The sequence below is a fragment of the Oncorhynchus masou genome, chromosome 24 (genome assembly GCF_036934945.1).
Source record: "Oncorhynchus masou masou isolate Uvic2021 chromosome 24, UVic_Omas_1.1, whole genome shotgun sequence".
Lineage (NCBI taxonomy): Eukaryota > Metazoa > Chordata > Actinopteri > Salmoniformes > Salmonidae > Oncorhynchus > Oncorhynchus masou.
In genome coordinates this window covers 36,314,883-36,386,971 of record NC_088235.1, presented here as the reverse complement: position 1 = coordinate 36,386,971, position 72,089 = coordinate 36,314,883, and the positions used below count along the sequence as shown (strand labels likewise).

The window sequence follows — 72,089 nt, the reverse complement described above, 5'->3', positions numbered from 1 at the left end:
CGCAAATGCTGCCATCAATCCACGGTTTGTGGTTTGGGAATGTTTTAATCGTTGCTATGGGAACGACATCTTCAACGCACGTTCTAATGAACTCGCACACCGAATCAGCGTATACACACACACACACACACTGGCTATATACAGCACTTACAATCATACATGTACCAGTGCTGTTTAAGACGAGGGAGGACGAAAAAAAATCCCATGAGCATGGCCTTATTTCTATTACAGCATGTTGGATGACTCTCATTCATATTGCATGTACCCAGTTCAATGTAACAGCAATAGGTTTAGGCTACTACATGATACTCAAATTTCCCTATACCCATCACGAGGTTGCTACAACCTAGCCTATGAATGAAAGTTTACAATGTAGGTGCACACAGGTCGAGAGACAAATTTGAGGTGACAGACAGTGATGGTCGTTAAGACACTAACAGCTTACAGACTGTAGGCAATTATGTTATGAAAACTTAGGACACTAAAGAGGCCTTTCTACTAACTGAAAAACACAAAAAGAAAGATGCCCAGGGTCCCTGCTCATCTGCGTGAACATGCCTTAGGCATGCTGCAAGGAGGCATGAGGACCGCAGATGTGGCCAGGGCAATAAATTGCAATGTCCGTACTGTGAAACGCCTAAGACAGAGCTTCAGGGAGACAGGACGGACAGCTGATCATTCTCACAGTGGCAGACCACATGTAACAACACCTGCACAGGATCGGTACATTCGAACATCACACCTGCGGGACAGGTAAAGGTGAGCAATAACAACTGCCCGAGTTACACCAGGAATGCACAATCCCTCCATCAGTGCTCAGACTGTCCACAATAGGCTGAGAGAGGCTGGACTGAGGGCTTGTAGGCCTGTTGTAAGGCAGATCCTCACCAGACATCACCGGCAACAACGTCACCTATGGGCACAAACCCACCATCGCTGGACCAGACAGGACAGGCAAAAAGTGCTCTTCACTGATGAGTCACGGTTTTGTCTCACCAGGGGTGATGTTTGGATTTGTGTTTATCAAAGAAGGAATTAACATTAACACAGAGGCCTGTACTCTGGAGCAGGATTGATTTGAAGGTGGAAGGTCCGTCATGGTCTGGTGCTGTGCGTTACAGGGAAGCCATCCTCCTCCATCATGTGGTACCCTTCCTGCAGGCTCATCCTGACATGACCCTCCAGCATGACAATGCCACCTGCCATACTGCTCGTTCTGTGCGTGATTTCCTGCAAGACAGGAATGTCAGTGTTCTGACATGGCCAGCGAAGAGCCCGGATCTCAATCCCATCGAGCACGTCTGGGACCTGTTGGATCGGAGGGTGAGGGCTAGGGCCATTCCCCCCAGAAATGTCCAGGAACTTGCAGGTGCCTTGGTGGAAGAGTAAGAACTGGCATATCTGGTGCAGTCCATGAGGAGGAGATGCACTGCAGTACTTAATGCAGCTGGTGGCCACACCAGATACTGACTGTTACTTTTGATTTTGACCCCCGCTTTGTTCAGGGACACATTATTCCATTTCTGTTAGTCACGTGTCTGTGGAACTCGATCAGTTTATGTCTCAGTTGTTGAATCTTGTTATGTTCCTACAAATATTTACACATGTTAAGTTGGGGAAAATAAACACAGTTGAAAGTGAGAGGACGTTTCTTCTTTTGCTCTGTTTAGTAATACCAAAAGCTTACCTTGACTTGAGAGAGTTCCAGTGTTGTGTTGGAAAGTCATAGCCAGCTAGCTAACTTAGCATCCCTCTGTTTGAGCAGGGTGTTTCAGTAGGCTAAAGTAGGATATGAGGCCAGAACACACACACACTCACAATTCTCTCCTTCTCTCTGTCTGTGTGCCCAACACCCTTCTTTCCTTCCTTTCTTTCCTTTTATCGCTCTCTTGCTATCTCCTAGTAGCATTCCCACCAACAACACCCTTTATAATGGGTTCACATTTTATTGGTGTACTGTCTTCTGCCTCCCCTCCTCATTTTTGTATCATTCACTCTTTCTTTTCCCTTTGCTCAATCTTCTTTCACATATTCTCTTCTCTCCTCCTCTTCTCTCTCTCCTCTCTGTTCTTCTTCTCTCCTTTCCCATTCAAATTATTTCTGAAATATCCAGTGTAGTTCCTCTGTGGCCGCCTTCAACCTGTCTCAACCACCTCCCTCCTCTACCCCAACCTTGACTGCCCCTGACCTCAAACAACTAGCACTCTCCTTGGCCCCTACAGGGCCTAAGGCTCTAGGTTTCATCTCTAGAGTTCCAACTTCTGAAAATGAGTAGTTTGAGATAGAGGGAGAAAAGAAAGAGAAAGACACACACATGCACACTTATGTATGGAGGACCTACTTGGAAAGGCCTCGATCTAATTTTCAAAGTAAATGTATTTTCTATCGCCAATCAAAAACCTGAATTATTTTACTTTCAAGGACAAAGTGACGCTTCAACTAAGAACCAGTCATAAAGAAGAATAGAGTCTGTGACTTTGTCTCCTTCCCAAGCCACACATACTGTATATACCACGCGCACACACGCAACAACAAACAACCATAGAGTCAGGCCGGTATTCAATCCGATCATACTTTGTTGGCTATGCACCTTTAAAAGGCAATGCTCCCAAATTCACGGAGAACACTTTCACGGTGCTGCATATGTTGTCTCAATCAGAAATGTCCCTTTAAAGAAGTCCTCCAGCAAATTTTCTTACTTTTACTGTTGAAAAGTGGAATCCCAAGTATAAATACAGGTAAGTACACAGCAGAGGAGCCTGGTGGGAGGAGCTATAGGAGGACAGGCTCATTGTAATGACTGGAATAGAATCAATGGAAAGGAATCCCACACACTTTTTCCATCTGTTAGGTGTGATTGGTACCATTCCTTTAATTCTATTCCAGCCATTACAATGAGCCGGTCCTCCTACAGCTCGGCCCACCAGCCTCCTCTAGTACACACACTAAAAGCGTTAAAAAATACATTTTGAGAAAAAAGCTATTCCTCATTATGATTTTGAGCAAAATGCTCTTCCTCGCTGTGTGGTCACGTAGTTCGCATAAGCCAGGCTAGCTCTAAAGAGCCCTGGTGGGAAATTGAACAGAACATTTTTAACTGTGTCAAAAGAACAAAGCACAGTTACCACTGGCCTGGTCCTGGTCACCTGTTTCAATTAGGTATCTCATTATCAAAAATGAGATAGAGATGTTTCTACTATAAAATGCAATATGTGTTCCAGGGAGTGAACACAACCTCTCTCTCTTCCTCCCTCTCTCTAGCTCACCATCCATCCACCCCAAACACTTCTCACAAATTAATCAAATATGGTTGTCATGCCAACCAACACAGACAAAAGGGAGAGGTGAGAGGAAGAAGAAGAAAAAATATAGAAAAGGCCAGACACAATGTGTTGCGTTTTTCTGTTCATTGTCTAAAACGAGAGAAGGTCAAATGTTTTCTCCTGCTAAAAGCAGTTGCACGCAGATGGTTGGGATTTGTGTGCGGGTGTCAGAGCCGGCATTATGGGCGGGGCATAGGGAGTCTGGCCCACCCTACCCGTACCTCCATGCCCCTCTAAATAAAATATTTAAATATTGAGCGTCTCGGGACGCGCACAACAGAAAGATGAATCAATCTCAGATAAAGCACTTAGAGCAAGCGCAACAGCGCCCCTGTGTCTACTTACGAGTAGACCATGTATCTGATGCTGTCTGTACAAAAGGAGTATGGCACGTCATACTTTTTCTGGCCGAACAGCATCAGATGCATGGGCTAGATATAGTCAGACAGAGAGGCGCTGTTTCGCTCGCTAGTTCCAGCAGAGAGGAGGCGAAACGAGATGAGTCACTCTCGCCTAAATGTGTCCTGAATAAGCCCAATGTGTTTCTATGGGCATGATATGCCTGCATTCCCACCTGTGGGACAATGACACACATTGTTAGGGCGGAGACATGAGCATCTCGTCATTATATACACTGTTCAGATGCTGTCTTCCCCTAAAGTAAATTTATGTTTTGCCAAAATTATATTTACTACTGTAAAATACTATACCAGAGAGCATGACTTAGCCACAGAGGATCATTAGCTTTTAAATATTTTTTTAAATAGCAGTGGATTGTTTCAAATCACAAGTGCATAGTCCTACGGTTCACGAGTGGCGCAGCAGTCTAAGGCACTGCTAGAGGCGGCACTACCAGCCGTGATTGGGAGTCCCATAGGGCGGCGCAAATTGGCCCAGGTTCGTCCTGGTTAGGGTTTGGCCGGGGTAGGCCATCATTGTAAATAAGAATTTTTTCTTAACTGACTTGCCTAATTAAATGAAGGTACAATAAAAATGCCTATTTGGGCAGCGTGCGTGGCAATAGGCCTAGATGGTTACTGAGTTGCAGCTGTCAGTGAAAAGCATCTATGTGTGAAGATAATGTGTCTTGAGTATATATTAAAATGTTGAGACAAGAAGAAGGGGAGGGGTGTGTGGCAAATCTCCAGAATGTGCTCCGCTGTCTCCTGCCAACCCTTGTACACTCATTGTTTCATTGTGTGAATTGTTTGCCCTTTGACAGTTTTTTTAATTTTTATAAATTCCCCATATCAAAAATAACCAGTAGGCCTACTAAATATACCGTTAATCCCCATCATTTGTTTACATTAATTTCTGTTAATTCTTGTCTTACAGTCCTTAACCATTGTCATTCTCGGAGTGGAAACGTTTTTTGCAGAGTTCACAACCTGCTACACGTGTGAGAAACAACTTTGGTTTATTTCATAACCATCATTTGGGAGTTTTGTCAATGTTTTAATTGTCTTTTGTTTGGAATGCTCCATGTGAGCAGTGATCATGTGTGTGGTTTTTCTGTCCTGATAACTTTGATGGAGCATGCCGCCCAAACACACCAACCTGCTGAATTGATACAATGTTGTACTGTTTTTATTTGTCGGCTTTAGGTCTATGTGTTTTACTTAGTTAGTTGCATACGCTGCATTGGCCTTACAAAAGTATTAATCCGCCTTGGCATTTTTCCTATTTTGTTGCGTTACAAACTGTAATTTAAATTCATTTTTATTCGGATTTCATGTAATGGACATACAAAAAATAGTCCAAATTGGTGTAGTGAAATGTAAAAAATAACTTGATTAAAAAAATTATTCAAACGTAAAAGTTGGTGTGCATATGTATTCACCCCCTTTGCTATGAAGCCCCTAAATAAGATCTGGTGCAACCAATTACTTTCAGAAGTCACATAATTAGTTAAATAAAGTCCACCTGTGTGCAATCTAAGTGTCACAAGATTTGTCACATGATCTCAGTACATATACACCTGTTCTGAAAGGCCCCAGAGTCTGCAACACAAAATAAGCAAACACATTTTGTGTTTGCCAAAGGGCATGTGGGAGACTCCCAAAATATATGGAGGAAAGTACTCTGGTCAGATGAGACAAAAATGTAGCTTTTTGGCCATCAAGGAAAACACTATGTTTGGCGCAAACCCAACACATCTCATCACCCTGAGATTACCGAGATTACCATCATGATGCTGCCACCACCATGCTGTGGGGATCAGCAGGGACTGGGAAACTGATCAGAATTTAAGGAATGATGGACGGCCCTAAATACGGGGAAATTCTTGAGGGAAACCTGTTTCAGTCTTCAAGAGATTTGAGACTGGGACGGAGGTTCACCTTCAGGACATTGACCCTAAGCATACTGCTAAAGCAACACTCAAGTGGTTTAAGGGGGCATACGTAAATGTCTTGGAATGGCCTAGTCAAAGCCCAGACCTCAATCCCAGTTGAGAATCTTTGGTATGACTTAAAGATTGCTGTACACCAGCGGAACCCATCCAACTTGAAGGAGCTGGAGCAGTTCGGCCTTGAAGAATGGGCAAAAATCCCAGTGGCTAGATGTGCCAAGCTTATAGAGACATATCCCAAGAGACTTGCAGCTGTAATTGCTGCAAATGGTGGCTCTACAAAGTATTGGCTTTGGGGGGTGAATAGTTAATCATAACAAACACGCAGATAGGTGGAAATTGTAGGATAAATTGTAAGCTTCCCCAAATTTGAAACTCACAGGTCTTTATTATAATACCCATTAACAAAATGTGTGCATGTGCAAGCGTGTTCACACAGGAGGCCCCGTGAAAAAAACGGGTCCTCCTATAGAAATCAAATTCCCCACCAACTGAGAGGTGCCATCCTTTGTGTGTGTGCGTGTGTGTGTGTGTCTGTGATTACCTGTGCATGTTTAATTAACCTGTGTGCATTGCAGATGTTGTGTTGCTGTTCAAATCATACTATGGCTATACAGTTGGAAGTTGGAAGTTTATATACACTTAGGTTGGAATCATTAAAACAAGTTTCTTTTTTTCTCTTTTTTTTGTTGTTGAATTTGACCCCTTTTTCTCCCCAATTTTGTGGTATCCAATTGTTTAGTAGCTACTATCTTGTCTCATCGCTACAACTCCCGTATGGGCTCGGGAGAGACGAAGGTTGAAAGTCATGCGTCCTCCGATACACAACCCAACCAAGCCGCACTGCTTATTAACACAGCGCCATCCAACCCGGAAGCCAGCCGCACCAATGTGTCGGAGGAAACACTGTGCACCTGGCAACCTTGGTTAGCACACACTGCGCCCGGCCCGCCACAGGAGTCGCTGGTGCGCGATGAGACAAGGATTTCCCTACCGGCCAAACCCTCTCTAACCCGGACGACGCTAGGCCAATTGTGCGTCCCCCCCACGGACCTCCCGGGCGCGGCCAGAATCGACAGAGCCTGGGCGCGAACCCAGAGTCTCTGGTGGCACAGCTGGCGCTGCAGCACAGCACCCTTAACCACTACACCACCCGGGAGGCTAAAACTTGTTTTTCAACCACTCTGCAAATTTCTTGTTAACAAACCATAGTTTTGGCAAGTCGGTTAAGACATCAACTTTGTGCATGACACAAGTAATTTTTTAAATAATTTTTGCAGACAGATTTTTTCACTTATAATTCACTGTATCACATTTCCAGTGGGTCAGAAGTTTACATACACTAAGTTGGCTGTGCCTTTAAACAGCTTGGAGAATTCCAGAAAATGTCATGGCTTTAGAAGCTTCTGATAGGCTAATTGACATAATTTGAGTTAATTGGAGGTGTACCTGTGGATGTATTTCAAGACCTACTCTTTGCTTGACATCATGGAAAAATCGGAAAAAAATCAGCCAAGAATTGTAGACCTCCACAAGTCTGGTTCATCCTTGGGAGCAATTTCCAAACGCCTGAAGGTACCACGTCCATCTGTACAAACAATAGTATGCAAGTATAAACACCATGGGACCACGCAGCCATCATACCGCTCAGGAAGGAGATGATGTTCTGTCTCCTAGAGATGAACGTACTTTGGTGCGAAAAGTGCAAATCAATTCCAGAACAACAGCAAAGGACCTTGTGAAGTTGCTGGAGGAAACGTACAAAATCGACAGTACAACGAGTCCTATATCGACATAACCTGAAAGGCCGCTCAGTAAGGAAGAAGCCACTGCTCCAAAACTGCAATAAAAAAGCCAGACTACGGTTTGCAATTGAACATGGGGAAAAATATCGTACTTTTTGGAGAAATGTCCTCTGGTCTGATTAAACAAAAATTAAACTGTTTGACCATAATGACCATTGTTATGTTCAGAGGAAAAGGGGGAGGCTTGCAAGCCGAAGAACACCATCCCAACCGTGAAGCACGGGGGTGGCAGCATCATGTTGTGGGGGTGCTTTGCTGCGGGAGAGACTGGTGCACTTCACAAAAGAGATGGCATCATGAAAATGATGTGGATATATTGAAGCAACATCTCAAGACTTCAGTCAGGAAGTTAAATCTTGGTCGCAAATGGGTCTTCCAAATGGACAATGACCCCAAGCATACTTCCAAAGTTGTGGCAAAATGGTTTAAGGAGAACAAAGTCAAGGTTTTGGAGTGGCCATCACAAAGCCTTGACCTCAATCATATAGAAAATTTGTGGGCAAAACTGAAAAAGTGTGTGCGAGCAAAGAGGCCAAAAACCTGACTCAGTTACACCAGCTCTGTCAGGAGGAATGGGCCAAAATTCACCCAACTTATTGTGGGAAGCTTGTGGTAGGCCACCCAAATTGTTTGACCCAAGTTAAACAATGTAAAGACAATGCTACCAAATACTAATTGAGTGCATGTAAACTTCTGACCCACTGGGAAAGTGATGAAAGAAATGAAAGCTGAAATAAATAATTCTCTCTACTATTATTCTGACATTTTGCATAATTAAAATAAAGTGGTGATCCTAACTGATCTCATACAGGGAAATTTTACTAGGTTTAAATGTCAGGAATACTGTTAAATGTTGTGAAAAACTGAGTTTAAATGTATTTGGCTAAGGTGTATGTAAACTTCCAACTTCAACTGTAATAACCTTATTTCTCGAAGTCTTCATCTCTCTGGTGGATAACACGACTCTAAACCCAGAGGGTTTTATACACTGGCCTGAGGGGTATATTACAAAGTAGGATCAAGTTCTTAACCAGCTAACAATCTAAATATTCAAACATAACTACTTTTTCGTGATATCCAATTACTATCTTGTCTTGTCGCTGCAACTCCCCAATGGGCTCGGGAGAGGCGAAGGTCGAGTCATGTGTCCTCCAAAACATGACCCACCTAAACGCACTTCTTAACAGCTTAACCAGAAGCCAGAAGCCAGCTGCAACATTGTATTGGAGGAAACAACATTCAACTGACTACTGAGATCAGCCTGCAGGTGCCCAGCATGACACAAGGAGTTGCTAGAGCCCAATAAGCCAATTAAAGCCTCCCCCGGCCAAACCCTCTCCTAACCCAGATGATGCTGGGGCAATTGTGCGCCACCCTATGGGACTCCCGGTCACCTGGGTCTGCAGTGACGACTCAGTGCCTTATGCAGTGCCTTAGACTGCTATGCCACTCGAAAGGCTACAAATCAATAGTTATTTCTGGTTACTTTTTAAAGTCAGCTGTGTAACTCATTGAAATGGCTTTCCAGCCCTCTGGTTGCCAGGTATTTTTTAGCCAAATGTTTTGCTCTCCGTCTTGTCTGCCACACGGTGGTGCTATTGCTTCAAGTGACAAAAGCTTTGTCCTCAACATTCATAAAACAACCTTATTTACATTTACGATTCATACATTTCGGTAACTAAAGTGGTTGTAAAATCTCACCATGGACTGAGCAAAACAGCAATGGGGGTTGCGTCTGTGTGTGATTACCTGTGCGTGTTTGAGAAGCTGTGTACGTGAGCAAATGCATGTGTATGTGTGTACCAACTAAGCTGTAACTTTCACAATTGTCGTGCCCTGGTATTGCTACACATCTCTTCTGGGCACAGCTTCTGTATATTATCTGCATTTCCTCACCCCCTAACATCCTATCATCAGAAAGCAGAAGTGTTAGAAGTAGTGTTGCAGCCTCACGTGATGAGCCTTGCTTGAGACATGGAACATCCACTTTTGCTGTCAGACCGGAATCTAGCTTTGATTCACTCACTCGCATGCACACACACACACACACACACACACACACACACACACACACACATTATTATCATGACGGTTAATTGCCTGTGCTGATAGAGTTGGTGCTTACAAATGAACTATGATCACTGACTACTGAGCAGACATCTTGTTTTGGGGTCATTTCATAGTGAGATGAGAGCAGAAAGATGACTAAACCACCAGTTCTGGGCACACACTGCACATTCTCTGCATAGTTTCCCAGTTGAGTCGATCACCACAGCCATTAAAGTACATTTATCCTCCCTGCTCTCTCTCTCTTTCTGACAAACACACACGCACAAACAAAGACATACATACACACACCCTGCACATCAGCGACACCAACAGAGGCATCCAGATAGTCAAGCCACTATACTGCATTGTTATACAGCAGCACTTGTGTGTGTGTAAAAAATGTGTGTGTATGTACTTGTGTGCGTTTTTAAAAGGGGGAAAGATAAGTTCTGCAGGGTTAGAAGGTTATTTGTCTGGATTGGGTTGACTCAGCCCTGTTGAGGTTTCCATGGTGACAGTGACACATATTTGTACTTCTAAACTGTCTGTCATACTATGTCTTGTGTGTCACTTCCAGAGGTGTCCCCATACATTCAACTGTTGTCATAGATGTACGTCAACATATTCTGTTTTAACGGTCAACTGTCGGTCGTTAAATCCTAACTCTGGTGACCAACAGCCGCAGTGTCGAAAGCCTGATGTAAATCCTGACCTCTTGACCTCTATCAGGTCTGGCAAAGCGCACAGTGGGGTCAAAAGAAAAACCCTTACTGTTCTGACCTTTCAGAGGGTCTCTCTCTCTCGTTCAATTCAAATTTGCCTTATTGGCATGGGAAACATACAGTATGTATACATTGCCAAAGCAAATAAACAATAAACAAAAACAACATCAACAAAAAGCTATTAGAAATTAACAGTAAACAAGGTTTCAAAAAGATAAAAACATTTCAAGTGTTTTATACTGAAAAATAGAAACGCAACACGTAAAGTGTTGGTCCCATGTTTCATGAGCTGAAATAAAAGAACACAGAAATGTTCCATGCACGCAAAAGGCTTATTTCTCTCAAATTTAGTGCACAAATTGGTTTACATCCCAGTTAGTGAGCATTTCTCCTTGGTGGGGTTATGGTATGGGCAGGCAAAAGCTATGGACAATGAAACAATTTTATCGATGGAAATTTGAATGCAGATACCCTGACGAGATCCTGAAGCCCATTGTCGTGCCATTCATCCACCACCATCACCTTATGTTTCAGCATGATAATGTATGGCCCCATTTCGCAATGATCTGTACATAATTCCTGTAAGCTGAAGATGTCCCAGTTCTTCCATGGCCTGCATACTTCACCAGACATGTCACCCATTGACCATGTTTGGGATGCTCTTAATCAATGTGTACGACAGCGTGTTCCAGTTTCCGCCAATATCCAGGAACTTCGCAAAGTGGTGGTCACACTAGATACTGACTGTTTTTTTGATCAACAACCCTACCTTTTTCTTAAGGTATCTGTGACCAACAGATGCATATCTGTATTCCATAGATTAGAGCCTAATGAATTTATTTCAATTGACAGATGTCCTTATATGAACTGTAACTCATATAAAATCTTTGAAATTGTTGCATGTTGTGTTTATATTTTTGTTCAGTGTATTATCAGCTATGTACAGTGTTTTACCAATGTGCAAATAGTTATAGTACGAATAGTGGGGGAAGATACATTGCCTTAAGAAAGTATTCACACCCCTTGTTACAGTCGGAAAAATAATAATAATTAAAAACATCAAGCACTACGGATGAAACTGGATCTCATGAGGACCACCACAGGAAAGGAAGACCCAGAGTTACCTCTGCTGCAGAGGATAAGTTCATTATAGTTACCAGCCTCAGAAATTGCAGCCCAAATAAATGCTTCACATAGTTTAAGTAACAGACACATCTCAACATCAACTGTTCAGAGGAGACTGTGTGAATCAGGCCTTCATGATTAACTTGAGATGGTGTGTCACTGGTCTACACACAATACACCATAATGTCAGAGTGGAATTTGTTTTTTAGAAATGTTTACAAATTAATAAAAAATGAAAAGCTTAAATGTTTTGAGTCAATAAGTATTCTCCCCTTTGTTATGGCAAGCCTAAATAAGTTAAGGAGTAAAACTTTGATTAACAAGTCAAATAATAAGATGCATGGACTCACTCTGTGTGCAACATACAATTATCTGTAAGGTCCCTCAGTCGAGCAGTGAATTTCAAACACAGAATCAAAAACAAAGACCAGGGAGGTTTTCCAATGCCTCACAATGACAGGCACCTATTTATAGATGGATAAAAATTAAAAACAGACATTGAATATCCCTTTGAGCATGGTGAAGTTATTAATTACACTTTGGATGGTGTATCAATACATCCAGTCACTACAAAGATACAGGCCTCTTTCCGAACTGAGTTGCTGGAGAGGAAGGGAACCGCCCGGGATTTTACCATGAGGCTAATGGTAACTTTTAAACAGTTACAGAGTTTAATGGCTGTGATAGGAGAAAAGTGAGGATGGATAAACAACATTGCAGTTGATCCACAATACTAACGTAAATTACGGATTGAAAAGAAGGAAGCCTGTACAGAATACAAATATTCCAAAACATGCATCCCGGTTTGCAATAAGGCACTAAAACACTGCAAAATATGTGGCAAGGAAATTAACTTTATGTCCTGAAAACAAAGTGTTATGTTTGGGGCAAAATCAACAACACATCACTGAGTACTGCTCTTCATATTTTCAAGCATGGTGGTGGCTGCATCATGTTATGGGTATGCTTGTCATCGGCAAGGACTAGGGAGTTTTTTAGGTTAAAAAGAAATGGAATAGAGCTAAGCACACTCCCAGAGGAAATCCTGATTCAGTCTGCTTTCCAACAGTAACTGGGAGACAAATTCACCTTTCAGCAGGACACTAACCTAAAGCACAAGGCCAAATATACACTGGAGTTGCTTACCAAGATGACATTGAATGTTCCTGAGTGGCCTAGTTACAGTTTGGACTAAAATTGTCTTGAAAATATATGGAAATACTTGAAAATGGCTGCCTAGCAATGAGCAACAACCAACTCAAAATAATAATGTGCAAATATTGTACAATCCAGGTGTCTAAAGCTCTTAGATGTACCCAGAAAGACTCAGCTGTAATCATTAGCAAATATGATTCTGACTTGTATTGACTCAGGGGTGAGAATAGTTCTGTAAATTAGATATTTATGTATTTCATTTTCAATAAATTTGCTAAAATGTAAAAAAATAATAATAATACTTTGTCATTATCGGGTGTTGTGGGTTGATGGGTGAGATAACAAAAAATGTATCAAAATGTGGAATAAGTCAAGGGGTATGAATATTTTCACTGTAAATAAACAGATAAATATAGGTGGTATTTATAATGTTCTCACTCTCTCTGAATATGCTGATAACGTCAGCAGCAACTACAGACGGAGAAGAGGGATGTGATTCAGAAGAGAGGAGAATATGAGAAGAGGAAAACTTTGAACGTAGGGCTTCAGCGCCAACCGCAGGACGAATCGTTACCGAGGAGGGAGGAGTCCAACATGCAGCATCCTTTAAAACTCATCCGATCCCGAAAGGAAGAGCAACAGACTCCAGTGAACGGTCGCACTGTTCGACAGTGCATCAGCGGTTCCTTCACGACGTTCTGAAGGTGGATTTTCGTTTCCTCCTGCTCAGAACTGCTAAACTACGTGTGGGGACCCAGGACCTGCGGTCTTCTTCCGTTAATCTTGTCATTGGTCTCGGAGCAACACACTCATTGTAGTTGTACTGACACACAGATCGCCTACGCACACAGACAGCGCTCAACGGATTTCACTCTCAATAGGGACACTTCCCCCCCCCCCCCCCGCCCCCGCATTTCAAAGGAAGGTAAACAACGCGGGAGAAAATGGCGTTGTCAATTAACGGCGTCCTCTGTACGCTGACCGTACTGATTTTGTGGCGGGCAGAGGAGCTCGTGGAAGCTTGCAGCTGTGCACCCGTGCATCCGCAACAGGCTTTCTGTAACGCGGACGTTGGTAAGTGATTGACAGGCTACGCCCTCACGTGTACCTTCTGTTGTTGCGTCATTACTATAGCCTCCGTCAAGAAGTCTGGTCCTTTATGGTGTGCTTGCCAGTTCTGTCTGTTTTCCTAAAGTCACTACACTGGTGGCAGAGTTGGTCAGTTCTTCAGGGTCTTACTCATTATTAGAAAAAGTTTGTTCCAAATCGGATGTTAGGTACTATATTTATTGATTATGTTAAATAATTTAAATTTCCAATTTGTGTCCAATCAATCTGCTTGATGTCTCAGCAAATGATATTAAAACAAGCATAAGGAAACATTTTTATGTGTTTAAATTAAAAAAAAAAAAAATCATAACAATCTGAGATGGTTGGTGTCATGGTTTGCTGAAATGACATGGAACCACCCTTCTTTTTCACACTGGCTGTTGACTGATGAGAATTGATTGACCAATTTCCAACCTCAAATGTAAGCAGGAGATGATTATCAACTTTGCTTGAGAGATTTGAAGGCTTGCATTGTCTCTACCTGAGAATTCTGCAGACATATTGGACAGGGTCTGATAGTAATGCAGAGGTGACACATGCATGCCATTGTTTCCCCTAGATTTTTTTGCTTGTGGTGGCAAAGAGTGTGACATGCCCCTGGAATTTTTTTTTTTTTTGTAGAACTGTGAGAAGCTAATTTCTGTTTTGTTTTTTTTTGTTTTTTTTTACTCCAGTGAATGAAAATGAATGATGCCAACACCAACTATCTATAATCCTGGCCCAATATTGGCAAAAAAAATGATTAAGGCTCTTAGCCTGTACATGGCACAATATTATCAGGTAGGTGTGTTATTAGAAATAAGCAAGGTTTTTTTTTCTGGATCAAAGGGGCTACTTTTCTGCAATTCTACACATTTTGCCATGGCTAATTCTGTGTTCTTATGCTCAAACAAAATCAATTGGTTTCATTGCTTGAGCTTTTTCTGGTGTGATTTCAAGTTATCGAAGATTGAATGATTGACCTTTTGTTTTTTATAATTTCTACAAACTTTGTCTGGTTATACTCATAAAGTGAGTATAAAGTGTTTTTCCATCCCAAAAAGTTATATTAAACAAATTATTTATGTTTTTACTTATATATTAGTATATCAGTCAAGTTTGGCCTCACCTACTCCATTCAATGATTTTTCTTTATTTTTTTACTATCATTATACAATGTGGAAAATAGTGAGTACATCAAAACTAGTAAATAACACATATGGAATCATGTAGTAACCAAAAAAGTGTTAAACAAATCTAAATATATTTGAGACTCTTAAAAGTAGCCACATTTTGGCTTGATGACAGCTTTGCACCCTTTGCATTCTCTCAACCCACTTCATGAGGTAGTCACCTGGAATGCATTTCAATTAACAGGTGTGCCTTGTTTAATTTGTGTAATTTCTTTCCTTAATGCATTTCAGCCAATCAGTTTTTTTGTTGTGACAAGGTAGGGGTGGTATACAGAAGATGGCCCTATTTGGTAGAAGACCGTCCATTATTATGGAACAGTTCAAATAAGCAAAGAGAAATTACAGTCCATCATTGCTTTAAGACATGAAGGTCAGTCTGGGAGAAACTTTGAACATTTCTTCAAGGGTAGTTGCTCAAACCATCAAGCCCTATGATGAAACCGGCTCTCATGAGGACCGCAATAGGCAAGGATAACCCAGAGTTACTTCTGCTGCAGAGAAGTTCATTAGTTACCAGCCTCAAGTTGCAGCCCAAATAAATGCTTCACAGAGTTCAAGTAACAGACACATGTCAACATTAACATTTCAGAAGAGACTGCGTGAATCAGGCCTTCATGGTCAATGTGCTGCAATGAAACCCCTACTAAAGGACATAAATAAGAATACTTGCTTGTGCCAAGAAATATCAGCAATGGACATTAGACCGGTGGAACTCTGCCCTTTGGTCTGATGAGGCCAAATTGATTTTTTTTTTTTTTTTTGGTTCCAACTGCCCTGTCTTTGAGACGCTGAGTAGGTGAACGGATGATCTCCCCAGGTGTGGTTCCCACCATGACGCATGAAGGAGGTGTGATGGTTTGCGCTTAGTGGGACTATCATTTGTTTTTCAACAGGCAATGACCCAACACACCTCCAGGTTGTGTAAGGGCTATTTCACCAAGGAGAGTGATGGAGTGCTGCATCAGATGACCTGGCCTCCACAATTACCTGACCTCAACCCAATTTGAGATGGTTTGGGATGAGTTGGACTGCAGAGTGAAGGAAAAGCAGCCAACAAGTGCTCCGCATATGTGGGAACTCCTTCAAGACTGTTGGAAAAGCATTCCAGGAGAAGCTGGTTGAGAGAATGCCAAGAGTGCAAAGCTGTCAAGGCAAAAGTTGGCTACTTTGAAGAAAAGCAAAATAAAATATATTTTGTTTGAATCTTTTTTATTTTTTTTGGTTACTACATGATTCCATATGTGTTTCTTAGTTTTGATGTAGAAAATAGTCAAATTTAAAAACTCTGAAAGATTAGGTGTGTCAACTTTGACTCTGTGCGCACACATACATTCACGCATCTCAAGCTCTGCTAGAGCTGCCACGGTCAACTAAGTGCTGTTATTGTGAAGTGGAAACGTCTTAGAGCAACAACGGCTCAGCCGCGATGTGGTAGGCCACAAGCTCACAGAACGGGACTGCCGAGTGCTGAAGCACATAAAAGTGTCTGTCTGTCCTCGGTTGTCACACTCACTACCAAGTTCCAAACTGTCTCTGGAAGTAATGTCAGCACAAGAACTGTTCATCGGGATCTTCATGAAATTTCCATCCGTTTCCATGGCCTAGCAGCTGCACACAAGCCTAAAATCAATGCCAAGCGTTGGCTGGAGTGGCGTAAAGCTCGCTGCCATTGGACTGGAGCATTGACAGAACACTTAATGATAAAGCATACAATGACATTCTAGACTATTCTGTGCTTCCAACTTTGTGGCAACAGTTTGGGGAAGGCCTTTTCCGGTTTCAGCATTACAATGCACCCGTGCTCAAACCGAGGTCCATACAAATGGTTTGTCGAGATCGGTGTGGAAGAACTTGACTTGCCTGCACAGAAGCCATGACCTCAACCCCATTGAACTCCTTTGGGATGAATTGGAACACCAGATCGCCCAACATCAGTGCCTGACTTCACTAATGCTCTTGTGGCCGAATGGAAGCCAGTCCCTGCAGCAATGTTCCAACATCTAGTGGAAAACCTTCCCAGAAGAGTGGAGGTTGTAATGGCAGCAAAAGGGGGGACAAACCTCATATTAATGCCCATGATTTTTGGAATAAGATGTTTTTGCAGGTGTCCACATACTTTTGTGGGGTTTTTTGTGTGTGGCAGCAACAATTTAGCAGTGGTGGTGAGCTGCTGCTAAAATAATACAGGGGAAACACTGCACACAGTCCCCTGTGAGTTTACAGTGCTTCAGCGTCTGCTGTGGGGCTAGGAGTATTGCCTGGTTTGTGGACGTGGCACAGCAGGATGAGAGGAAGACATAAAGAGCGAGCAAGGGAGGATAAGATGGACTAAGTAGGGTAGTATACATTCTGCTTTGGAGTCCCTCGAAGAACTACAGTCTCACACAAGTCCTCTCTTGCTCTTTCTCTCTTTCTATCCTCCTTTCTTCTTTCCCTCCTTCCTGTGAGGGGTGTAGCTGCGAGGAATGACAGGAATGTTCCTGGGGTTTTCCCGCTCCGCACCAGACTAATGCAGTGGGACAGCAACAGACACACAGACCACTTCAAAGAGTTTCTGCTGGGGAAAACTGGTTGTCAAAGTTGTTTCCACGTCACTTCAGCAACAAAAATAAATACAACGTTGAATCAACGTGATAAAGATTGGAGTTTCAAGAAGTCATCAACATAAGGGAATTGCATATTTTTTTTTTTGTTGACATGGTGATATTTGTTGAATTCAAGTTAGTTGACAACTTAACCAAATGTACACTGATCAAAAATATGAAGTCAACATGTAACAATGCCAGAGATTTTTACAGAGTTACAGTTCATATAAATCAGTCAATTTGAGTTCATTAGGCCCTAATCTATGGATGTCACATGACTGGGAATACAGATACCTTAAGGTAGGGGTGTGGATCAGAAAGCAAGTCTGTATCTGGTGTGACCACCATTTGCCTCATGCAGCATGACACATCTCCTTCTTGATCAAGCTGTTGATTTTGGGCTGTGGAATGTTGTAGAACTCTTCAATGGCTGTGCGAAGTTGATGGATATTGGCGGGAACTGGAACACACTTGTACACGTTGATCCAAAGCATCCCAAACCTGCTCAATGGGTGATGTGTCTGGTAATTATGCAGGCCATGGAAGAACTGGGACATTTTTAGCTTCCAGGAATTGTCTATAGATCCTTGCGAAATGGGGCTGTGCATTATGCTGAAACTTGAGGTGACGGCAGAGGATGAATGGCAAACCAATGGGCCTCAGGATCTCGTCATGATATCTCTGTGCGTTCAAATTGCCATCGACTAAAATGCTATTGTGTTCATTGTCCGTAGCTTATACCTGCCCCTTACATAACCCCACTGCCACCATGGTGCATTCTGTCCACCAATATTGACATTGGCTAACCGCTAGCCCATATGATGCCATACATGTTGTCTTCCATATACCTGATGCAGGTAGTCTAGCGGTTAAGAGCGTTGGGCCAGTAACCAAAAGGTTGCTGTTTTGAGTTCCTGAGCCAACTAGGTCAAATCTGCACTTAATCTCATCCAGAGCAATTATGATTGTCTGCTAAATGACTAAAATGTACATTTGAACTGTGATTCATCCATGAGGAGCACGGGTCTCCAGTGTGCCAATGGCCATCGAAGGTGAGCATTTGCCAAATGAAGCGACAGTCATTTACGACATCAAATTGCATTCAGGTCAAGACCCTGGTTAGGACAAGCAAGCAGATGAGCTTCCCTGAGACAATTTCTGACAGTGCAGAAATTCTTCGGTTGTGCAAACCCACGGTTTCATCAGCTGTCTGGGTGACTGGGCTCTGACGATCCCGCAGGTGAAGAAGCTGGATGTGGCGGTCCTGGGCTGGCGTGGTTACAAGTGGTCTGCGGTTGTGAGGCCATTTGGATGTACTGCTAAATTCTCTAAAACGACGTTGGAGGGGGTTTATGGAAGATTCAATTCACTAACAAAGTCTCTGGCAGTCAGCATGTCAATTGCACAATCTCAACTTGTGACATTGTGTTGTGGCAACTGCACATTTTTAGTGACCTTTTCTTGTCCCCAGCACAAGGTGCACCTGTGTAATGATCATGCTGTTTAATCAGCTTCTTGATATGCCACACCTGTGTCAGGTGGATGACTTATCTTGGTAAAGGAGAAATTCTCACTAACACAGACGTGACCAATAAAATTACGTGTTAAGCAGATATTGCGGCGAAATGCTTGTTTTCTAGCTCCAACAGTGCAGTAATATCTAACAATTCCTTTACTTTGTGTGTATTAAGAATGTATAAATATTTGGCCAAGTAATGACAGAGTGGCATAGACTAAGATACAGTATATACATATGAGATGAGTAATGCAAAATATGTAAACATTAAAGTGGCCAGTAATTTCAAGTATAGGCAGCAGCCTCTAATATGCTTGTGATGGTTATTTAACAGTCTGATGGCCTTGAGCTAGAAGCTGTTTTTCAGTCTCTCGGTCCCAGCTTTGATGCACCTGTACTGACCTTGCCTTCTGGATGATAGCGGGGGGAACAGGCAGTGGCTCAGGTTGTTGTCCTTGAACATTTTGGTCTTCTTGTGACATTGGTTGCTGTAGGGCAGGTAGTTTGTCCCCAGTGATGCATTGGGCAGACTGCACCATCCTCTGGAGAGCCCTGTGGTTGGGGGCGGTGCAGTTGCCTTACCAGGCGGTGATACAGCCCAAGAGGATGCTCTCAATTGTGTATCTGTAAACGTTTTGGGTGCCAAGCCAAATTTCTTCAGCCTCCTGATTGTAATCAAATTTGTGGATAAAATCTGAGCGAAATAATATTTTTATGCGTATGTAACCAACACTTTACGTTGCGTTTTAAAAATATTTTTCAGTGTAAATCAAAACTAGTCATTGAAATTACTTCTCTGCCCAGTTGGCTGGGTGCTGTGCACACACTACTGTACAGACATACAGTACACACACACACACACACTTTGTAGTGTATGCATCTCTTTCTCTCTCTAATGCATTGATCTGGCAGCTTATAACATCTGGCTGTCAGTTTTGGGTACACAAAAGGAAAAAAAGTTAAGGACTTCTCACATATGCATGGTATCCATGGAAATAGCACAAACTTCCTCCCATCCTTCTGACCATTCCCTCTATGATCATCTTTCTCAAACATCTCCAGAGTGGTGCAGGGGTCTAAGGCACTGCATCTCAGTGCTAGATGTGTCACTACAGACCCTGGTTTGATTCCAGGCTGTATCACAACCGGCTGTGATTGGAACTACCATATGGCGGCGCACAATTGGCCCAGCGTCGTCTGGTTTAGGGTCTGGCCGGGGTAGGCCGACATTGTAAATAAGAATTTGTTCTTAACTGACTTGCCTAGTTAAATAAAAACACACACTATTGACTTACAGGGTGTGATCATCTGACTTTCAAGTGTTGAGTCCTCTTCAGAATCCCTCTGTGTCCTGGTCATTTTGAGCATACGTACATACCTCTTAGTGTAGCAGTCCCACCAAGCTCATCAAAATGAGTTAGACTGCAGTGGGAGGCCAAGAATATGCTTAAGCTATGCTCCCGTCCATATTCAGAGGAAATGGTATGATAGGATGTGTACTACGCCAGTTGACAGAACATTGAGTCTGTATCCTCTGCAGCCCACACACATTCAGAGTAGTGGCACTAACAGCTAAGTGATTAACATGTGTCCCTGGTGTCACACACACCTCCCTGCTCCCATGTCTAACTTGTAGGCAGATTTTATTTATTACGCTTATTTGGACCGGGACAATGTACAACAAAAGCATCACTCCGAAGTGAGAACTCACTGGACACATGACTATTCTACCTTGGTTCAATGTAATTTAATTGAAATGACACGGAAACAATGTTGAATCAACCATTGGGAAGTGACTCATTGCACCAGATTTATTTTACAGCTAATTTTACATCTTTATTCCCTGGGAAAGACAGGGGACTTCCCAGCCTGCTCCAGCAGGGGCTGGGAAGGGGGAGGCCATGTCACCCCCTAGAACCTGATGGGGAGAGAGGGTTGGGTGAACTCAGGATGGTTTTCATGGAAAGACATTGCTTAGTGCTGGGATGTATAAGTAACTCTGCATAGCTATGATGTGTTTTAACCTCTTAGCTTTCTCTGCTACCCTAGAGTTTCTGCTGCACTCAACACGGGGTGCTCCTATGACCTAGTTAAGAAATCGCAAGCGGGGGAAATGGTGCCTATTTATGAAAACAACATATTTCCTGCAAAAGTCGTTAAACAAGCAGCAGTCCTGAATCACTTTTACATTTTAGCAGACGCTCTTATCCAGCGTGACTTACAGGAGGTTTGAGTGCCTTGCTCAAGGGCACATCGACAGATTCTTCACCTAGTCAGCTCTGAGATTTGAACCCGCGTACTTTCGGTTACTAGCCCAATGCTCTTAACTGCTATGCTACCTGCCGCCCCTACACTTTTACCCTGAGCTGAGCGTTCTCTCTAGGGCAGGGAATTGATAGGGACCTCATGATACGATATCACGATACTTAGGTGCCGATACAATATGTATTGCTATTCTCACGATTCTATATGTATTGTGACTCAATACTGTGACTGTATTGCGATTCCATAGTCCAAACAAATTGCTCACTGTATGTCTGCTGCAGAAGGACAAGAGAGCCACAAACGAGTTTGGATCAGTGATGGAAATGCATAAATACTGCAGCCAACTAGCGCAAAAATAATATTGCCACATTGTCAAAACGATATCTTGTCAAAAATAATATCCCGATGTGATGGTTTCTCCCCAAAATGTATCACTAGTTCTCTCTACACTGTTGTATACCCAGGGTCCTTAGTGCTCATTAGCCTCTGGACCTGAATGAGGTCAGGAAACAAGAGGGGAAAAACTCCCTGGAATGCAGGAGAGGGAGCCAGCCAGGTACACCGCTGGCGTGTGTTTTGCATCAGCCTCAGTCAGCGCCATGTGTATGAACTTGAAGTGGTTACATGTGCAGAAAAGCATGCGAAAGAGAGCGGGGGGAGCAGTGAACCCCTCTGCATTTGTCTGTTCCATGCCATAAAGAGAACCCAAGGGTGTAGAGCAATGGCAGTCACCCCTGTGGAGTGTCTCTCTCTCTCTCTCTCTCTCCCTCTGGTGATTTTACGTTATTGCTCATTTTCCATTCCCTTCCCATAGCTGAAGCATGATGTAGTCTGAGAGGTCGTTAAAACACAAACAGGAACTACAGCTCGTTCACACTTTCTGTCCTCTATCCTTCAGTGTCCCTATATTGTGTCCTCTGATTTCTTTCTCTCGCTATTGCTGTCCCTGTCTCTCTTGCATGCTCTCTCTCCTTGATAATGTGCCTCAATCACTTCCTTGTTTCAGTGAAGCACACATCCCTCCCTGCCAATATGTGCTAACAAATCGTGATGTGGAATGGTACTGGCAGCTAGTTCACAACCTGAAACAGTCAAAACAAAGTTGTTTTGACTCACTGTGTTGGGGTTTATTGATGTAGGAACTACAAGCTGCTGCTTAGGCTGCCTGGGCTCCATCTGCAGGTGGTTAATGAGCTGTACTGTTGAGGGAAGTATTCAAACAGAAGCTTTGTTTTGTGTGTGTGTGTGTGTGTGTGTGTGTGTGTGTGTGTGTGTGTGTGTGTGTGTGTATTCTTGATGTCCTCTGACCCCATATCTCTGTCTCCCTGCAGTGATCCGAGCGAAGGTGGTGGGGGAGAAGGAGGTGGATACTGGGAATGATATCTATGGGAACCCCATCAAGAGGATCCAGTATGAGGTCAAGCAGATCAAGGTGAGAATACATCCATGAACTCTAACCCCCCCCCTTGACCTGGGGTTGTTAGATCTAAGACCTGTGTTCATCTAACACTTACCTGTTATTGTGTTGTAGATGTTTAAGGGTCCTGACCAGGACATTGAGACGATCTTCACTTCACCGGTCTCTGCTGTGTGTGGTGTTACCTTGGATACTAGCGGCAAGAAGGAGTACCTAATATCCGGTAAGGCTAGTCATCTGACCTGACCACACACTGATGACATGGCGTAATAATCTCCCTCCGCTGTGTGCTAGAAGTAGTCTGATCCCAGAGCTGTTTGTGTTCTCGTGCCTACTCTTAAGGTTATTGGTATTACAATGGCCATAGGAATTGGCAAGACGGCACAAACAGATCTGGGATGAGGCTATGCTAGATGGTGCTGAGTGAGCACAACTGGAGTAGACATACAGAGGGGCATTAGATCATGCACGCTCTGGTTTCCCTACACACACACTCAGCTTAATTACAGGGAACACCAGAACAGGAACTGCTGAGGATAGTGTTTTCCTCCTTCTGGATTCTTTAGGACTCCGGACGGACCTCAGTATGGTGAAAACCATTTTCTGTCCGACAAGCATTCTAACAACTCACCCCTCGTCCCTCCTCACCACCTCTTCTCCATTTTCTTATCGCTGTCTAACCCGATCTATAGGGGGGGGCTAGTAAAAGAAGCTGCTGTCTGATTTCAGTGACTCACTTATCACGTTTCAGAACCACATCAGTTGTTGCTGTTTTAGAGAACCTTCTCCTTACCCCACCCTCTTTTTTTCCCCCACCTCGCTCTCACCCTCCTTCTCTTTCTCCCTCTGTTGCTCCCTGTAGGCAAGGTGGAAGCAGGTGGGAAAATGCATGTGACGCTGTGTGACTACATAACGCCCTGGGAGTCCATGAGCCCCACTCAGAAGAAGAGTCTGACTCAGCGCTATCAGATGGGCTGTGACTGCAAGGTAGGGAGGGAGGTGGTGGGAAGCAAGCAGTAATGTGGAAGGGGTAGATGGCTAGGAAAACCAATCTTAAAGGCCTAGTGCAGTCCATTCTGTTTCCCTGTGTTTTCTATCCTAGTTTCATCAGCTGTTGTACAACTTTTTTTTTTCATTTTTAGCAGTTATTTCCTGATTTTTGTATTTTCAACCAGCAATTATCTAGAGGGCCTTCTAATCAGCAGGTTTACTTGGGTGGGAGTTTTGGCTTTACAGTGCAAATTGGTTAATAGACCAGTAACAAACCTCTCTGCCAATAATAACAGCTAGTTTTTAGTTTTCCCCTCCCTACTCTGACTTAGCAAAATTCTTGCTTAAGAACAAGTTTTTTTAGTTTTTTTTTGCTAAAAAAGCTACAGTGGCACAAATAACTATATGAACCCTTTGGCACTACCTGGATTTCTGCATAAATTGGTCATAAAATTTGATCTGATCTTCATCTCGGTCACAACAATAGACAGTCTGCTTAAGCTAATAGTGGACAGATGGCCTAAAGTTCTCCTGCAAAATGTCTTGATAAATTTGGGAATAAATGTTGTTAGCATGATGTTAGCATCATGTTAGCATGTTCCAGAGATTTCTGTAAATCTTTAGCTGACACTCTAGGATTCTTCTCAATCTCATTGAGCATTCTGCGCTGTGCTCTTGCAGTTATCTTTGCAGGATGGCCACTCCTAGGGAGAGTAGCAACAATGCTGAACTTACTCCATTTATAGACAATTTGTCTTTCCATGGACTGATGAACAGCAAGGCTTTTAGAGATAATTTTGTAACCCTTTCCAGCTTTATGCAAGTCAACAGTTCTTAATCTTAGGTCTTCTGAGATCTCTTTTGTGCAAGACATGGTTCACATCAGACAATGCTTCTTGTGAATAGTTAACTTAAAAAAGGTGTTTTTTATTTATTTATGGCAAGGAAGCTCTAACCAACATCTTCAATCTTGTCTCATTGATTTGAACTCCAGGTTAGCTGACTCACTTAGCTTTTGGAGAAGTCATTAGCCTAGAGGTTCACATACTTTTTCCAACCTACACTGTGAATGTATTTTTCTTGTCTATATTGAATACATAATTTATACAATTTGTTTTTATTAGTTTAAGCACACTGTTTGTCTATTGTTGTGACTAAGATGAAGATCAGATCAAATTGACAAATGTATGCATAAATCCAGGTAATTCCAAAGGGTTTACATACTTTTTCTTTCCACTGTATTTTTGCCCATTTAAAATGGAGATAAATTACAGTAAGGTACTTGGTCCTTTTAACCTGTATCTGTCTCGCTCTCTGTGTAGATTGTGCGCTGCCCCTCCCTGCCCTGTGCCATTTCTGCTCCAGAGGAGTGTCTGTGGACAGACCTGATGATAGAGAAGCAGGTGCACGGTCGCCAAGCTAACCACTACACCTGCGTCAAGAGGGCCGATGGCTCCTGTTCCTGGTATCGCGGTGTGACTCCGCCCAAGAAGGAGTTCCTGGACATCGAGGACCCCTAGTCACTTTCTGCACCTACCCCCTTCCAGCTGCCCACTGCACAACCTGATTTAAAGAAAAATGTTTCTAAACATTTCATGAAATATTAGGGGAGAAAATAAGTTCTGTATGAAAGGACAACATTAATTTGATACACATATAAAATATAACGAGGCAAAGCTGAATGATTTAAGAGAGCTTGGTTAATAATGTACTGGTCCAAAAACAACTCCCAGCTACTACCCCTTGTGTTTGCAGATCTAAAGGGACTGGATATGTTGATAGTATGGTGATGGCTCCACCTAGCCCCCTAAATGGTATTTGTCAAATTGCTTACACCCATCCAGTTCCTTCAGGACTGCAAAACACAGAAGGTTTAGAGGCTAGGGGAAGGAGCTAGAACGGGGCTCAGAATGTTTGTGGAGCTATTTAGTGCCACAAGACCTGTCTACTGGTCGTGTGGTGGTGATGATGTCACATCCCCCTGAGGCTGGCGTCAGGAGGACAGATAATTTCTTGGTTATGGCAACAGAGCCCAGGTCAAAAGTAGTGCGCTCTCTACCCCTGTCAAACTACCCAGGTTACAACGACTCCATATCTATTCAATGATGGCTCAACATTACTTATGTTTCCTCATTCTGTTTGATTTCAAAGCCATATTCAAAGATGCCTTTATTCTTTTTAACTAGTCAAACGCTATTTGTTGCTTCTCATAACCATGCTGTTAGGACCAATCAGATTGATGGTGAGGCGGGACTTCCCAGCTTGTTCTAATAGACATTTGGTAAGAAAGGTGTTTAGTTTTTATAAAAAGTTGCATTTCATTTTGTCTGAATAACCAAAGCAGACCAGTCAGACATATGGGAATAACAACATTTTAAAAGAACCTTCTAGAATGCATGTCTCACCGGACCAGTCTATGGCATGTGATAGAGCTGGATGCCTATGGTATCACATATTACCCCTGCACCCCCCCCCCTCGATGCCCCTTCTAGACTCAACAACCCCCTCACCCCTCCTCACTGTCTCCACCCACTCCCTCTAGATTGCTGTACAGAACCTATGCATATACTTTTTTTTGTTTTGTTATTTGCATCATTAGATCTAGAACGAGATTTGCACTTTGAAGAGGAATTCCAGTAAAGACCAAACCATGTGATTCTCTAGTGTTTTTAATATCGTACTGCAGTCAGGCAGACTGTATCCCAAATGGCACCCTATTCCTATATAGTGCACTATATGGGCCCTGGTCAAAAGTAGCACTCCCGGGTGGCACCGTGGTCTAAGGCACTGCATCGCTGTGCCACCAGAGATCCTGGGTTCCAGCCCAGGCTCTGACGTGACCGGGAGGTCTATGGGGTGGTGCACAATTGGCCCAGCGTTGTCCAGGTGAGGGAGGGTTTGGCCGGCAGGGATATCCCTGTCTCACGCACCAGCGACCCCTGTGGCGGGCCGGGCGCAGTGCACACTGACCAGGTGTACGGTTTCCTTCGACACATTGGTGCTTCTGGATTGGATGTGCATTGTGTCAAGAAGCAGTGCAGCTTGGTTTGGTTGTGTTTCTGAGGACTCGTGGCTCTCAACCTTCGCCTCTCCCGAGTCCATACGAGAGTTGCAGAGATGAGACAAGACTGTAATTACTAATTGGAGAGAAGGGGGGTGGGATTAAGTAGCACTATAAAGGAAATGGGGTGTCTTATGGGACTCAACCAGACAGCCAGGTCATCTTAACTGCAGTCAGTTGCATTGCGCAGGTGATCAGATCTCACAATGCCTGGGGAAGTGTAACTTCTCAGGAAACCACATCGAAATGAAATGGCATCTTCTGAGGTCTGAGATGCATATACATCTTCTGAGGTCTGAGGCACATACTCCTCAGATTTCAGTAGATTGCTATATTATATTAATTTGGATTTAAAGTATGATGGAATAACAGAAGTGCAAATTAAAAGTGGAGTTTCCATTTTCAGTACATTTTTGTTTTCCAGTGTTAAATCTATAACTTTTTTTTTTATGTGTGCGTTCCCCCATCAAGTCTGTCGTTCTCTTTAAAGTGGTGAAAGTCTTCTTGCGCTGGGAGCATGTGAGAGAAAGAATCTCACCAGTGGAGGCTACTGAGGACAGCTCATAACAATGGCTGGAACTGAGTCAATGGAATGACATCAAACACATGGAAACTATTTGATGTCATTCCGCCCCAGCCATTACCAAGAGCCCATCCTCTCCAGTTAAGGTGCCACCAACCTCCTGTGAATCTCACCCTTGTATAGATATAAAGTGGATTGGATGTAATAAACATGGTGCTCATTCTCTTTCAGAAGGCAATTCCTTGGTAATACCATATTTATTCTACCTTATCCAATGCTTTGATGTACACGTGCTAAGTTGGTAGGGAAGGGTTGATGGGGTTTTGTAGGTGGAGTGTGAAGACAACCAGACTATGCATGTGTTTAGTGCTTTGTGTAAGTCCCTTGTGGACGTTCAGCCAATGTACAAAAATATACAACAGTATTATCAAATAAAACCAAACCTTTGAAATAACTTTCTCTGTGTGTCTCTGTGCTGTTGGTAGTTATCAGCCCTTGATTTAGTGTTTCCCAAGTTGCACCACTAAAGGGTGCTGACTAAATGGAGATTATCGCTGTTTTGAGTCTGAAAATAGAGCCTGCATCCCAAATTGCACGGAGTACTAGAATCACTTTTTCTGGTGAAAGAACTTGGGTGCTGTTTGTTATTCTTGCAGTGGTCAATAATGTGGCCTTATGTTGGAAATGCCATTCAAAATGTATCAGAAGGCTTAAATGCTAACATTAATAATGTCAGGAAATGCTTTTTTTCTGCTCAGGGAATTAACATTTTGGTGTGAATATAAGTTATGTAAATGGTGATGAATCTTGTTGACAGTGTATGGTGGCTAACATGGAGCTGTTGTCTCACTGGCCAGATTCTAGCCTGGTTCAAATACTACCTCACATTTATTTTTGTGCATAAAACTCTCCGTTGTACCACAACCGCCAAATGCATCGAGGACTCGCTAGGCATTGCTATTCTCCCTTCTGGGTTTGCTACAAGGCCCTCCGCTGCCCTCCCTTTGACAAATCAGATCATGCCTCCATTCTGCTCCTCCCCACTTATAGGCAGAAACTTGGTCTGACAAATCAGAATCTATCCTTCAAGATTGTTTTGATCACATGGACTGGGAAATGTTCAGGGTCACCTCCTGAGAATAGTATCGACATATACACTGACTTAGTGACTGGTTTAATCAGGAAGTGCATAGAGAATGTTGTTCCCATTGTGGCAATTAGAACTTATCCAAACCAAAATTCATGGATAGATCAAGGGGCCAGGGTTCCGGTGTTCCGGTCTAGAACGGTTTTGACTGCTCCTACAGTTTTGCTTCGGTACTACAGTTTGAACTGAAAGACAATTTCCATAGACGGTCATATAGAGATTTTTTTTCTAGCACTTATAGCCTAAGATATTAGCATTTTATATTCATCCACATGTCTGCCATGTTTTTGGATAACGTGATGTCGTTGCTGATCCCTGTGCACATCAAGTGTACATTTGATGTTAGTCCGTATAAACCGGATGCAACCCGGATATAGACGGTCCATGGATTGGTGTATGTGAACATGAGTAGGTTACCTTGAAAACAACAGGCAGACATCTTGGGCAGACAGTCTCCAGTATTTATTACACCTCAGTGGGATAGATGGCAGCATGGAGCTGCTAATCATTCTCACTGTCCAGGTTATAGCCTGGTTCAAATATTACCTCAAGTTATTTTTGGCAAAAAACTCATCACAACTGCCAAATGCGTTCTACATCAGTTGAAAAACTTAAGTGTGAACAGAGTTTGGCACTCTATATAGGGCTATCATCAAAATAAGTGCACTATATAGGGTATGGGCTCCGGAGAGCAGGCTGTTTTAGGGCTCCACTCAATCAGATCCACTTTAGCCGACATCCGCATTGCGGTTGTTCTGGCAGTGTCAGAGGTGGAACTGCATTAGAGCTGTCAAAGCCACAAACGCCTCCTGGCATTATACCTGAAGCGGACAAAGCCTTTGGCAATGAGTCACATTAAGAGAAATCGCATGCAGCCTTGTTTTCAAGTTCGAACACTGGAATGTAAGATAATCTACAGCTCGATTAGGCTTAATTTATTTATTATAAAAAATGTACTTTACCCCCTTTTTCTCCCTAATTTCAATCTTCTATCATCGCTGCAACTCCCCAACGGGCTTGGGAGGACGAAGGTCGAGTCATGCTTCCCCCGAAATATGACCCGCCAAACCACGCTTCTTAACACCCACCTGCTTAACCAGGACCAATGTGTTGGAGTTTATCACCTCCCAAATCAGATCATGCCTCCATTCTGCTCCTACCCACCTTTAGGCAGAAACTTGGTGTGACCAATTGGAATTTATGCTTTAAGATTGTTTTGATCACGCAGACTGGGAAATGTTCCAGGTAACCCTGTGAGAATAGTATCAATACACTGACTCTGTATCTGGGTTAATCAGGAAGTGCATAGTGGATGTTGTTTCCACTGTGATGATTAGAACTCCACTGTGACGATTAGATCCAAACAAAAACCTGTGGATAGATGACAGCATTCGAGCAAAACTGAAAGCCGTATTTAACCATGGCAAGGTGACTGGGAACATAGACGTGTACAAACAGAACCAGCTATGACCTCCTTAATTAAGGCAATTGAAGATGAAAACCAACAGTACAGGGACAAAGTGGAGTCCCAGAAAATCACAGATTATAAAGAGAAAGCCAGCCACATCACGTACATCGACACCTCACTCCAGGACAAGCTAAACACCTTCATCCTGCTTAGAGGAAAATAACATTGAGCCACCGACGCAGACCCCCATCACTCATGAGAACTGTGTGCTCGGGTTCTCCATGGCTGACGTGAGTAAGCCACTCTTTCTTTCATCATCCCATCCTATTCATGCTGCCAGCCCAGATGGCACCCCAAGCTGTGTCATCAGAGCATGTGCAGAACAGCTGGCTGGAGTTTTTAATGGACATATTCTGTCTCTCCATATCCCAGTTTGTTGTCCCCATTTGCTTCAAGGTGTCCAGCATTGTTCCTGTACCCAAGAAAGTGAAGGTAAATGAATGAAATGACTATTGCCACGTAGCACTCACTTCTGTCATAATGAAGTGCTTTGCAAGGTTAGTTAAGGACCATATCCCTTCACCTTACCTGACACTCTAGACCCACTACAATTCGTATACCGCCCCCACAGATCCATGGACGACACAATCGCCATTGAACTGCACACTGCCCTATCCCACCTGGACAAGAGAAATACTGTACCTATGTAAGAATGCTGTTCATCCACTACAGCTCAGCCTTCAACACCATAGTGCCCTCCAAGCTCATCACTAAGCACAGAACCCTGGGTCTGAACCCCACCCTGTGAATCTTGTCCTGGACTTCCTGGCGGGCCGACCCAAAGTGGTGAAGGTAGGCAACAACACCTCCCCCTCGTTGATCCTCAACATGGGGGACCCAACAGGGGTGTCATGCTCAGCCCCCTCCTGTACTCCCTGTTCACCCATGACTGTGTGGCCATGCACATCTCCAACTCAACCATCAAGCTTGCTGATGACACAACAGTAGTAGGCCTGATTATCAACAACGACGGATCAGCCTACCGGGAGGAGATGAGAGCCATGAGGAGAATCCTACGAAGTAAGTTTGAGGAGTTAGCAAGGATACTTTGGTTCAACCTGGGATAAGCGGTCATACCAAAGTGTCTCACCTTTTAGCCAGGTAAATTTCTACGGCAACAAATCTTTCAGAACTAACCTGCTCCGGGGCAGGCTAACTCACTTACCCTGAATGGGTAAGGACCAATGAAATCAGATTCCGTCCTTCTTGCGAAGATTGCATCATCATCCCCTTCATTTAAGGAAGACAACAAATGCAATATTTTATAAATTACAACTTGTTTTTTATAAATAGCAATGTTAAAATATATCAGTAATGACAGAATGCATTTTAAACATAATGCAATGTAACACTTTATTACTTTATAAATAAATACATCGACAGGAGTGGGTAAAAAGCCCCTGTCCACACAGGAAGAATTTTGTCTTTTGGAAGGCTGTTATTGTAAATAAGAATTTGTTCTTAACTGACTAAAGGTTAAATAAATAAAACATCTATTAAAAAAGGTGGTTGTGCATTGCTAAGCACGCCAAAGACAGCATTAACGATAAGTAATAAAATAATGGCGGCACTTCTAAAAGCCTATTTCACACCATAACCTAATGAATTTGCAAGTTAAACTTTTCTTTCATTTTGATTTCGGAACAAATTCAATGTCATGACTGAACAGGAACCGGGATTCGTCAGTCCAGGCAATGCTTTTCCACTCCTCAGTTGTCTAGTGTTTGTGATCACGTACCCACTGGAGCCACTTCTTCTTGTTTTTAGCTGATAGGCTATTGCAGCAGGGTTCCACTCCTATCTGTGATACGGATCGACGAGTTGTGCTTTCCGAGATGCCGTTCTACACATCACTGTTGTACCGTCATTTGTCTGTTTATGGCCAGCCAGTTGGTTTGCACAATTCTTGCCATTCTCCTTCAACCTCTCTCATCAACGAGCTGTTTCGTCCACAGGACTGCCGCTGACTATATGTTTTTTGTTTGTCGCACCATTCTCGGGAATCCCTACACCCTGTTGTGTGTTTAAAAAGCCCAGGTAGGCAACTGTTTATAAGATACTGGATCATACCATGCTCAAAGTCGCTAAGGTCACTCTTTTTGCCCATTCTAACATTAAATTGAATAGTAACTGAATCCTTCGATGCCTGTCTGCCTGTTTTATATAGCAAGCCATGTGACTGTCTGTCATGTGACTGTCTGTAGGAGCGCTCTATTTTCATAAACTGGGTGATGTACCTAATAAACTGACCAGTGAATGTATGTGTGTGTACATTGTACTATCAGTTGGTGAGAGCCTCAAATACCAGATTAATTTATACATATCCACTGTAATCACAATAAATTTAGTTCCTGTTTTTGTCATGTCTTTGGTCACGTTCACATGGGTCAAACAAAAACACCATAATGTGCTGCAGCGATGACGTCGTCCCCACAGTGACTGTATGCACATATTCCAACCAGAAGTCATGGATAACAAGCAACATCCGCACTGAGCTAAAGGGTAGAGCTGCTGCTTTCAAGGAGCGGGACTCTAACCCGGAAGCTTATAAGAAATCCCGCTATGCCCTCCGACGAACCATCAAACAGGCAAAGTGTCAAAACAGGACTAAGATCGAATCGTACTTAACCAGCTACGATGCTCGTCGGATGTGGCAGGGCTTGCAAACTATTACAGACTACATAGGGAAGCACAGCCGAACGCTGCCCAGTGACACGAGCTGTATTACTTCTATGCTCACTTCAAGGCAAGTAACACTGAAACATGCATGAGAGCATCAGCTGTTCTGGACAACTGTGTGATCACGCTCTCCACAGCCAATGTGAGTAAGACCTTTAAACAGGTCAACATTCACAAGGCCACAGGGCCAGACAGATTACCAGGATGTGTACTCCGAGCATGCGCTAACCAACTGGCAAGTGTCTTTAACTGACATTTTTAACCTCTCCCTTTCTGAGTCTGTAATACCAACATATTTCAAGCAGACCACCATAGTTCCTATGCCCAAGAACACTAAGCTAATCTGCCTAAATGACTACAGACCCATAATACTCACGTCTGGAGCCATAGAGTGCTTTGAAAGGTTGGTCATGGCTCACATCAACATCATTATCCCAAAAAGCGTAGACCCACTCCAATTTGCATACAGCCCCAACATATCCACAGATGATGCAATCTCTATTGCACTCCACACTGCCCTTTCACACCTGGACAAAAAGGAACATCTATGTGAGAATGCTATTAATTGACTACAGCTCAGCGTTCAACACCATCGTGCCCTCAAAGCTCATCACTAAGCTAAGGACCCTGGAACTAAACACCTCCATCTGCAACTGGATCTTGGACTTCCTGACGGGCAGCCCCCAGCTGGTAAGGGTAGGTAACAACACATCCGCCACAATGATCCTCAATACAGGGGCCCCTCAGGGATAAGTGCTCAGTCCCCTCCTGTACTCCTGTACTCCCTGTTCACTCATGACTGCATGGCCAGGCACGACTCCAACACCATCAACACACAACAGTGGTAGGCCTGATCACCAACAACAACGAGACAGCATATAGGGAGGTCAGAGACCTGGTTGTGTGGTGCCAGGACAACAACCTCTCCCTCAACGTGATCAAGACTAAGGAGATGATTGTGACTATAGGAAAAGGAGGACCGAGCACGCCCCCATTCTCATCGACGGGGCTGTAGTGGAGCAGGTTGAGAGCTTCAAGTTCATTGGTGTCCACATCACCAACAAACTAACATGGTCCAAACACACTAAGATAGTCGTGAAGAGGGCACGACAAAACCTATTCCCTCTCAGGAGACAGAACAGATTTGGCATGGGGCCTCAGATCCTCATAAGGCTCTACAGCGGCACCATCGAGAGCATCCTGACTGGTTGCATCACTGCCTTTTATGACAACTGCTTGGCCTCCTACCACAAGGCACTACAGAGGGTAGTGCGTACGGCCCAGTACATCACTGGGGCCAAGCTTCTTGCCATCAAGGACCTCTATACCTGACGGTGTCGGAGGAAGGCCCTATAAATGGTCAAAGACTACAGTCAACCTCATCATAGACCTTTCTCTCTGCTACCACACGGCAAACGGTACCAGAGTGCCAAGTCTAGGTTCAAGAGGCTTCTAAACAGCTTCTACCCCCAAGCCATAAGACCACAGCTTCTACCCCCCCCCCCCTTTTTTACACTGCTGCTACTCTGTTATTATCTATGCATAAGTCAATTTAATAACTGTACCTACATGTATACATTACCTCAACTAACTGGTGCCCCCGCACATTCACTCTGTACCGGTACCCCCTTTATATAACCTCACTATTGTTCTTGTACTGCTGCTCTTTAATTATTTGTTCCTTTTATTTATTATTTTTCTTTAGGTATTTTTCTTAAAACTGCATTGTTGGTTAAGGGCTTGTAATTAAGCATTTCACTGTAAAGTCTACACCTGCTGTAGATTTCACCTGCTGGATAAATCTGAAGCATCCGGTTGGAATTTCCCCTCCCCACCAAATATGATGAGGATAGTAAACCCAGTAGCCGACCGTGGGAGTATGGAGCTGAGCCGACATTATTTTATTCTAATTGAAGAAAAACCCGATCTCAACACAGTTCTGTTCCAAAAACTAAAATCTGTTACGAAGAGAGTGCGCTAGGTTTTGTAAATGTGACCCTTTGCCAAGGTTTCTCAAAATTACATCGTTTACAATGAGTGCAAGGGCAAATGGAGTTAATGCCCACGAGCATTTCAGACGGAAGGCGAAAATATGCAAATAAATGTTAGAACGCGCCAATAGGTTATCGCTAGCTTATGCTTGTTCTACCCACCATGTTTAATATGCTCCCATTGAAAACTGGGTTAGTTATACAAATATTTGCTGCTGTGTAGCTGATCTGTCCATAAGGAAACATTGCCCCCTGATGGATCTTTTGTATCACCACAACATACCTCAGTATGTCGTGACTGTAGTACAGAGAGGGAGGAACTAGACTCCTGTCACCTCCTGGGGAGGCAGCTTAGTCAATGAGAATCAATTCTACTTGTCAATAACAACCGGTTGTCATTATTGACTTCTTCACAACTCAATTGCTTCACTTCTGAGCATGTGAACACAAACCTTCTAAAACACTAAAAACTGTGGAACCATAGACTCAGAACACTGCTGACTAGAGCCGAGGGCAAAACCTAAGAACATTTTATAGAACACCTGCATGAAGGCTTAAGTAATGATCTATTCCTGATATGGCATTACATTGTTTGAGTAATACACTACTCTTTATTTGCACCCAACACTGAGATGTGTACACACAGACACAATTGGGCATATTTGAAACCAAGGTCAAGAGTCAGTAACACAGGCTGATTCTCAAATGGCACCCTATTTCGCTATATAGTGCTCTAATTCTGGTCAATAATAGTGGACTATATAGGAAATAGGGTGCCATTTGGAATGCATGAAAAATGTCTAAAAAGTCATTGTCCTTCCAGTCAGTTATGGAATGTGTGATCGAAGATACTCAGACAGTACAAACAGTGCATGATGAATAGCATCACTTGAATTATACACTGTGGCACATTAACATTGAGATATTAGCTAGGTTTCCATTCAGATTTTCAAGCGAATATTCTAAAAACGGCTTAAAAAAGCTTATTTCCCACTAGAGATATGTTTTCATCAAATTGACTTGTTGCGGATAAAAGTCTGTGCGTGATGACATAGTGCACATAAAGTAACTTTTGCAGTTAAATTCCAATGGACTGAATACAAAATACAAGTTAAATGCAATGGAAACCCATTTTCAACTCAACTGCTGTTTTTGCCACACCCAATTTATTTATTTTTTGTATTTGTCTGTAATAAAGCACTTTTGTGGGGAAAAACTCATTCTGATTGTCTGTGCTTGGATCTCCAGTGGATGGGCCTGGCTCCCAAGTGGGTGGTCCTATACCCTCCCAGGCCTACCCGTGGCTGCGCCCCTGCCCAGTCATGTGAAACCCATAGATTAGACCCTAATTTATTTAAATTGACTGATTTCCTTATATGAACTGTAACTCAGTAAAATCATTGAAATTGTTGCATTTATATTTTGGTTCAGTATATTTATCAAAACGGCAGCCAAGCATCGCTCATGTCACCAGAATAAGACCCTCGATATTTAGTGGAAAGGTGCATCAAGCGCCTCACCATGCACTGTCATCAGTTACTCACAACTTATTTCCTCTGTAACCTAATAAACTGTATGCTTTTCTGAGTCATAGTTGGAGGACCGCACAACATATCTAGTTTACTTCAATATGATGGTTATTATAAATGTGTTTCCACCACCATTTCCCGCAGAATTAATTTTACAGACACAAAAAGATCCCAGTTTGTCAAGTGTATTTTCTTTTGTCAACATTTCGAAAGTTTACAGACGAATCTGCTGTTTCCATCAGGCCTCGTGACATTTTTTTTATCCAACATGTACTTTACTCGCATAAAAAGGTGGTTTGTGGTACAAAAAGAGAATTCAAACACATTTGAACATCTCCCTTAGAATTACAAAGATTCTTTGAAAATAAAGACAAACAAGGAGAAAGCTATTTATCCTATGAACCGAAGATGCTGATTGGCTCATCTATAAAAACTTTCAGATGCTCTCCCTGATTGGACAATGATTAAGAAGGCAGGTGTGAGTGTGTTCATAGGCCCTTGTTGAAGTAGACGTATTGTACACTGTCCCCGTAATGACACAAGATGGACTCCCTAAGCTCTGGCTCCAGCTTAGACACAGCCATGGAGCTGAAAGAAAGGGAGAAGAGTGAAAGAGACCTAAACCAAGGGAGAGCCTAATACTAAAACAGCTACTAACATCATGAAGGCGCAAAACTGAATGCTGCCCAGTCGACAGACTATTTACCATTGCTGAGGGAACAGGGAGCAGGCTGCAGGCACCATGAAGACCAGGCTGCAAAACAGACATAGTTAGGTGACTGTGCCTACTGAGACATGTACATTACATCCCAAATGGTACCCTATTCCCTACATAGTACACTACTTTTGACCCCCCCCCCCAAAAAAAACACAACAACCAAACAAATCTTCCTGGTGCAACCTACTAAAACAGTCCTACTTACAACGCTCCCACCATCATGACTTGTAAAGGTCCGTGGAAGAAGGTGATCCTCTGTTAACCGAAAGATAGAGCTTATTAGCAATAAACTGCAATGCAACGCAAGACAGAATCTGCACTGTCAGCATGTTTAGTCAAGAACAACGTAACTGTGGATATTTTGTCAATAGCACTGTAGGAATGCTTATTCAATAACTTTGTAGCTAGCTAGCATATGCATGTCCAGTAGCAGTATTTGGTGTATTTGAATAAAAGACCCACCTGCATAAACTTGAATTTCTCAAGTCTCTGCATGATGACGGGGAGAATGACTAGGAGAAGAGAGGGGGAAAGGGAGAAAAAAAATGTGATAAAGGAGAGGGTGGCAGGTGGAAACAAGAGGAGAGGAATGAGTCATTGAAGGGAGCAACAGGGTCACACCAACACAGCTCCACTTTCCATTGTCTATGGAGCGAGTACTGAGCTCAAACTCTACAGCTCCCCTCCTCCTTAAACCTCTGAAACGTACTCATGCCCGGTGCTGCCATGGTAATTCGGGAAATGACCACCTGGGTGATGCCCTTCACAGCTGCTTTCTGGAAAGAAAGAAATTGTGGGAACAGAGGTGTAGGTACAATGTAATTGCTCTGCTCTTGTGTAACAGTCAGAAACAGGATATTTAGTAGAATATTTAATTATTCAGACATTCCCAGTGCTGCTACCTTGGAATGGCCAAGTTTGTTTCCATTCTCATCTGTTACAGCTATGCCATTCAGGAGCTCCCTGAGAAAAGAGAAGGTCAACAACTTACAGTTGTCTTCCTGGGGGATGCTAATACACTATCAGAATAGATGCTAATACTCAAGTGACTTCAATTGAGCATGTACTCACTGTTGCCTCATCATTGGAATATTGACACAGTTAGCGGACGCCACGGCTGCAAACGGAACCCAGCGCGCCACCAGCGGAGGGGCCCTCTACAGAGGAGGGCGGAGACAAGACGGTAAGGGGAAGTTGAACATGTAATCAAATCAAACCAGTTTGTGTTGTGTTCTTTGAACTGTACCTTTGTGTAGAAGTTAAGTCCCACAGCAGTGGCTAGAGCAGTGCTAGTTGCTGTTAAATAGGCTACTCCGATTTGACTGAAGGGGTAGAGAAAAGAGATTGAGTATAAGACATTTAAATAGCTCTTAATATTCTCCATGTACATTGCAATACATTCACCACAACAGTGTGGGTGTGTGTGGTCTGCAGGGTCTTACTTGGGTGTAATGGGGGAAGCAGCATTTCTGTTGGTGTAGTTGACCAGAGCATTAAACGACTGATTCACCCACTGCCAGAACACTACAGCCGGGACTGTCCTAGAGAGAAAGAGAAAATGATAGAAAGAGGAAGAGTGGGGAAAGAGGAATATAAATGTAGGATTAGAAGTCACCGCTCCAAACTCACCTATGGTCGGCTAACGTAAAGATCGGTTGTCAAATCTGTGTGTGTGTGTGTGTGTGTGTGTGTACCTGTAGAACTGTAGCATACCACCCGTTATGGCCATCCCTCCGGGCACCTGGAAGGACATTCGACCAATCAGGTTCATGCGATCGCCAGTGTCAGGGTGAAAGGCAGAGTCATAGAGCTTCTTGGCGTAGTGCAGCTGTTCCTCTGTGGTGCCGGGGGGAACGGACCCCGCTCTAGAACAGGAGAACCACACAGAACCCAAATTCTCATCACAGGGATCAAAAACTGTAGACATAATGGAATTAAAACTCCAGTGGTATAATAATATAATTTGGTGGTGCTTAATTATATTTGTCCTATTAGACACATGTACAAGTGTGTATTGGAAATGTGTTTCCATATTATCCTAACTCCCCCTGAGACACCAGCAGAGAGTATTGGTCAGAGCCAGGGTCCAGCATTTTACCAGTGTCCCTGGAGCAAATAGGGTTACGTGCCTTGCTCAAGGGCACAACAGATGTTTCTACTTGTCGGCTCTGGGATTTGAACCAGAAACCTTCGGGTTACTGGCCAAATGCTCTAACCTCATGGTGTCTGTGTGTGCGTTACCTGCAGCTCTCCACCAGTACTTTAGCCTCATCTAGTCGTGAGTCCGGCAGTAGTGCTGTCCTCCAGTCTGTGATGTTGGCAAAGTGCTTCAATCTTCCCATAAACGTGGACTGATCCCACCGTGGCACGTCAATGTCAAACCCGCTCACTGCCATCGTGACCCTCCGCCTCACAACCTAGGTCTAAAGTCACAAATATGGTCTCCAATCCACCTCACCTGTCCAAAACAGAGTCGAGCCTGCAGTCAATGTTTGGCTTCTTGGTCCTGTACCAACCTGGTCCAATCAGCGCTTCCAGTCTGACTCTGTAAAGACAGAAACACCTGAGTCTTCCTGTTTTCAGTTGTTAGAATAGCCTTGACTTTAGTATAAGCTTTAAAAAAAAGTGTAGAACTAATCTTGGGACCACATACAGTATGTTATTACAGTATCATATAATTTGCATCCTCAGTATCCTTTGTAAAAAATTAAATAATAAAATCTCTCATCCCAAGGTTCTCTGGGTAACCTACTTTCTAACCAATCAGACCTGCTCAGAGCAGAGAGCTATAACTTTTGAACCCAGCCTTGAGGTAGCCCTCCCTGTGGTTCCTGCAGTGTCTGTCTCTCACTCAGCAAACAACTAATCAGAGTTGATTCTCTCACAGGAGACTGAGTAACAGAATCAGTTTAATTAATAAACCACCCTTCCAGAGTTCCCTCAAAGTTCATCTGGGGTCACAGTGTGGCATTGTCTGCATCAGAGCATTTCCTTCCTACCCATTTCAAACAGCCAGAGAGAATGCGTAGCATCTGAAGCAGCAAAAAAACAGTATGTTGACCAGGGTTAAATCTCAATAGACTGAAAGTGGCTTCCTTCACTTGTCTCCTTTCTTTCATCTGTATTGATGTTTTTTTTAAATGGATAAGTTCAAACAGATCTCCAGATTAAAGTATTATCTCTAAGGTTTTTAGATCAGAGCAGTACATGCAAAGACTAGGGGAGGAGGGAAAGGAGGCCATTCTAGAGAGTATTGAAATGCACCCAGGACAGCCAGGCTAGAAGCAGGCTGGATCCAGAGCTGGTCAGAGCTGTTTGTTTGAACAGCAGGGTCATGCACTCTCTGCTGTAGCTGCACAATGAGCAGGAATGAACCCAGACCAAGCCCAGCATCTCAGTACAGCGACATATCACTATATCACTGACCAAGTCAATGGATTAATAAACATTAATTCATGAACAAACGTTTTGTATGAATGTTGTGAAGAGAGATAGAGTAAGGGCCAAGGGAGAGAGAGGACTGGGAGGAAGATGTGAATTAATAACAAGGGGGTCAGAGTTGAAGACAAGCCTGAAAGTGTGTGATGAGGTTGAGAATAAAGTAAGGATATTATCAACCACAGGTATTTATTTCCCCCAGGGTGGGCTAGTTAGACTGGACTTCAATCAACAGCTGCATCTCAATACTCTAGAGTGGCCCCTCTCCTCTCCTTCATCTGCACTGATCTGAAAACACAGGGTGTGAAACCTTTGCTTGACGACTCAAACTGAATTCTTCCGCTACTATATGATCGCAGAAAATACATGTCCGTGGGTGTGGCTGGGCAGTTGGTCCCCAAGTGTCCGGTCTGGAGGGTGAAGTCACAAGCTCTACTGGTCGGCTACTGCATAGTAACGTAGAGGTCCAAAAGCCCTGATCTGCCCTATGTAATTTACAATTGTCAGAACTGTTTGGGGCTCTAAAATCTGTTTATTGTGATCATGTTCGATCCCCACTGTGAATTTTTGGAAAGTCATCTACAAATTGAGATATTTCATTAACTGGTGATCAATTCTGACTACTACATTTGTTGTCACAGGACCACGTGCTGACAGACCAACCATGGGCTGCAGTCTAGAGGCTCTGGTTGACTCTCAGGCAGGATGAAAACTACTATGTCGACCATAATCCTTTGCTGGTGCCATTCAGCCAGAGTTAATTTTGAGGAGATGGGAAACTCCATTAGAATCTTATTAATCCCCATTTTGTACGCTGCCCAGGCGTCGTTAATGTGCCCCGCTGTGCATTCTGGGACAAGGAGAGTGCTCCTTCAGGGAGTGCATGGGAGTGAATTGAGCTCTCGATCAAAAAAGAAACATTAGCATGAATTTCGTGAAACAAGAAGTACAACATTACACATCTTTTCCGAGATAGTTAAATTGTTCTAGTAATATCGTATAGCTTTGGAATCGTGACATGACTTAGGCTGGTTTCTCTACTCAAATGCCGCATTCAAAACAACTGGAAACTCGAAAATCTCAGTCGGAGCTCGTTTTTTTCCCGAGTTCCCAGTTGTCTTGAACGCCCGGAAGTCGGAGATTTTTGAAGGCGACAAGCTTCAATTTCAAATACTTCCGGCTTCATGCACCATCGGGAGATGTTTTTAAGATTGTGTATGACGTCAGCGCTAACACTAGCTACTGGTTTTAAGGTCTATGGGAGCAATGTGGTTGGGTTGACATGCAAGTGAAACCTGTTCTTCAGAACCGGTGCAAATAAAGGAAAGGAAAGGAGAAGCAAAGATATTAGATTTTCCGAGTCTGTGTAGTTAAAACATGAGAACTAGTAACCTAAAAAGGCTTTAGTAAAGACATGTCGATGTGCAATTATCTGCAGCAGTAAACAAGTAGCTAGCTAGATTCAAAGCAATTGTGCAAGACTGTCGAGAAGCTAGATTAATTGTTGACATCCATCCTGTGCCTCCAAGTCTAGAACAGCTGCACTCATCCTTATGCATTGGACCATCATACTGACTAGCCTAGTTAAATAAAATAAAAGAAGCTATCATTCAGACTGATGGAACGTACCTGTCACGTTACCCGCATTTTGCGAAGCATGCAAGCAGCTTTGTCCAGAAATGAGGGAAGAGATAGCTGGCAACAATAACACTAACTGTATCAATATCTGCAACAAAGTAGCAGAAGAAACATACGTTACCTTTCAGCGCTGGACTGCAAGATGACACAATGTCACTTGCTAAATGTTTCAAGTCAAGATCTCAGCAGTTGGTGTACTAGGGGAGGGTGCACGTGGCACCGCTTCCGCCAATCACAGCCTTGGGCAGCTCCCTTTCCGAACTTCGGCCTCCATAAATAAATACTTTTTAATCAAATAAAAAAATACTCATATGTACTTTCAGTCATCTCATCTTTTAAACTGCATGCATTAGATCTTTACCTTTGTATTTCTAAAGCAAAGGCAAAATACATAATTATGGCTAAAGTGACCTCACAATGATAAATAGACAATATAGATAAATACACAGTGTTGCTATTTATGCCTCAGCTTGTATTTCTGAAGTGAGGAATGTTTTGTTCACAGAGATTTTAATATTAGCGAAAGTGGCTAATTGTAACGATAAATTCATTTGCTTTACGTGTGAGTTTGTGTAAAACGTCATCAAGCCCTAGTAACCTCGACAGGGTCTTGGGAAGATATATCGCTAGCTAAAGCAACAATATGGTGAGGTAAATTGACTGTGATACGTTGCTATTATAACGTATTATAATGTTTCCTATTCAAATTACTGCCATTGTACCCTTCATAAATTGGTGAAAAATTAAGATGTTGGAAAAGCTGACTGCAGGGCCAGCGGTCTTGTTGCTCTATTGGTTTAGCTAGCATCATTATGAGATGTGCAGCCTGGTAGTATAGCTAACTAGCGAGGTAAACTCAATTGAAACTGTTGCTAGCTACATAATTAGTTAGCTAGTTCAGTCGCTTCAGAACACTTTCCCTCTTTGAAACCACCATGTCATCCTGAAGAGAGCGTCATTATTTCGAGAATAGTTCTCTATTTTCTGTATCCTCTTAGGGCTGGGCGACATGGCCAAAATATCATATCATATGGTATTTTTCAAATTTTACGGTATTTTATGTTTTTGATCAATAAAAAGTTATACATTTTCTGTATGAGAAGTGTGTGACCCTAGGGTGGCAACACATATATTCTAAATTATTTCAATGGGTCTTTCTCCATTCGGATTGTTTTATACTGTTAAATTCAACTTCAGACTAAAATAATTTCCTGCATTTCCATCAATTCTTGCATTTCCTGCACTCATTTAAGAATATTTCCACACTGCCACGATATGGGCCTTATTTTTAACCAAACGTTGCAATTGCGATTTAGATCAAAACACTTGGGTGAACTTTTGGAATCACGGAAATAGAACGTTTATTGTAATTCTATATTTAGAATATAAATAATAGTGAGCACTTTGAATACAGTGTTGTTTTACATAACAACGAATGAAAATGCCATGGACGAGTAATTGAACAGGGTAGGATCCAAAGGGATGTAACGTGTTTCCTAGGCGACCCTATAATCTTTGGTAGTGATGGGCATTCCGGCTCTTTTCAGTGAACCGGCTCGTTCGGCTCAGCTCACCAAAATGAACCGGTTCTTTTGGCTCACAAACGGCTCTTTAAAAAAAATGTTTTTTTTTCTTTTTCAAGTCATACAGTTTGCGATAATTTGACTATGATTGGTGTTAAAACAATTCTATAATTAAATTATTAAATGAAATCATACTATACCTTAACCACAATGTATTTAAAAATGCATTGGTTTGTTATGAAAAAGAATGCTATTAAACATTTGCTAAGTATAACTTTTTAATATATATGAACAAAGTGCATATAAATCTAACCATTCAAAATGAATACAATCGGGACAGCATAATAGAATATTGCACCATATCAAAGAAAAATAAATAACAATTTGCAAAACGTCAACATCCCACAAATTGAAATAAATCTAAAAAAAGGATGCTATTACACGTGCATTTAAAAGTAGAGGTCGACAGATAATGATTTTTCAACGCCGATACCGATTATTGGAGAACCAAAAAAAAGCTGATTACCGATTAATTGGCCGATTTTTGTGTGTATGTGTATATATTTATTTTTTAAAACTTTTTTTATTTAATTTAAATAATGACAATTACAACAATACTGAATGAACACCCTTATTTTAACTTAATATAATACATAAATAAGAAATCTATTTGGTCTCAAATAAATAATGAAACCTGTTCAATTTGGTTTAAATAATGCAAAAACATTGCACTTTTACTTTCTACTCCAGTACTATATGTGCCATGTAAAAAAAGCTAACATTTAAGTTCCTTGCTCAGAACATGAGAACATATGAAAGCTGGTGGTTCCTTTTAACATGAGTCTTCAATATTCCCAGTTAAGAAGTTTTAGGTTGTAGTTATTATAGGACTATTTCTCTCTATACTGTTTGTATTTCATATACCTTTGACTATTGGATGTTCTTATAGGCACTATAGTATTGCCAGCCTAATCTCGGGAGTTGATAGGCTTGAAGTAATAAACACCGCTGTGCTTCAAGCATTGAGAAGAGCTGCTGGCAAACGCGGGAAAGTGCTGTTTGAATGAATGCTTACGAGCCTGCTGCTGCCTACCACCACTCAGACTGCTCTATCAAATCATAAACTTAATTATAAAATAATAGACACACACGAATATGAGCCATAGGTCATTAATATGGTCAAATCCTTAAACTATAATTTCGAAATCAAAATGTTTATTCTTTCAGTGAAATACCGAAACATTACGTATTTTATCAAACGTGTGGCATCCCTAAGTCTAAATATTGCTGTTACATTGCGCAACCTTCAATGATATGTCATAATTATGTAAAATTCTGGCTAAGTAATTACGGCCTTTGTTAGGAAGAAATGGTCTTCACACAGTTCTCAACGAGCCAGGAGGCCCAAACTGCTGCATATACCCTGACTCTGCTTGCACAGAATGCAAGAGAATTTCTCTATTTAATATTGCCTGCTAACATGAATTTCTTTTAACTAAATTATCACCCGTTTGGCAAAGTAGGCTGTGATTCGATGATAAATTAACAGGCACCGCATTGATTATTTGCAATGCAAGACATGCTAGTTAACTACACATGGTTGATGATATTACTAGTTTAACTAGTGATTATGTTAAGATTGATTGTTTTTTATAATATAAGTTTAATGCTAGATAGCAACTTACCTTGGCTCCTTGCTGCACTCGCGTAACAGTTGGTCAGCTTGCCACGCAGTCTCCTCTTGGAGTGCAATGTAATCGGCGGCCAAAAATGCTGATTACTGATTGTTATGAAAACTTTGAAATCGTCCCTAATTAATCGGCCATGCCCATTAATTGGTCGACCTCTAAAGTATAACTTTTTAAAATGTATATGAACAAAGTGCATATAAATGTAACAATTCAAAACTAATACAATCTGAACAAAATAATAGAATATTGTTCCATATCAAAGAAAAATAAATAGCAATGTGCAAAACTGCAGCTTCCCACATAAAACCTTAAACTGTTCCCTCTTTTCTCTCCTTTATTGACATGTTTTTTTATTCTACCTTTATTTAACTAGGCAAGTCAGTTATGAACAAATTCTTATTTTCAATGACAGCCTAGGGGCAGAATGACAGATTATTAACTTGTCAGCTCAGGGATTTGATCTTGCAACCTTTTGGTTACTAGTCCATTGCTCTAACCACTAGGCTACATGCTGCCTGTTACAACCAGCAGCACACAGCAATGCTGACCATAATTTGCTTTTATGCGAGATTTGCATTCATAAATGCAAGCTGCCTCACTTTCGAGGTGCTGATGCGGTCTCAGTAATTATTTGTCCCGTTTTTAGAGAAGATCCTCTCAGAGGGAACAGATGTGGCCACTATGCTGAGTCTCCCTGTCATGACTTTGGTAAGCCGTGGGTAGACAGAGGCCTTGTTCTTCCACCAGCTCAGAGGATCTACAGATCTTTGGAGGAGGGGCTCCTCCAAATAGGATCGGACCTCCATTATGGCATCTGCTGAGGGATTCCTTTGTGCTGCCTCCCCAGTTGCTCTCTCGTCAAACAGCAGACGTTTATGGCACTACTGCTGGTGCTTCTGCTCCATCTGATCCCTCTTCTTCCTGTTGCCCTGGTGCCTGAGCCAGCTGATTGCTGGGGCTATCCCTCCCTGCTGCGGAGGTTATTCTTTGAAGAGCCTAATCAATCGCTCCGGCATCACTGAAGGCTAACTTCTTAAACCCTGGTCAAGTGCAGCGGTTTCTGATAGCACGTGATTATATTCCATTCTGTGGAACTTTCTGTCCATTAATGAACAAAGGGTGTCCATCAACTCTGTCACATGTCCTGTGGTTACATTTGCTTCTCTCTCGCGGCTGGCTGTGATTCGCTGCAGACCCTTACACAGGAGTATCATTTTTGAGGCTGTCACATAGCTGAAAAGAGAGAACAGTAACTTATTAGTTCAGGTTCATGTTTTATCTACTAAAACTACATTCTCACCTACTGCTCATAAAAAATCCTACAATGTGATTTTCTGGATTTTTTTTCTCCCATTTTTTCTGTCATAGTTGAAGTGTACCTATGATAAATTACAGGCCTCTCATCTTTTTAAGTGGGAGAACTTGCAACAATTGGTGGCTGACTAAATACTTTTTTACCCCACTGTAATACTGGATTAAATAATGATGTAGTAATAACTTCTTACTGTATCAAATCAAATTTATTTATATAGCCCTTCGTACATCAGCTGATATCTCAAAGTGCTGTACAGAAACCCAGCCTAAACCCCCAAACAGCAAGCAATGCAGGTGTAGTAGCACGGTGGTGAAAAACTCCCTCGAAAGGCCAAAACCTAGGAAGAAACCTAGAGAGGAACCAGGTTATGTGGGGTGGCCAGTCCTCTTCCGGCTGTGCCGGGTGGAGATTATAACAGAACATGGCCAAGATGTTCAAATGTTCATAAATGACCAGCATGGTCGAATAATAATAAGGCAGGACAGTTGAAACTGGAGCAGCAGCACGGCCAGGTGGACTGGGGACAGCAAGGAGTCATCATGTCAGGTAGTCCTGGGGCATGGTCCTAGGGCTCAGGTCCTCCGAGAGAGAGAAGGAGAGAATTAGAGAACGCACACTTAGATTCACACGGGACACCGAATTGGACAGGAGAAGTACTCCAGATATAACAAACTGACCCCAGCCCCCTGACACAAACTACTGCAGCATAAATACTGGAGGCTGAGACAGGAGGGGTCAGGAGACACTGTGGCCCCATCCGAGGACACCCCCGGACAGGGCCAAACAGGAAGGATATAACCCCACCCACTTTACTGTACCTCTCTCCACTGATCTCCACACTGACCAGCTCAAAGGGTTCCAGGACTCTGCACATCTCCTCCACCACCTCCCATTCCTCTTGGGTCAGAGCATCAACAGCTGCATTGACAATGGCCAGGGTAGAGATTATGGCATCCTTTGACTCAAGAAACCGCTTCAACATATAAAATGTTGAATTCCACCTAGTAGTGCAGCCTAGGCCTCAGCTCAGGCATCCCCATCTGGCGTTGTGTAGACTTTAGTTTTTCAGCACCTACTGTGCTCCTGTGGAAGTATTCCACAGCTGCTTTCACTTTGTCCACAGTGTGCTTCATCACCTTCAGAGCATCTCTTACAATCAGGTTGATTGTGTGGGCAAGACATGGATGATGGGTCCATTTTAACATTTTCATGGCTTTGGTTTAGAGGTCGGCCGATTATGATTTTTCAAGCCGATACTGATTATTGGAGGACCAAAAAAGCCAATACCGATTTTTATTTTATTTCTTTCTAATAATGACAATTATAACAATACTCAATGAACACTTATTTTAACTTAATATAATATATCAATAAAATCAATTTAGCCTCAAGTACAATGAAACCTGTTCAATTTGGTTTAAATAATGCAAAAACAAAGTGTTGGAGAAGAACGTAAAACTGCAATATGTGCTATGTAAGAAAGCTAATGTTTCAGTTCCTTGCTCAGAACATGAGAACATATGAAAGCTGGTGGTTCCTTTTAAGTTTTGAGTCTTCAATATTCCCAGGTAAGAAGTTTTAGGTTGTAGTTAATATAGGAATTATAGGACTTTTTCCCTCTATACCATTTGTATTTCATTAACCTTTGACTATTGGATGTTCTTATAGGCACTTTAGTATTGCCAGTGTAACAGTATAGCTTCCGTCCCTCTCCCCGCTCCTCCCTGGGCCTGAACCAGCAACACAACGACAACAGCCACCATCAAAGCAGCGTTACCCATGCAGAGCAAGGGGAACAACTACAAGAAGGCTCAGAGCGAGTGACGTTTGAAACGCTATTAGCGCGCGCTAACTAGCTAGCCATTTCACTTCGGTTACACCAGCCTCATCTCGGGAGTTGATAGCGCAATGCTTGACACACAACGAAATCGGCACCCAAAAATACTGATTTCCGATTGTTATGAGTACTTGAAATCGGCCCTAATTAATCGGTCGACCCCTACTTTGGTTATGTTAGCTGCATTGTCGCTAACACAACAGACCACTTTTCCATCTACCTGCCATTCTCTGGCCACTCTCAACAGTTCCTCTGCCAAGTTCTCTGAGGTGTATCTGTAACTGAACTCAAAGCAGTCCAGAAGACAGCTAGACATAAAAAAAATCGTCAATGAAGTGACATATAACCGAAATGTAAGAAGTGGTTACCCTTGATGTCCAGCAGTAAGTTGTAAGGCAAACTGCAGTAGCTTTTTTGGACTCTTTCCCGCACTGAAGCTTGTGTGCTCTCGTACAGTTGTGGAATAAGTGATTTTGAAAGGGTGGAATTGTGTACATTGGATTTAGACTATTGCTATATTTTCTAAAACTGTCCTCCACGATCGAAAATGTCTGGAAAGCTGTGACGATCATTTTAGCCAATGCAATATCAATTTGGCCTTGTTTTGCTACAGACAGACTTTGTCATAAACTGGTCCATAGAAGACTGCGTTGCTGTGGGTCACGGAGTAGGCCTACTCGACTGAGTGGATACATCTCCACGTGTGGAGGTGCTGGCTCCACCACTATCACTAGCAGGGCCGCTATTTTCTCGAAGCGCCGCTACAGCTAGCTTCACAGTTGGGTGCACAGTTCGCATATGCCGGTGTAGGTTGTGCATAGAACCGGCTTTATATGAGATTTTGTTTTGTCAAATTCTCCACTGTGCTCTAACATTGTCTACATTATTAAAATGCATCCAAATGCTACTGTGCTTCCGACTAATTTTCCAGCTGTTGTTTTCACAGCTGTCCTTCCTCTCTCTCCTCAGCTGCTAAGTGTGTGACTGTGAGTTAGTTGGCTCGGCCCTCCCTCACGCATCTTTGGTTTATTGGTTGACACTGCGTGTCTGATTGACAGGAGCAACAGATGGGGCTGTTCGTCTGAGTAGACAGTCAGAACGAATGTGTGTGCGCTTGAGCATTTAGGCCTATATTATTTTTATTTTTTTTAAGTTCTTTGAATTAGTTCATTCTATTAATTTAAATCTTTTGACTATTCAGATCTTATTTAAAAAAAAATATATATAAATAGTTTCGGCTCTTCTGATATGCGAACCGGCTCCCAATATTCACCTACAAAAGCCGTCTCTTAGAGCCGACTCATTCGCGAACGACCCATCACTAATCTTTGGCTACATTAAATCTTTATTCATATAGCCAACATATTCATGCTTCGCCTGTTCCTCTTTGATTTAGAAGATACTGTTGCACAAACAACATGCTGATTTAAGGGCTCCACCAGCACTGGTAACAAGCTGTATTAGCTAGCTACGTTTGCTCAGACTTTTACTGAGCCAGCTAACTAGCATTAGTGGCTAACACGATTTAGCTTAACTTGCTAAGAATATACAGACTAGCTGTTTGTAGATGTAAGAAACACAAACTAATATTGTAATTATAGAATGCTTGTGGATTTATATTAAGATCAAATTGGAAACAGCATTGTTGTATGTGCTGCATTGACCATGCAGACTGAACGAAAGTGTCTCGTGGTCAAGCAAAAAACTCAAACCGGTCCATGCATCAATACCGGTATGTAGTAAAATACGGTATACCGCCCAACCCTATCCTCTGCGCATCCTCTTGAGTCGAAGGCATCTGTTCAGCCTGTTGTGGAGGGATGCAAGTAGCTAGCTAGGTACAATATCTGGCTAATTTTAATAGCTAGTTAACCTGCTGACGTGAACATCCATTATAGGTTAGGCACTGTTTTGCATAGCAAAGAGAATTTGACTAACCTTAACTTGGCAAAGCTTCCTCAATTCCAGACATGGAAAACAGCCAATGTCTTCTAAACGTCTAGTTGCAGGGGTTTGTGTGAGTTTAGAAAATGCTCCGTAATTAAAAAAAAAATTTAAATGGTACCTGAAGTAATCCAACAATCTGTATGCCGCCATCTTGTCTATTTAAAATCTCCTCTCTTTGATCGAGACAGGTGAGTGTTAACATGAAGTGGCACTTTGGGGTGGACACCCATCTGTCTCAATCAATGACTGATTAGAAATAGACAAGATGGCAGCAACATTTTTAATAGCAGGCTTGCTAGACGATTCCGCCCCTACCTTTACACTTGTTTACTCTGAGCTGCACTGGGGTCGGAACGCAATCATGGTTACATTAATTCTTGCATCGAGCAATCCCGGATCCGGGATTCTATTTATAGCCTTAAGCTCATTAGCATAACGCAACGTTAACTATTCATGAAAATCGCAAATTAAATGAAATAAATATATTTGCTCTCAAGCTTAGACTTTTGTTAACAACACTGTCATCTCAGATTTTCAAAATATGCTTTTCAACCATAGCTAAACAAGCATTTGTGTAAGAGTGTTGATAGCTAGCATAGCTATAAGCCTAGAATTCAGCCAGCAACATTTTCACAAAAACAAGAAAATCATTCAAATAAAATAATTTACCTTTGAAGAACTTCAGATGTTTTCAATGAGGAGACTCTCAGTTAGATAGCAAATGTTCAGTTTTTCAAAAAAATAACAAATCGCTCCGTTTTGTTCACGTTTGGCTATGAAAAAAACCTGTATCCAGTTATAGCCTCAAGCTCATTAGCATAACGTAACGTTAACTATTTATGAAAATCGCAAATGAAATGAAAGTGCTAGCTCTCAAGCTTAGCCTTTTCTTAACAACACTGTCATCTCAGATTTTCAAAATATGCTTTTGAACCATAGCAAAACAAGCATTTGTGATTGCTAGCGTAGCATTTAGCGTAGCATTTAGTGGGCAACATTTGCACAAAAACCAAAAAAGGATTCAAATAAAATAATTTACCTTTGAAGAACTTCGGATGTTTTCAATGAGGAGACTCTCAGTTACATAGCAAATGTTCAGTTTTTCCTGAAAGATTCTTTGTGTAGGAGAAATCGCTCCGTTTTGTACATCACGTTTGGGTACCAAAAAAAAACGAAAATTCAGTCATCAAAACGGCGAACTATTTTCCAAATTAACTCCATAATATCGACTGAAACACAGCAAACGCTGTTTAGAATCAATCCTCAATGTGTTTTTCACATATCTCTTCATTGATATATGTTTGTGGTAGTCTCCTTTCTCCGGTGAATCGCTTGGGAAAAGATGTGCAGTTGAAGATGACGCACCAATTTCGACGGAGGACACCGGGCGGACACCTGGCAAATGTAGTCTCTTATGGTCAATCTTCCAATGATATGCCTACAAATACGTCACAAAATTCTGATCCAAGATGGCGTAGCAGTAAGACGTGTCGTGTCCCTTGTATATATCGTCTTGTTCGTTTTTACATATTTTTTCTTCGCACATCTTTTAGAACATTTTGCTAAACCTCAGCTTCCAAATACTCTCCTGCAACCCGCCTCACCCAATGTAGCTATTTTTTCCTAAAGTATATATATTTACTTCGGAACCGGAACCCCTCAACTGAAGCTAGCCAGCTAACTACCAGCTATGCTAGCGGTTTTCAGCTAACCTTTAGCTCGGAAAGCTCTCGCCAGTTCGAACAACGCGACTCTAACCAGAGCATAACGGACCTATTTATTTTTATCCCCGGATTCCCACCGCAAACGGAACATCTTTCAGCTGGATCTTCACAACTAGTTATCTAGCTAAACCGCAACCCCGGATGATTACTGCTGGCTAGCGTTTCCACCCACTTAGCTTGAAGCTATCCCGGCCAGAGCCCCCCAGCATACTCCTGGGCTACAATACCTACCACCGTAGCATACTCCTGGGCTACAATTACCCGGACCCACGACCGGTCTATCGATGTCACCGCATGAAGAGGAATAAACAGACTCACCCCATCGCGACGTCCCCCAAAGGCTAACTCTCTAGCCCTTGCTATCTCCTTGCTTGCTATTTCGGCCTGCTAACTGCCAGCTTGTTTAGCCCCGGTCCGCTAACTGCTACCTTGTTTAGCCCCGGCCTGCTAACTGTTAGCTTGTTAGCACAGGCCTGCTAACCGTCTGAATCGCCGCGTCCCAAACACTCACTGGACCCATATTTACTCTCTTATCTCTTTTCTATTTTAATTTGTTTATACCTTCCGGTAACCTGCCTCACCCAATGTGATACGGAATCGCTATTATTTTTAATTTTTAGAACACACTCAAGAACCTCCAGAAGCTAACCAGCTAACTAGCTACAAGCTATTTAGTCATTGTTAGTTTTTTTTAACCTGGATAACACTCACTAATCCAGCTTCCCTGCCCCCTGGACACTGATCACTTGGCTAAATAGCTGATGCACGCTGGACTGTCCATTAATCACGGTACTCCATTCTGCTTGTTTATGTTTTATCTGTCGGCCCCGTTGCCTAGTCAATGCCATTTTACCTGCTGTTGTTGTGCTAGCTGATTAGCTGTTGTTGTCTCACCTACTGTTTTAGCTAGCTTTCCCAATTCAACACCTGTGATTACTGTATGCCTCGCTGTATGTCTCTCTCAAATGTCAATATGCCTTGTATACTGTTGTTCAGGTTAGTTATCATTGTTTTAGTTCACAATGGAGCCCCTAGTTCCACTCTTCATACCCCTGATACCTCCTTTGTCCCACCTCCCACACATGCGGTGACCTCACCCATTACAACCAGCATGTCCAGAGATACAACCTCTCTCATCATCACCCAGTGCCTGGGCTTACCTCCGCTGTACCCGCACCCCACCATACCCCTGTCTGTGCATTATGCCCTGAATATATTCTACCATGCCCAGAAACCTGCTCCTCTTATTCTCTGTCCCTAATGCTCTAGGCGACCAGTTTTGATAGCCTTTAGCCGCACCTTCATACTACTCCTTCTCTGTTCCGCGGGTGATGTGGAGGTAAACCCAGGCCCTGCATGTCCCCAGGCACCCTCATTTGTTGACTTCTGTGATCGAAAAAGCCTTGGTTTCATGCATGTCAACATCAGAAGCCTCCTCCCTAAGTTTGTTTTACTCACTGCTTTAGCACACTCTGCTAACCCTGATGTCCTTGCCGTGTCTGAATCCTGGCTCAGGAAGGCCACCAAAAATTCAGAGATTTCCATACCCAACTATAACATCTTCCGTCAAGATAGAACTGCCAAAGGGGGAGGAGTTGCAGTCTACTGCAGAGATAGCCTGCAAAGTAATGTCATACTTTCCAGGTCCATACCCAAACAGTTCGAAGTACTAATTTTGAAAATTACTCTCTCCAGAAATAAGTCTCTCACTGTTGCCGCCTGCTACCGACCCCCCTCAGCTCCCAGCTGTGCCCTGGACACCATTTGTGAATTGATCGCCCCCCATCTAGCTTCAGAGTTTGTTCTTTTAGGTGACCTAAACTGGGATATGCTTAACACCCTGGCAGTCCTACAATCTAAGCTAGATGCCCTCATTCTCACACAAATCATCAAGGAACCCACCAGGTACAACCCTAACTCTGTAAACAAGGGCACCCTCATAGACGTCATTCTGACCAACTGGCCCTCCAAATACACCTCCGGGATCTCAGCGATCACTGCCTCATTGCCTGTATCCGCTACGGAGCCGCAGTCAAACGACCACCCCTCATCACTGTCAAACGCTCCCTAAAGCACTTCTGTGAGCAGGCCTTTCTAATCGACCTGGCCCGGGTATCCTGGAAGGACATTGACCTCATCCCGTCAGTTGAGGATGCCTGGTCATTCTTTAAAAGTAACTTCCTCACCATTTTAGATAAGCATGCTCCGCTCAAAAAATGCAGAACTAAGAACAGATACAGCCCTTGGTTCACTCCAGACCTGACTGCCCTCGACCAGCACAAAAACATCCTGTGGCGGACTGCAATAGCATCGAATAGTCCCCGCGATATGCAACTGTTCAGGGAAGTCAGGAACCAATACACGCAGTCAGTCAGGAAAGCTAAGGCCAGCTTCTTCAGGCAGAAGTTTGCATCCTGTAGCTCCAACTCCAAAAAGTTATGGGATACTGTGAAGTCCATGGAGAACAAGAGCACCTCCTCCCAGCTGCCCACTGCACTGAGGCTAGGTAACACAGTCACCACCGATAAATCCATGATTATCGAAAACTTCAACAAGCATTTCTCAACGGCTGGACATGCCTGGCTACTCCAACCTCGGCCAACAGCTCCGCCCCCCCCGCAGCTCCTCGCCCAAGCCCTTCCAGGTTCTCCTTTACCCAAATCCAGATAGCAGATGTTCTGAAAGAGCTGCAAAACCTGGACCCGTACAAATCAGCTGGGCTTGACAATCTGGACCCTCTATTTCTGAAACTATCCGCCGCCATTGTCGCAACCCCTATTACCAGCCTGTTCAACCTCTCTTTCATATCGTCTGAGATCCCCAAGGATTGGAAAGCTGCCGCAGTCATCCCCCTCTTCAAAGGGGGAGACACCCTGGACCCAAACTGTTACAGACCTATATCCATCCTGCCCTGCCTATCTAAGGTCTTCGAAAGCCAAGTCAACAAACAGGTCACTGACCATCTCGAATCCCACCGTACCTTCTCCACTGTACAATCTGGTTTCCGAGCCGGTCACGGGTGCACCTCAGCCACACTCAAGGTACTAAACGATATCATAACCGCCATCGATAAAAAACAGTACTGTGCAGCCGTCTTCATCGACCTTGCCAAGGCTTTCGACTCTGTCAATCACCATATTCTTATCGGCAGACTCCGTAGCCTCGGTTTTTCGGATGACTGCCTTGCCTGGTTCACCAATTACTTTGCAGACAGAGTTCAGTGTGTCAAATCGGAGGGCATGCTGTCCGGTCCTCTGGCAGTCTCTATGGGGGTGCCACAGGGTTCAATTCTCGGGCCGACTCTTTTCTCTATATATATCAATGATGTTGCTCTTGCTGCGGGCGATTCCATGATCCACCTCTACGCAGACAACACCATTCTATATACTTCCGGCCCGTCCTTGGACACTGTGCTATCTAACCTCCAAATGAGCTTCAATGCCATACAACACTCCTTCCGTGGCCTCCAACTGCTCTTAAGCGCTAGTAAAACCAAATGCATGCTTTTCAACCGATCGCTGCCTGCACCCGCATGCCCGACGAGCATCACCACCCTGGATGGTTCCGACCTTGAATACGTGGACATCTATAAGTACCTAGGTGTCTGGCTTGACTGTAAACTCTCCTTCCAAACTCATATCAAACATCTCCAATCGAAAATCAAATCAAGAGTCGGCTTTCTATTCCGCAACAAAGCCTCCTTCACTCACGCCGCCAAACTTACCCTAGTAAAACTGACTATCCTACCGATCCTCGACTTCGGCAATGTCATCTACAAAATTGCTTCCAACACTCTACTCAGCAAACTGGATGCAGTTTATCACAGTGCCATCCGTTTTGTCACTAAAGCACCTTATACCACCCACCACTGCGACTTGTATGCTCTAGTCGGCTGGCCCTCGCTACATATTTGTCGACAGACCCACTGGCTCCAGGTCATCTACAAGTCCATGCTAGGTAAAGCTCCGCCTTATCTCAGTTCACTGGTCACGATGGTCACGATGGCAACACCCATCCGTAGCACGCGCTCCAGCAGGTGTATCTCACTGATCATCCCTAAAGCCAACACCTCATTTGGCCGCCTTTCGTTCCAGTACTCTGCTGCCTGTGACTGGAACGAATTGCAAAAATCCCTGAAGTTGGAGACTTTTATCTCCCTCACCAACTTCAAACATGTGCTATCTGAGCAGCTAACCGATCGCTGCAGCTGTACATAGTCTATTGGTAAATAGCCCATCCATTTTCACCTACCTCATCCCCATACTGTTTTTATTTATTTACTTTTCTGCTCTTTTGCACACCAGTATCTCTACCTGTACATGACCATCTGATCATATATCACTCCAGTGTTAATCTGCAAAATTGTAATTATTTGCCTACCTCCTCATGCCTTTTGCACACAATGTATATAGACTCCCCCTTTTTTCTACTGTGTTATTGACTTGTTAATTGTTTACTCCATGTGTAACTCTGTGTTGTCTGTTCACACTGCTATGCTTTATCTTGGCCAGGTCGCAGTTGCAAATGAGAACTTGTTCTCAACTAGCCTACCTGGTTAAATAAAGGTGAAATAAAAAAATAAAAATAAAAACAATGCTGCAGACACCTTGGGGAAACGATAGATAGGGCAGGCTCATTCCTGTCGCATTCACAGCCATATAAGGAGACAATGAAAAACAGAGCCTCAAAAATCCTGCTCATTTCCTGGTTGAGGTTTCATCTTGGTTTTGCCTGTAGCTTCTGTTCTGGGGCACTCACAGACAATATCTTTGCAGTTCTGGAAACGTCAGAGTGTTTTCTTTCCAAAGCTATCAATTATATGCATAGTCAAGCATCTTTTTGTGACAAAATATTGTGCTTAAAACGGGCACGTCTTTTTATCCAAAAATGAAATAGCGCCCCCATAGATTTAACAGACACTGTGGAACCGGCGCGAGATGTGGTTTGAAAAACTTACCTCAAAGCAGGGATGGGATATGCCACTGTACTCCAAATTGTACATTTATCCACACTGATCAATCAAGAAGATTGAAATGCTGCTATTTCCTCTGGATAATGGCTCTTTTCAACCTCATGCTAGCTAGCAGTGGCCACCGCAGCCATTTTGAAATGGCACCGTCGGCCTATCAGCTACTTTGCCATTCCAAAATGTCTGCAGTGGCTACTGCTAGCTAACATGAGCACGAAAAGGGCAGTTTTCCAAAAACTAGCAGTATTTTAATCTTCTCAATGTATCAGTGTGGATGAAGGTAACATTTGCCATACAGTGGCATATCCCATTGAGGTACGTTTTCCAACACATACATACCGTCAAACGTTTGGACACACCTACCCTTTCAAAGGTTTTTCTTTATTTTCACTATTTTCTACATTATAGAATAATAGTGACGACATCAACACTATGAAATAACACATATGGAATCATGTAGTAACCCAAAAACCTGTTTTGAGGAAACTAAGCGTATGTCGCTGGTCACTACTTCACAGAAGAGCCGTTTGAACATATATTTTTTTATCATAATACATTTTTTGGCAGAAATGCCTTCTCGAACATGTTTACTTTCATGTGCCTTAATAACTTTGCATGCCATCTGTAAGTACAAATAAAAGTGTTAATTTACGAGCCTAATTGGTTTAGGCACAGAAAAAGTCGGCAAACTTTCCACAAACATAATTTGCTGAGAGATTTTTTTTTTATATAAAAATAAAAAAAATTGAACTTTTTATTCAACTAGGAAAGTCAGTTAAGAGCAAGTTCTTATTTACAATGATGGGCTAGGAACAGTGGATTAACTGCCTTGTTCAGGGGCAGAAGGACACATTTGTACCTTATCAGCTCTGGGATTCGATCTACTGACCTTTCGGTTACCTGCCGAATGCTCTAACCACTAGGCTACCTGCCGCCCCGAGTGGGCTGGACATGCCGAGAGATGATTTGGGATTGGTCTGCCATATAGCACACTTCTGTCTATTTGAGCCTGTCAGTATGTCTAGGTAATCCAACACTGCCTAAGTGTTGCTCTCCACTTTCTGGAGGACTGAGTTTTGAAATCAGTGGATTTCGAGTATAATAGCTAAGGATATTGAGAAAACAACACGTGTCTCAGGATTACATAGTCAAACTAAGGGCAACCATGGCATCAGAGCGGAGACTCGTCCAACCAGGAATGATGTATACGGGTAAGATAGTCTAGCTAGCTACATTTTTAGAAATGACACATTCTAATTTTGACATAAAGAGCCATTTGCTTGGCTAGCTATAGCCTAATGTTAATTAGCTAACATTGAACCTGGTTGGTTAGCTACCTGTAGATTAATGCAGGATTGTAATGTCATGAGTTGTGATCATGGTTAATTGTTTATCTAGCTAGCGAACATTAGCTGGCTGGCTCGCTAGGTAACGTTACGTGTATGACCATATTATTTGTACATCAGAGCTATTTGCTTGGCTAGCTATAGCCTAATGTTAGCTATCTAACATTGAACCTGGTTGATTAGCTAAGTTACCTGCAGATTCATGCAGGGTAGTAACATCATGATTTGTGATTGGTTCATTGTTTACCTAGCAAGCTAACGTTACGTGTATGACCTTATTATTCGTATCTCAGAGCCATTTGTTTAGCTAGATATAGCCTAATGTTAGCTAGCTAACATTGAACCTGGTTGGTTAGCTACCTGCAGAGCTAGCTAGCCACACAAGCTAGCCACACAAAATACTCCACTATGCAAGTAACCATTTTGGATGCGTTCGTAAATTCAGTCTGGCCATCTACTTCGGAGCACTCTCGTCTGTGTGCCAGAGCGCAGAATAACTGATGAATTTACGAACACTCAACACCCGTTGAATATTTGTAAGTCGCTCTGGATAAGAGCGTCTGCTAAATGACTTAAATGTAAATGTAAATGTAAATATGGCTGGTGTCAGTAAACATAGGCAAAAGAAAAAGCGTAACTAAATTGTTGCCAGCAGCAGTCAGTCACCAGCACTCTGGATAACATAAACAGCCTTCCTGGTTAAGTGTGCCTTGAATTCTAAATAAATCACCAACAGTGTCACCAAAGCACCATCACACATCCTCCTTCGTGTTTAACGGTGGGGACCACACATGCGGTGATCATCTTTCCACCTACTCTGCTTCTCACAACACGGCGGTTGGAACCAAAAAATCTCACATTTGGACTCATCAGACCAAAGGACAGATTTCCACCGGTCTAATGTACATTGCTCGTGTTGCTTGGACCAAGCAAGACTCTTCTTCTTATTGGTGTCCTTTAGTTGTGGTTTCTTTTCAGCAATTCAACCATGAAGGCCTGATTTCACGCAGTCTCCTCTGAACAGTTGATGTTGAGATGTGCCTGTTACTTGAACTCTGAAGCATTTATTTGCGCTGCAATTTCTGAGGCTGGTAACTTTAACGAACTTCTCTGCAGCAGAAGCAACTCTGGGTCTTCCTTTGCTGTGGTGGTCCTCGTGAGAGCCAGTATCATCACAGCGCTTGATGGTTTTTGCAACTGCACTTGAAGAATGTTTCAAAATTCTTGAAATGTTCCTGATTGACTGATGTTCACATCTTAAAGTAATGATGGCCTTTTGTTTCTCTTTGCTTATTTGAGCAGTTCTTGCCATAATATGGACTTGGTCTTTTACCAAATAGGGCTATCTTCTGTATACCCCCCTACCTTGTAACAAACGCATTAAGAAGGAAAGAAATTCCACAAATGAACTTAACAAGGCACACCTGTTAATTGAAATGCATTCCAGGTGACTACCTCATGAAGCTGGTTGAGAGAATGCCAAGAGTGTGCAAAGGGTTTTTGAAAAATCTCATCTTATTTCATCGTGTTGATGTCTTCACTATTATTCTACAATGTAAAAAATAAAATAAAAATCCTGGAATGTTAACTTTTGACTGGTACTGTATATTTAGCGCCACTTCCATGGTGTCTTAAAGGAAAGATTCACCCATTTTGAATGTTATATTGTTTTTGTGCGTCTCCGAGTGCTGTTCTATCGATTCCTCGGGTCATTTCAAGTTTGTGTATGTAAGTTATTGGCATTCAAGCAGGCAGAAATCCGGCCTGTTTGACGTGGCACTGTGATAGTCGCTCTCACTACATTGGAAGTTAATAGGAATACTGGAAGTTAATAAGACTTTTAGATCGCGAAAATTATTTCAATACTGGCCGATGTCTTCTCTCGAATGAGCCATTGATAATCTTTTTGCGATATTCCTACCGATATTCCGATATTTTTTTTATTTAACGGAGCGTCTAAAATATTTGTCTTATTTGTTTGCCTGTTTAGTTCAGGGTGCATATCATCGTGCCGTTGCCAGAGATATTATAGAAAGGATATAGAAATCTAATTAACTAAGGAACATAACGCCCCACCCAGCAGACTGTCGACCAATCGCGTTGACGTTGACATGCTGCGTCAAGCGGTTGCTAAACTATTCGTCGCGTAATGTTATGATTCCAAAGCTATAAGATATTACAGATAGCAGGTTAATTATCTCGGAAAATATTTGTAATGTTGTGCTTCTTGTTGACAAAATTGTTTTCCATGTTGGGTTTTTAAACTCGTGCCCAAGACTCCCATTCACTCCTTGAATGAGAGTGCTCCTTGTCCCAGAATCGCCCAGAATGCACCACACGGCCCATTGACGAAGCGTGGGCAACGTTTCCCATTTCCTCAAAAGTATATCTGCCGTTGCGAATGTTAGCGGCACCTCTATCTGCAGGTTGAATATGGTGAGACTGTAGACTCCTAAATTGATGGTGCAGTTTGTTTAGGCTATATATATATATATTTTTTTTACAGCTAACTAGTTACTTTACATGCTAATATTGTTGTTGGTATTATTGTGTGTTTGCTAGCTAGCCCGCCCATAGAGCGAGCATTGCGTTGTGGAATTTGTAGTCTATTTGAGCTGCAACAGATTTTCAACACGATTTTCCATGTTGCTACCAACCTTGTTATAACGCCAAAATGAAACATTTGTTCTAAAAAAAAACATTGTTTTCATATTGTTATTCATCACTTTAAATTAAAGTTATTACTGGTTTTGGGTGGATTTTCCTTTAATGTAACCATGATTGCGTTCTGAACCCTTGTAAACTAGTATAACGGTAGGGTTCTGGCAAATAGCAGGTATGCTCCTGTTGCTCCTCCGTTGGTCATGTCACGACTCGGGATTACCCATAATGGATTGTGTTTTGATATATTGCAGGGTTTGCTGTCAATCCTTCGAAAGCTAAAGAGCACACCTGATCAGGAGGTTCGGATCTTGTTGTTGGGTTTGGACAACGGAGGAAAGACCACGCTACTGAAACAACTGGCCTCTGAGGACATCAGTCACATCACTCCCACACAGGTAATGAGGAACACACACCTTTAGGGGAGCCTAGCATTATTATTATTTTTTACTGTAGAAGTGCAGTAATGTGTTCCTGAGCTACAGTGCAGTAATATCAAACAGTGGGTGTTTTTTTTTGTTGGTTTTTTTTCTGTTGCTATCACTCATTACTGTAGCCTATGCTATTTAATACTGTAAACTGTACTATGATGAGAATATTCTGTGTCCCCAGTCGAATTGGTATTTATCAAGTCAAATATATTGGTCACATACACATATTTAGCAGATGTTATTGAGGGTGTAGCGAACTGCTTGTGTTCCTAGCTACAGTGCAGTAATATCTAACAATTCACACGCATCTAAAGTCAAAGAATGGAATAAAGAAATATATAAATATTAGGATGAGCAATGTCGGAGTGCCATTGACTAAAATACAGTAGAATACAGTATATACATATGAAATGAGTATAGCAGTATGTAAATATTAATAAAGTGACCAGTGAGGCCATGTCTTAAGGCAGCAGCCTCTAAGGTGCAGAATTACATAACCGGGTGATAGCCAGTTAATGATGGCTATTTAAGACTAATGGCCTTGGGATAGAAGCTGTTTTTCAGTCTCTCGGTCCCAGCTTTGATGCACCTATACTGTCCTCTCCTTCTGAATGGTAGCGGGGTGAACAGGCAGTGGCTCAGGTGGTTGATGTCATTGATGATCTTTTTGGCCTTCCTGTGACATCGAGTGCTGTAGGTGTCCTGGAGGGCAGGCAGTGTGCCCCCTGTGATGCGTTATGGGTACCACCCTCTGAAGAGCCCTGCGGTTGCGGGCAGTGCAGTTGCCGTACAAGGCATTTATGCAGCCCGACAGGATGCTCTCAATTGTGCATCTGTAAAAGTTTGTGAGGGTCTTAGGGCCAAAGCTACATTTCTTCGGCCTCCTGAGGTTGAAGAGATGCTGTTGCGCCTTCACCACACTGTCTGTGTGGTTGGACCACTTCAGGTTGTCGGTGAAGCTTTTCACCTTCTCCACTGCAGTCGGGTCGATGTGGATACTGGGGTGCTCCATCTGCTGTTTCCTGAAGTCCAAGATCAGCTTCTTCGTTTTGTTGACGTAGAGGGAGAAGTTATTTTCCTGGCACCAGTCTGCCAGGGTCCTCACCTCCTTCCTGTAGGCTGTCTCATCATTGTTGGTAATCAGGCCTATTAATCAAATAAAAGCTTCTTTTTTTTGTCACGTGTGCTGAATTACAACAGGTGTAGACCTTAGAGATGCTTATTTACAGACCCTAACCAACAGTGCAATGTTTAAGTAAAGAATATAAGTATTAGGTGAACAATAGACAATTAATGAAATAAAAACAACAGTAAAAAGACAGTGAATTATAACAGTAGTGAGGCTATATACAGGCACCGGTTCGTCGGGCTAATTGAGGTAGTATGTACATGTTGGTATGGTTAAAGTGACTATGCATATATGGTAAACAGAGTAGTAGCAACAGTGTAAAGAGGGGTTAGGGAGGTGGCGGGACATAATGCAGATAGTCCAGGTAGCCAATGTGCAGGGACACCGGTTAGTCGGGCTAATTGAGGTAGTAGGTACATGAATGTATAGTTAAGGTGTATATGGTAAACGGAGAGTAGCAGCAAGCTCTCAACCTGCTCCACTACAGCCCCGTCGATGACAATGGGAGTGTGCTCGGTCCTCCTTTACCTGTAGTCCACAATTATCTCCTTACTCTTGGTTACGTTGAGGGAGAGGTTGTTGTCCTGGCACCACCCGGCCAGGTCTCTGACCTACCTCTAGGGTGTCTCATCATTGTTGGTGATCAGGCCTACCACTGTTGTGTCATCGGCAAACTTAATGATGTTGTTGGAGTCATGCCTGGCCACGCAGTCGTGGGTGTAGAGGGAGTACAGGAGGGGGCTGAGCACGCACCCCCGAGGGGCTCCAGTGTTGAGGATCAGCGTGGTAGATGTGTTGCTACCTACCCTCACCACCTGGGGACGGCTCGTCAGGAAGTCCAGGATCCAGTTGCAGAGGGAGCCGTTTAGTCCCAGGATCCTTAGCTTAGTTTATAGCTTTGAGGGTACTATGGTATTGAACGCTGAGCTGTAGTCAATTAATAGCATTCTGATGACGGGGTTCCTTTTGTCTAGGTGGGAAAGGGTAGTGTGGAGTGCAATAGAGATTGCATCATCTGTGGATCTGTTTGGGCGGTATGCAAGTTAGAGTGGGTCTAGGGTTTCTGGGATAATGGTGTTAATGTGAGCCATTACCAGCCTTTCAAAGCACTTCATGGCTACGGACGTAAGTGCTACGGGTCTGTCATCATTTAGTCAGGTTGCCTTTAGTGTTCTTGGGCACAGGGACTATGGTGGTCAGCTTGAAACATGTTGGTATTACAGACTCAATCAGGGACATGTTGAAAATGTCAGTGAAGACACCTGCCAGTTGGTCAGCACACGCCTGGAGCACACTTCCTGGTAATCCGTCTGAATGTTGACCTATTTAAAGGTCTTACTCACGTCAGCTACGGAGAGAGTGATCAGAGTCATCCAGAACAGCTGATGCTCTCATGCATGCCTCAGTGTTGCTTGCATCGAGGCGAGCATAGAAGTGATTTAGCTCGTCTGGTAGGCAAGTGTGACTGGGCGGCTCGCGGCTGTGCTTCCCTTTTGTAGTCTGTAATAAGACGAGTGTCTGAGCCGGTGAAGTACAATTCAATCTTAGCCCTGTTTTGGCGCTTTGCCTGTTTGATGGTTTGTCGGAGGGCATAGCAGGATTTCTTATAATCTTCCGGGTTAGAGTCCCCCACCTTGAAAGCGGCATCTCTACCTCTTAGCTCAGTGCGAATGTTGCCTGTAATCCATGGCTTCTGGTTGGGGTATGTGTGTACAGTCACTGTGGGGACATCATCGATGCACTTATTGATGAAGCCAGTGACTGCAGAGGAGAACACCACATCAATCGGAAGAATCAGGGAACATAATCCAGTCTGTGATAGTGGTCAGATGACGCAGATGCTAAACTACAGGACTGCATGTCCTGTAGTTTAGCATCTGCGTCATCTGACCACTTTTCTTTTTATAGTCACTGGTGCTTCCAGCTTTAATTTTAGCTTCTAAGCAGGAATCAGGTGGATAGAATTGTTGTCAGATTTACCAAATGGAGGGTGGGGGAGAGCTTTGTACACGTCTCTGTGTGTGGAGTACAGGTGATCTAGACTTTTTTTTTTTTTTATTCCTCTGGTTGTGCATTTAACATGTTGATAGAAATGAGGTAAAATTGATTTAAGTTTCCCTGTATTAACTTATGGCTGCAATCCCGTTAAGGGGATAATCGTCATCAACAACCGCTGAATTGCATAGCGCCACATTCAATGAATATTACTAAAAATATTTATATTCATGAAATGACAAGTGCAATATAGGAAAACACAGTTTAGCCTTTTGTTAATCCACCTGTCGTGTCAGATTTTGAAAATATGCTTTACAGCAGAAGCAATCCAAGCGTTTGTAAGTTTATCGATCGCTCGACAAAACATTATGTACACTGAGCATCAAGTAGCTTGGTCGCAAAAAGCAATCAAATTAATCGTTTACCTTTGATCTTTGGATGTTTTCACTCACGAGACTCCCAGTTACACAAAGATGTTCCTTTTGTTCCATAAAGATTATTTTTATATCCAAAATACCTCTGTTTGTTTGGCGGGTTATGTTCAGAAATCCACAGGAAAGGGCGGTCACGACAACGCAGACAAATTCCAAATAGTTTCCATAATCTCAACAGAAACATGTCAAACGTTTTTTATAATCAATCCTCGGGTTGTTTTTTTAATATATCAACCGCAAATGTCTTTATCAGTAGGAGAGGGAAAGGCAATGGCAGCCCAAACTCTGTTGCGTGAGCAAAACATTGCGTCAGGTGGTCGCATGAGTTATCTTTCTGGCTCATTTTTCAAAATAAAAGCCTGAAACTGTCTGAAGACTGACACCTTGAGGAAGCGATAGGAAAAGGAATCTGGTTGATATCCCTTTTAAATGGAGCAAAGGGAGGCTATGGAACATGGAGTTTTCAAAATAGAAGCCACTTCCTGGTTTTATTTTCCTCAGGGTTTCACCTGCAATATCAGTTCTGTTATACTCACAGACAATATTTTGACAGTTTTGGAGACTTTAGTGTTTTCTATCCAATACTACTAATAATAATATGCATATATTGGCAACTGAGACTGAGGAGCTGGCCATTTACAATGGGCACCTTTTCATCCAAGCTACTCAATACTGCCCATGCAGCCATAAGAAGTTAAAGACCCCGGCCTCTAGGAGCGCCACCTCTGGGTGAGCTGTTTGCTTATTTCCTTATACTGCGGTCATAGTGCCAGCGTCCGTCTGTGGTGATAAATAAACAGCCACAAAAAGTATAGATGAAAACTCTTGGAAAATAGTGTGGTCTATAGTGTATCTCCTTAGATTTCGTGCACCAGCTGTTGTTTACAAATATGTACAGACCGCCCCCCCCCCCCTCGTCTTACCAGAGTGTGCTGTTCTATCTAGCCGGTGCAGCAGATATATATCCTACTAGCTAAATATCCAAGTCATCATTCATTCAGCCACGATTCTGTGAAACATAAGATGTTACAGTTTTTTGATGCCTCGTTGGTAGGATATTCGTGATCGTACCTCGTATAATTTATTGTACATTGGCGAGTAATATTGACGGTAACGGCAGCTTCCCCACTCGCCTTCTCCGGATCCTTACGAGGCACCCCGCTCTGTCCTCTTTCCCTGCATCTCTTTCTCTTGCCAATAACAGGGATGTTGGCCTTGTCGGGTGTTCGCAGTATATCCTGTGCTTCCTGCTTGCTGAAGAAAAAATCTTTCTCTAACCCGAGGTGAGTGATCGCTGTCCAGAAGCTCATTTTTGCAGTAAGATACGGTGGCAGAAACATTATGTACAAAATAAGTTACAACGCGGAAAAAAAACATTAAAACTGCTGCCATTTCTTCCAGCGCCAAGTTTGTAGACGACAGCTGTGGTGTACAGGAGGGGGCTGAGCGGGGCCCCTGTGTTGAGGATCAGCGAAGCGGAGGTGTTGTTTCCTACCTTCACCACCTGGGGGCGGACCGTCAGGAAGTCCAGTACCCAGTTGCACAGGGCGGGGTTCAGACCCAGGGCCCCGAGTTGAATGATGAGCTTGGAGGGTACTATTGTTGAAGGCTGAGCTATAGTCAATGAACAGCATTCTTACATAGGTATTCAGTTTGTCCAGATGGGATAAGGCAGTACGATGGCGATTGCATCGTCTGTGGATCTATTTAGGCAGTATGCAAATTGGAGTGGGTAGCTTGTAAGGTAGAGGTAATATGATCTATGATTAGTCTCTCAAAGCACTTCATGCACTACCATATCACCTCCACCCTACCTGACACCCTAGACCCACTCCAATTTGCTTACCGCCCAAATAGGTCCACAGACGACGCAATCTCAACCACACTGCACACTGCCCTAACCCATCTGGACAAGAGGAATACCTATGTGAGAATGCTGTTCATCGACGACAGCTCGGCATTTAACACCATAGTACCCTCCAAGCTCGTCATCAAGCTCGAGACCCTGGGTCTCGACCCCGCCCTGTGCAACTGGGTACTGGACTTCCTGACGGGCCGCCCCCAGGTGGTGAGGGTAGGCAACAACATCTCCACCCCGCTGATCCTCAACACTGGGGCCCCACAAGGGTGCGTTCTGAGCCCTCTCCTGTACTCCCTGTTCACCCACGACTTTGCGGCAACGCACGCCTCCAACTCAATCATCAAGTTTGCGGACGACACAACAGTGGTAGGCTTGATTACCAACAACGACGAGACGGCCTACAGGGAGGAGGTGAGGGCCCTCGGAGTGTGGTGTCAGGACAATAACCTCACACTCAACGTCAACAAAACTAAGGAGATGATTGTGGACTTCAGGAAACAGCAGAGGGAACACCCCCCTATCCACATCGATGGAACAGTAGTGGAGAGGGTAGTAAGTTTTAAGTTCCTCGGCATACACATCACAGACAAACTAAATTGGTCCACTAACACAGACAGCATCGTGAAGAAGGCGCAGCAGCGCCTCTTCAACCTCGGGAGGCTGAAGAAATTCGGCTTGTCACCAAAAACACTCACAAACTTCTACAGATGCACAATCGAGAGCATCCTGGCGGGCTGTATCACCGCCTGGTACGGCAACTGCTCCGGCCACAACCGTAAGGCTCTCCAGAGGGTAGTGAGGTCTGCACAACGTATCACCGGGGACAAACTACCTGCCCTCCAGGACACCTACACCACCCAATGTTACAGGAAGGCCATAAAGATCATCAAGGATAACACCCACCCGAGCCACTGCCTGTTCACCCCGCTATCATCCAGAAGGCGAGGTCAGTACAGGTGCATCAAAGCTGGGACCGAGAGACTGAAAAACAGCTTCTATCTCAAGGCCATCAGACTGTTAAACAGCAACCACTAACATTGAGTGGCTGCTGCCAACACACTGACTCCACTCCAGCCACTTCAATAATGGGAATTGATGGGAAAGGATGTAAAATATATCACTAGCCACTTTAAACAATGCTACCTAATATAATGTTTACATACCCTACATTATTCATCTCATATGTATACGTATATACTGTACTCTATATCATCTACTGCATCTTTATGTAATACATGTATCACTAGCCACTTTAACTATGCCGCTTTGTTTACATACTCATCTCATGTATATACTGTACTCGATACCATCTACTGTATCTTGCCTATGCTGCTCTGCACCATCACTCATTCATATCTTTATGTACATATTCTTTATCCCCTTACACTGTGTATAAGATATTAGTTTTGGAAATGTTAGTTAGATTACTTGTTGGTTATTACTGCATTGTCGGAACTGGAAGCACAAGCATTTCGCTACACTCGCATTAACATCTGCTAACCATGTGTATGTGACAAATAAAATTTGATTTGATTTTGATTATGACGACAGAAGTGAGTCCTATGGGGTGATAGTCATTTAGTTCAGTTACCTCCAGCCAGCTGGTCTGCGCATGCTCTGAGGACGTGGCTAGGGATGCCGTCTGGGCCGACAGCCTTGCGAGGGTTAACACATTTAAATGTCTTAATCATGTCAGCCACAGAGAATGAGAGCCCACAGTCCTTGGAAGAGGGCCACGTCGGTGGCACTGTGACTTTGTCTCTGTACTGACGTTTTGCCTGTTTTGATTGCCTTACAGAGGGAATAACTACAGTGTTTGTATTCAACCATATTCCCAGTCATCTTGCCATGGTTAAATGCAGTGGTTCGCACTTTCAGTGTTGTGCGAATGCTGCCTTGTGTCCACAGATTCTGATTTGGGTAGGTTTTAATAGTTACAGTGGAAACAACATCCGCCATACACTTCCTGATGATCTCGGTCACCGTTTCAGTGTATATGTATGTCAATGTTATTCTCAGAGGCTACCAGGAACATATCCCAGTTCTCGTGATCAAAACAACCTTGAAGCCTGGATTCCAATTGGTCAGACCAGCGTTGAAAAGACCTTAGCAAAGGTACTTCCTGTTTGAGTTTCTGCCTATAGGATGGGATGAACAAAATTAAGTCATGATCAGATTTCCCGGGGGTGGGGGAGGGCCTTGTAGGCATCCCGGAAGTTGGCGTAGCAGTGGTCGAGTTTTTTTATTTTTATTATTTAAAAAAAAATTGTTTTTTTAGCAGCCCGAGTACTACAGTCAAGTTGTTAACAGAACTTCGGTAGTGTTTTCCTCAAATTTGCTTTGTTAAAATTCCCAACTACAATAAATGCAGTCTCCAGGATATGTGGTTTCCAGTTTGAACAAAGTCCAGTGTAGTTTCTTGAGGGGGAATATACACAGCTGTGACTATAACCGAAGAGAATTCCCTTGGGAGGTAATACGGTCACCATTTTGATTGTGGGGTATTCTAGGTTGTGTAAACAAAAGGACTTGAGTTTCTGTACATTATCACAATCACACCATGACCAATCATGAAACATTCACCCCCGCCTTTCTTCATCCCGGTGAGTTCTTTATTCCTGTGCGCGGTGCACTGAGAACCCAGCTGGCTGTATAGACGGTGACGGTATCTCTGGAGAGAGCCATGATTCCGTGAAGGAGTATGTTAGTCATCAATAACCTACAGAACTTAAGAGAAACTCATCCAGTATTAAGCCATGGAACGCCTTGATTGGCCAGTGAGTGGCCAAGCCCTCGTCACACCTACAGCTTGTTTATTCAGCGAAAAACCCAGCCTTGCTGCCTGCACTTAGTTTTACCATTGCATTAGGTTTGTTAAAATGGAGCCCTAACACTTCTAAACCCAAGCCCCCCCTCTCTCTCCAGGGCTTCAACATAAAGAGTGTTCAGTCTCAGGGTTTTAAGCTGAATGTGTGGGACATCGGGGGACAGAGGAAGATCAGACCCTACTGGAGAAATTACTTTGAGAACACTGATGTGCTGGTGAGTGGCTCAACCGTAGCTTCCTTTATGGGGGTATGACTTTTATATTTATTTATATATGTGTGTGTGTGTGTGTGTGTGTGTGTGTGTGTGTGTATATACATACACACACACCACCAGTAGTGTGTGAATAATAATTTTGAATGGAGATACTACCGTATTTCAGATTTACGTCATCGACAGTGCGGACAGAAAAAGATTCGAAGAGACGGGACAGGTGAGTTTTCTTTCTCTTCAGTGATGTTTGTGGGCTGTGTAATGTGCACATTCAACGTATACATATGTTTATATTGGGGATCCCATGCTGGTTTGTGTTCTAGGAGCTGGCTGAGCTGTTGGATGAGGAGAAGCTGAGTGGGGTTCCAGTGCTGATCTTTGCCAACAAGCAAGACCTGCTGACTGCTGCCCCAGCTTCTGAGATTGCTGAGGGACTCAACCTGCACACTATCCGGGACCGTGTCTGGCAGATCCAGTCATGCTCCGCCCTCACTGGAGAGGGTGTACAGGTGAGACACCAGCCCTAACCCATCAATCTACAACAGGGTTGGGGTCAAGTCATGTTTTCACTTCAGGAAGTGACATTTTATTATTTCTGTTTCCTTTCAGGATGGAATGAACTGGGTCTGCAAGAGTGTCAATGCTAAGAAGAAGTAGCACAGCTGTCTGCTTTCTCATACACACACACACACCCTAAGCCTGTGGGAGGACGGGTTGTACTTGTGAATGTACACACTAAACATGGACTTGAAGAAAGTTAACTGCCTTGCTGGTCAATACACGTTGTTTACTAATCTAAATTTCTTGTGAGAACTACAACTTCCATTGTTGCTCTTCAAAATGGAGTATTTGTATTTGGGGGTACAAAGGGAAGGAAACCCATCCCAGGAGACCCACCAGCCTAACCATATCACCTCCACCCTGTTAAGAAGTTCCGTCCCAGGACATTCCAGACCTTTCTACTGTCCTTCACCACAACACCAGCCTCTTCCCTCTCTCCTAGCCTCGGTACCAGTCTGTTTGTCTTTATATTCCACTCCTTGTACTGTCCTACTGTATGCCAAAGCATAACAGGAGTGGCAAGGAGTGGAATGATATCAAAACAGACTGTTACACAGACTACCTCTCTCCCCCACTCATTTGATCTTTCTTTCCTCTCTTTCCATATTTTTCTTATTTGAACAGTTTGCTCCGTTTTTTTATTCCATGCTCCAAGCTTTTCTCGCTGCAGTTCTGTTGGAAGTAGGGTATATTTTTGTAATTCTCTATTTATGGTGAAGTAGAGGGTAATTTGCTTACAAATAATAGATACGGTGGTTACTGGTTTACTAGGATGACAGGGCAACATTGTATAATGTGCTTTACTCCCCTGTGAAAAGGTTACGTGTGTTAATATGTAGATTTAAAAAACGCACACACAAAAACACTATAGGACAACTCTGAAATGGCACTCTGTTCCCTAAATAATTAACTAGAGTAGACCACAGCCCATATGAGTAGAGCCCTATCTAGTGAATAGTGTGCCATTTTGGACAGAACCTAATAAATAAAATAGAAAAAGACTACATTTTTGATGATCAATTGTATATAACTCGCACCCATATTTTTTTTTATTTTACCTTTATTTAACTAGGTAAGTCGGTTAAGAACAAATTATTATTTTCAGTGACGGCCTAGGAACAGTGGGTTAACTGCCTTGTTCAGGGCCAGAACGACAGATTTTTACCTTGTCAGCTCGGGGTTTTGATCTTGCAACCTTTCGGTTACATGTCTAACGCTCTAACCACAAGGCTACCTGCCACCCCTATTCATATGTTATGTGCATGCAGTAGAGTATATATTACACTTGTACTATGTAATCTATTGTATTTGCATATGTAGATCAGTGGAGGCTGGTGGGAGGAGCTATAGGAGGATAGAATGAAATAATTGGAACGGTATCAAACATGGAAACCACATGTTTGACTCTGTTCCGGTCTTTCCATTCCAGTCATTATAATGAGCCTGTACTCCTATAACTCCTCCCACCAGCCTTCACTGGTGTTGATGATAGATTTTAACATGGATAAATGACCAGTGTATTTCTCAAGTGTTTCATTGTCTTGGGTTTTAGAGGGCATTTAATATTCTTGAATGTGATCTGTCCAAGGATTGAAGGTCCGTGAATAAAATGTGATGTGAAAAAATTGCATTGTTTTCTGAGCTGGCTGTCATGGTAGTAAAAAGAGGACCAGCCAAGACGCACACACACACACACTTCTGTGTGATGAGCTATGGAGGACACCACTTTACCTGTTCGCTGCCTATACCCTTGTATATTTGCCAGTCTTTGTAAAGGACTCTGGTGCGGGGTCTCTCCATCTCCAAAACACTAGCGTCTCACACACACAGGTGGGGTCACAGACCAACCT

The 72,089-nt window shown here is 43.0% G+C and overlaps 3 protein-coding genes across 5 annotated transcripts; 2 read left to right on the top strand and 1 right to left on the bottom strand.

Moving 5' to 3' along the window:
* Positions 1-13,110: 13,110 nt before the first annotated feature.
* timp2a (TIMP metallopeptidase inhibitor 2a) lies at positions 13,111-27,622 on the top strand. Its single transcript, XM_064933776.1, has 5 exons — positions 13,111-13,603; positions 22,509-22,609; positions 22,709-22,817; positions 23,457-23,581; positions 24,907-27,622. Exons 1-5 carry the CDS (start codon positions 13,474-13,476, stop codon positions 25,102-25,104), a joined length of 663 nt encoding a protein of 220 aa, XP_064789848.1. The 5' UTR covers positions 13,111-13,473; the 3' UTR covers positions 25,105-27,622.
* Positions 27,623-36,151: 8,529 nt separating this feature from the next.
* sfxn2 (sideroflexin 2) lies at positions 36,152-42,003 on the bottom strand. The gene is made up of 12 exons (XM_064933775.1): positions 41,898-42,003; positions 38,942-39,245; positions 38,395-38,565; positions 38,143-38,241; positions 37,947-38,022; positions 37,772-37,857; positions 37,603-37,663; positions 37,410-37,476; positions 37,163-37,212; positions 36,906-36,955; positions 36,689-36,736; positions 36,152-36,570 (listed from the first exon to the last, which is right to left on the bottom strand). The coding sequence occupies exons 2-12, from the start codon at positions 39,094-39,096 to the stop codon at positions 36,471-36,473; spliced, it is 963 nt and encodes a 320-aa protein (XP_064789847.1). The 5' UTR covers positions 39,097-39,245; positions 41,898-42,003; the 3' UTR covers positions 36,152-36,470.
* A 335-nt stretch (positions 42,004-42,338) lies between these two features.
* On the top strand, positions 42,339-71,867 carry LOC135512105 (ADP-ribosylation factor-like protein 3). 3 transcript variants are annotated; one of them, XM_064933771.1, is made up of 8 exons: positions 42,353-42,427; positions 61,044-61,187; positions 68,438-68,559; positions 68,659-68,754; positions 69,565-69,681; positions 69,848-69,898; positions 70,002-70,187; positions 70,288-71,867. In XM_064933771.1, the coding sequence occupies exons 3-8, from the start codon at positions 68,488-68,490 to the stop codon at positions 70,333-70,335; spliced, it is 570 nt and encodes a 189-aa protein (XP_064789843.1). In that variant the 5' UTR covers positions 42,353-42,427; positions 61,044-61,187; positions 68,438-68,487; the 3' UTR covers positions 70,336-71,867. The 3 variants fall into 3 exon arrangements, with proteins under 3 accessions (XP_064789845.1, XP_064789843.1, XP_064789846.1); XM_064933773.1 differs by lacking the exons at positions 68,438-68,559; positions 68,659-68,754 and having other exon boundaries at positions 42,339-42,422; XM_064933774.1 differs by lacking the exons at positions 42,353-42,427; positions 68,438-68,559; positions 68,659-68,754 and adding an exon at positions 60,456-60,564.
* The last annotated feature ends 222 nt before the right edge of the window (positions 71,868-72,089 follow it).

Coding starts and splice junctions, on each gene's coding strand:
- timp2a (XM_064933776.1), top strand. CDS start 13,474: ATGGCGTTGTCAATTAACGGCGTCCTCTGTACGCTGACCGTACTGATT. Junction 13,604..22,508: donor TTTCTGTAACGCGGACGTTG/GTAAGTGATTGA, acceptor GTCTCCCTGCAG/TGATCCGAGCGAAGGTGGTG. Junction 22,818..23,456: donor GAAGGAGTACCTAATATCCG/GTAAGGCTAGTC, acceptor TGCTCCCTGTAG/GCAAGGTGGAAGCAGGTGGG.
- sfxn2 (XM_064933775.1), bottom strand. CDS start 39,096: ATGGCAGTGAGCGGGTTTGACATTGACGTGCCACGGTGGGATCAGTCC. Junction 37,477..37,602: donor ACAAACTTGGCCATTCCAAG/GTAGCAGCACTG, acceptor CTTTCTTTCCAG/AAAGCAGCTGTGAAGGGCAT. Junction 36,571..36,688: donor TCCCTGTTCCCTCAGCAATG/GTAAATAGTCTG, acceptor CCTTTCTTTCAG/CTCCATGGCTGTGTCTAAGC.
- LOC135512105 (XM_064933771.1), top strand. CDS start 68,488: ATGGTTAAATGCAGTGGTTCGCACTTTCAGTGTTGTGCGAATGCTGCC. Junction 69,682..69,847: donor TTGAGAACACTGATGTGCTG/GTGAGTGGCTCA, acceptor ACCGTATTTCAG/ATTTACGTCATCGACAGTGC. Junction 69,899..70,001: donor GATTCGAAGAGACGGGACAG/GTGAGTTTTCTT, acceptor TTTGTGTTCTAG/GAGCTGGCTGAGCTGTTGGA.